General features: G+C 43.1%; 1 protein-coding gene across 1 annotated transcript; it reads right to left on the reverse strand.

Moving 5' to 3' along the window:
• Positions 1-7,058: 7,058 nt before the first annotated feature.
• On the reverse strand, positions 7,059-48,690 carry ALLC (allantoicase). Its single transcript, XM_044291742.1, has 12 exons — positions 48,625-48,690; positions 45,869-45,971; positions 42,414-42,464; positions 38,326-38,413; positions 27,573-27,695; positions 26,326-26,402; positions 17,869-18,001; positions 15,774-15,929; positions 15,608-15,681; positions 14,792-14,900; positions 11,127-11,254; positions 7,059-7,402 (listed from the first exon to the last, which is right to left on the reverse strand). Exons 2-12 carry the CDS (start codon positions 45,959-45,961, stop codon positions 7,262-7,264), a joined length of 1,173 nt encoding a protein of 390 aa, XP_044147677.1. The 5' UTR covers positions 45,962-45,971; positions 48,625-48,690; the 3' UTR covers positions 7,059-7,261.
• Between the last annotated feature and the right edge of the window lie 23,399 nt (positions 48,691-72,089).

Below are 72,089 nucleotides of genomic sequence, written 5' to 3' on the forward strand. Positions count from 1 at the left end.
AAAAGTTTTGAGAATTACATAAATATTGGAAAAGTTGCTGCTTAAGTTTTTATAATAGCAATTTGCCTATACTCCAGAATGTTATGAAGAGTGATCAGATGAATTGCATAGTCCTTCTTTGCCATAAAAAAAATTAACTTAATCCCCAAAAAAAACTTTCCACTGCATTTCATTGCTGTCATTAAAGGACCTGCTGAGATCATTTCAGTAATCGTCTTGTTAACTCAGGTGAGAATGTTGACTAGCACAAGGCTGGAGATCATTATGTCAGGCTGATTGGGTTAAAATGGCAGACTTGACCTATTAAAAGGAGGGTAATGCTTGAAATCATTGTTCTTCCATTGTTAACCATGGTGACCTGCAAAGAAACGCGTGCAGCCATCATTGCGTTGCATAGAAATGGCTTTACAGTAAAGGATATTGTGGCTACTAAGATTGAACCTCAATCAACAATTTATAGGATCATCAAGAACGTCAAGGAAAGAGGTTCAATTCTTGTTAAGAAGGCTTCAGGGCGTCAAAGAAAGTCCAGCAAGCACCAGGATCGTCTCCTAAAGAGGATTCAGCTGCGGGATGGGAGTGCCACCAGTGCAGAGCTTGCTCAGGAATGGCAGCAGGCAGGTGTGAGCGCATCTGCACGCACAGTGAGGCGAAGACTTTTGGAAGATGGCCTAATGTCAAGAAGGGCAGCAAAGAAGCCACTTCTCTAAAAAAAAAAAATATGGTGAATGGATTGTTGAGGACTGGGGCAAAGTCATATTCTCCGATGAAGCCTCTTTCCGATTGTTTGGGGCATCAGGAAAAAGGCTTGTCCGGAGAAGAAAAGGTGATCGCTACCATCAGTCCTGTGTCATGCCAACAGTAAAGCATCCTGAGACCATTCATGTGTGGGGTTGCTTCTCATCCAAGGGAGTGGGCTCACTCACAATTCTGCCCAAAAACACAGCCATGAATAAAGAATGGTACCAAAACATCCTCCAACAGCAACTTCTTCCAACAATCCAACAACAGTTTGGTGAAGAACAATGCATTTTCCAGCACGATGGAGCACCGTGCCATAAGGCAAAAGTGATAACTAAGTGGCTCGGGGACCAAAACGTTGACATTTTGGGTCCATGGCCTGGAAACTCCCCAGATCTTAATCCCATTGAGAACTTGTGGTCAATCCTCAAGAGGCGGGTGGACAAACAAAAGCCCACTAATTCTGACAAACTCCAAGAAGTGATTATGAAAGAATGGGTTGCTATCAGTCAGGAATTGTCCCAGAAGTTGATTGAGAGCATGCCCAGTCGAATTGCAGAGGTCCTGAAAAAGAAGGGCCAACACTGCAAATACTGACTCTTTGCATAAATGTCATGTAATTGTCGATAAAAGCCTTTGAAACGTATGAAGTGCGTGTAATTATATTTCACTACATCACAGAAACAACTGAAACAAAGATCTAAAAGCAGTTTAGCAGCAAACTTTGTGAAAACTAATATTTGTGTCATTCTCAAAACTTTTGGCCACGACTGTACATCCAAATCAACAAAGGAATGGCTTCAACAGAAGAAGATTAAAGTTTTGGAATGGCCCAGCCAGAGCCCAGACCTGAATCAGATTAAAAACCTGTGGGGGGATCTGAAGAGGGCTGTGCACAGGAGATGCCCTCGCAATCTGACAGATTTGGAGTGTCTTTGCAAAGAAAAGTGGGCAAATCTTGCAAAGTCAAAATGTGCCATTCTGATAGACTTATACCCAAAAAGACTGAGTGCTGTAATAAAATCAAAATGTGCTTCAACAAAGTAATAGTTTAAGGGTGTGCACACTTATGCAACCATATTATTTTATTTTTATATGTTTTCTTCCCTCTACCTAAAAGATTTCAGTTTGTTTTTCAATTGAGTACAGTTTATAGGTCACATTAAAGGTGGAAAAAGTTCTAAAATGATTTATCTTTGTCTCATTTTTTTTACATCACAGAAACCTGACATTTTAACAGGGTGTGTAGACTTTGTATATCCACTGTACCTCTCTCATATCGCATCCGGCATCCATGTAACAGACTCCCATAGATGCTGCTTACCAGTATGACGTCTCGGTAAGCTCTACAAATAGATGTGATTCCACGAACCTTACAAACGTGTTGAAATCTGGTATTTCCTCGAGCTAATGGTGTCTGTACCTTGCGCCAGTGCCAGCACTGTGATTTTCTGTGCATGCGAACTGATGATAGACAGTCGCCCAGCGTATTTGGTAGTCATACAAAGCTCTAATATTCTAAGGGTACTTTCACACTTGCGGCCGAAGATTCTGGCAGGCAGTTCTATCGCTGGAACTGCCTGCCAGATCCAGCAATACGGACGCAAAGGGATGCATTTGTGAGATGGATCCGGATGTGGATCCATCTCACAAATGCATTGCAATACCGGATCCATCTTTCCGGTTGTCATCCGAAAAAAACGGATCCGGTATAAAAATTTTTCTCATTTAAGGTCTGAGCATGAACAGACCGCAAAACCAGATCCGTTTTGCTGAAACAATTGGGGCCGGATCAGGCATTAATGCATTTCAATGGAAATTAATGCCGGATCCGTTATTCTGGCAAGTGTTCAGGATTTTTGGTCGGAGAGAAAACTGCAGCATGCTGCGGTATTTTCTCCATCCAAAAAACGTAAGAGGGACTGAACTGATGCATCCTGAACAGAATGCTCTCCATTCAGAATGCATTAGGATAAAACTGAGAATTTTTTTTCCGGTATTGATCCCTGTAATGGAACTCAATACCGGAAAACAAAAACGTGTTTTGAAACTGAATTAGTCTGTATGTATGTTACAGCTTATATCATGGGTAAAAGTGTTTGATTTTAGTATTTTAATATAGCAGCAGGCCAATTATTTATTCGTATCATTTTAGTTATTACTTTAGTTGCCCTCCTCTGGACCCTCTCCAGCTCTGCTATGTCTGCCTTGTTCACAGGAGCCCAGAACTGTACACAGTACTCCATGTGTGGTCTGACTAATGATTTGTAAAGTGGTAGGACTATGTTCTCATCACCGGCATCTATGCCCTTTTTGATGCAACCCTTTATCTTATTGGCCTTGGCAGCAGCTGCCTGACATTGGTTTTTGCAGCTTAGTTTGCTGTTCACTAAAATTCCTAAGTCCTTTTCCATGTCAGTGTTACCCAGTGTTTTACTATTTAGTATGTACGGGTGACTTGCATTATTCCTTCCCATGTGCATAATCTTACATTTGTCAGTGTTAAACCTCATCTGCCACTTCTCTGCCCAAGCCTCCAGTCTATCCAGATCCCTCTGTAATAGTATACTGTCCTTGTCATTGTTAATTACTTTACACAGTTTAGTGTCATCTGCAAAAATTGATATTTTACTGTGCAAGCCTTCTACAAGATCATTAATAAATTTATTGAAGAGAATAGGGCCCAATACTGAGCCTTGAGGTACCCCACTAGTGACAGTGACCCCTATAATACCCACCCCTGTGGTACCCCACTAGTGACAGTGACCCCTATAATACTGACCCCTGTGGTACCCCACTAGTGACAGTGACCCCTATAATACCTACCCCTGTAGTACCCCACTAGTGACAATGACCCCTATAATACCCACCCCTGTGGTACCCCACTTGTGACAGTGACCCCTATAATACTGACCCCTGTGGTACCCCACTAGTGACAGTGACCCAATCTGAGTGTGTACCATTAATAACCACCCTCTGTTTTCTATCACTAGGCCAGTCACAAAAATGATAATAGGAAATGTAGCATAAAAGTAGTAAACGCTGTTTCTCTTCTACATGACTTTCTTAATAGAGTTGCAAACTTTTCAGTGACGTCATTACTTCTGGACTCCCAGGGGAGTATCAGGTCCCTCTATCTCCCTCTGGTTCTGTTGTATTAACAGGCGCTGTAACTGACAATTGACATTTGTCTGTTTTCTTTCTCTCCTGATACGAGCTTCACTTTAGTTTGATTTGTTTTAAAATGAATTGTTCCAGTGGTAAGATAAGAGCGATTGAGCTGTTCAGCCTGGGAGGTCACCAGGACGTCTCCTATCACGCCCTTGTAACTTTATATGCCAGGGATTTAAGAAAAACAATCATATTAACAGAAAGCAGTCCTACTCAGGACAGATAGCAGTGTCTCAATATACGCAGCCTGTTAGGTGACGCTGTGCAATATGTGCTCTGCTAATTACATTGCACTAATAAATCAAATAATAGTAATCATTTACACGCAGAGTGGTTGTCGGGGATATTTTTCGGATTTTAAATTCCATGAGCTAAAGCTACTTTCATACTTGCATTGTTGTTTTCCGGCGGTTGTTTACCGCTGCAAGCTTCCATTTTGTGTCCGGTCATAAAAAAACGAAAAAAAAAACAGATCTGTCCCTGAAAACAATGTAAGTCATTGACTTTCAATGTATTTAGCGACAGATGCTTTTTTTCCCATTTGATTTCACATAACCGCATCCTAACAGAACGGATGCATCCTGATGTGCAAAATCAAAACAGATCCGTTTAATTCCAGTATTGAAATCCTCTGCCAGATCTCAATACCGGAATTAACAATGCAAGTGTGAAAGAAGCCTTAAACAAGAACCCTTCCTACAACGCCCCCATATTCCACAGGAAATCAGCTCACACATCCCCTGACCAGTCTACGCCATGCACTGAACACACCTACTTTGTACAGAAAGGGGTCATTCACTTTGGCCGTGTCACGTACTGACACATAAGGAACCTGCACACCTTGAAAAGTCTCACTTACTGTATTGCATGATATCACCAGGTGGACCACGTGCAGGCACCGGAGAGGCTGCAGACGGTATCTGTGCAGCAGCAGGCACGTCACAGGTAGAGCGCAAACTAACAGGAGATGTAGTAAGAAGACAATGTACAGAATAGTAGTTTGTAAGAGACTGCCTTCCTGACATGTTTTAGTAAGTACTTGCATTCCCCATGTTACTACAAATCTGGTAACTTTTCATATAACTCCATGTTATTCCTTCTAGAAATGTAATTGTCAGCCGTTTGTCATGAGGGTCCAACTGGGTGTAACCATTTGAGGGGTGTCCTTGCTCAGTTTGACACAGTCTGATTGGATAGTGCCAGATCGTGCAGGGACACACCCCCAAAAGGTAACACCCAGATGCACATTCATTTCAGACAGCTGGCTGTTATTTCATAAACTTCTAGAAGGAATAATACATAAGAAAAGATGTCCCAGATGTGTTATTACATAAGGAATACAAATAGAAATGTCAGGAGAGGTGGCAGGTTCAAGTACAAAGCACCTTTTTTACTGTGCATTTCGCCACAATTTTTGAAGCAAAATGTGCATTGAATCTGTGGCAAAATCTGTATTTGTTACAAATTTTGCAGTGGATTTGCCATGGAATTCACCCTGGGCATTGCAAAGGGTGAAATCCATGCTGCAAATTTAAAATCTGCACCTCAGGTCAGTATCTGCTCTGCTGATACCGTAAAATGCTATGGATTTTACACCTAGATTCCACAATGTATCCGCCACATCTGACTGAACCCAGAGGTGTAATTACCTTTTATATTTTAAGTATCGTTTAACTAAAAGATCTCTGCACTTTTGGAAGTGAACCGAACTGTGCTTCGACCAGCAGTGTTGAATTTTTATAGATTAAACCCTTCCCAACCGCCCCACATAAAAATATGTTGGCAGTCGGGCATATAAAAATGTCACCCGCTTGCAAGCAGAGCGGGCGCTATTTCATACAGCCAGCACCTGTGGCTAATGTCAGCGACCGGCGCTAATGTCGATCACGGACATTAAACACTTCAGATGCCGAACTCCCCCCGGCGGAGATTGGGAGAGTTGGAGCTTGTTAGTAGCAACCCCTGTCCTCCTGTGTGACAGGAGGCTGCTGCATAGTAATTTCTATAGAAACAACAGTAAAATCCTCATAGACTCCAATGATTGCTTGTTATAGTTCCCTATGGGAACTATAAAAAGTGTATAAAAAAATTGTTTTTATAAATTAAAAAAAATCTTTCACAAAAATAAAAAAAAACATTAAAAAAATACACATCATGGGTATCAATGCATGCAAAAAACGCTCATACTATTAAAATATAAAAATTTAAGTCAATGGGGCTAGTGAATAATGGCCGTCAAAAAATAGCACAACGTATTTTTGGCCCCTTGCACAGCCAGACGGACCCTATTGAAATCAATGGGACTGCACCCATCTAACAGCTGTTAAAAATGGGTACATTAGTGGAAAATGGCCTTTTAGGGGTTAAAATAAATTTAAAAATTACCCGCCTTATCCACTTGCACTTGAAGAGGCAGTCGCTCCTCTCTTGATGGGGAAAGATTTGCGCTGTCAGAGTGATGACGCCAACATGTGCTCCGAGCATGACCGCTGGGTAGCGCATAGTGACATCATCATGCTGGGGGACATTATTAATGCTGGGGGACATTATTAATGCTGGAGAAGAAATTTTCGCACAGGTTATTTCGAGAGTTGGACCAACCAGGACTGGGCCCCCTCTATACAAGGGCCCCATAGCCCTCAGTGTACTTACCATGGAGGCAGACCATGTGACTGCTTTAAGGGCAGCCATGTGCAGAACTGCTTCAGCTATTCCTGACATAGAATCATGGATTTTTTTTTCCTGCAACTGCTACTGTCTGGAGTTCGCTACACAGAGATTTTTCAGCTTCCACTGAGTACAATGGTAACTATAAATTCCTAAGCACTGAGCTTCCCCTAGTGATGGTTACATGAAACCAATTCTGTAACACGTGAGGGGGAGCAGAGATTTAGCGCTGTATGGGGAGATTTATCATTGTATTTATGCCAGTTTTTATTATTACAAAATTGCTCTACTCAGCAGAATAAGATAAAAATTTATCAGAAATCTCACTGGGGGGAAGTTTTGCTATGGGGCCCTATGAGATCTATAAATGCCCCTTCCCATAGCATCTGCTTGTATTGATATGTACGCTTTCAGTGTCAGCATGCTGGGTAACCTGACTGCATAGCTAATATAAGAAAAAGTCATTCCTGTAGACAATCTTCAGTTTTTGCACTTTTATTTTCCCCCTAGCCGGTGGAACTGAATACAGACACACACAGAGTATCATATTATTGAACTATCGAATTACAGCTATGTCATGCAGATTTATTTTCACATTAATACTATTAAAATGTCTGAAATGAATCTAAATGAGGGGATCTACATAGACAATCCTTCTAGTGGCGGAATGGTATTCATTGTCTCAAGGCAACTGTCGAGGAAAACCCCAGAGCCGTAATCGGCTTACACCGCCGTCTGGAGCAATGGTGATCTTCACATGAGTTATGACTTCTTGAAGTGATAAAGACGTTCCCTCAATAAAATGTCTCTTGTGAGGATGGAGCTGAAATAACAATTTAGAAATTCGAGATTAATATGAAGTGCACATTTGTGGATACCAAAGATATCAACGCTCATATAGAGGAATTAGTACACGATGGTGGAGTTGAGCCCCTAGCAATAATCCGGCAAAGTCAATTTGTGACCTGTACTAGTAATGGAAGTGTGCACTTGAATCCCCTTTATTTCCCATTGTTTGGAAGTGCTGGTCTAGCTTACAGTCTTTGCATATGTCTTTGCTCATGGCAGTGTGCCGCTACTTGAAGTACTTGTTTGCGTTTGTATTGTAGCCATAGTAGCGTGCACCTGAACCCCTTTTTTTTATATTGTTTGGGGGTGCTGGTCTAACTTTTTTTTTTTTGCATTGCACATTTGGGGGAGTTGCTTCCCCCTTTTGGACCTTGCACTCCTGTCCATCTGCCCAGGGCTTCTAATCAGAGTATAATAGAGATGGATTCTACATTACCTTGAATTTTGTAGGCCATGAGTCCAGAAGAGGCAAGTTTGATAGTGTAGGGCCCATCTTTTAGAAGCCACCTTGCTGCTAGTAGATGGGTCCAACACAATTTTGATCAAAAAGGAGCTTCCGATTTTAATATACAGTGGATATTAAAAGTCTACACACCCCTGTTAAAATGTCAGGTTTCTGTGATGTAAAAAAATGAGACAAAGATAAATCATTTCAGAACTTTTTCCACCTTTAAGGTGAACTATAAACTGTACCACTCAATTGAAAAACAAACAGATCTTTTAGGGAAGAAAAAATATAAAAATAAAATAATATGGTTGCATAAGTGTGCACACCCTTAAACTAATACTTTGTTGAAGCACCTTTTGATTTTATTACAGCACTCAGTCTTTTTGGGTATGAGTCTATCAGCATGGCACATTTTGACTTGGCAAGATTTGCCCACTCTTCTTTGCAAAAACACTCCAAATCTGTCAGATTGCGAGGGCATCTCCTGTGCACAGCCCTCTTCAGATCACCCCACAGATTTTCAATCGGATTCAGGTCTGGGCTCTGGCTGGGCCATTCCAAAACTTTAATCTTCTTCTGGTGAAGCCATTCCTTTGTTGATTTGAATGTATGCTTTGGGTCGTTGTCATGCTGAAAGATGAAGTTCCTCTTCATGTTCAGCTTTCTAGCAGAATCCTGAAGGTTTTGTGCCCATATTGACTGGTATTTGGAACTGTTCATAATTCTCTCTAGCTTAAAGGGGTTATCCCATCTTAGACAATGGGGGCATATCGCTAGGATATGCCCCCATTGTCTGATAGGTGCGGGTCCCACCTCTAGGACCCACACCTACAAGGAAAACGGAGCCGGGAAGAGTTGTGGCTGGAGGACCCAGGGTTTCCCGAGGTCCGTCCACCACCAGGCACAGCTCCCCGCACCTCCCATGCGCGGCCACCACTCCCATTCATTTCTATGGGGCCGACGGAAATAGCCAGCGCTCGGCTATTTTCGGCGGCTTCATAGAGATGAATGGAGAGCGGCTGCGCATGCGCAGTGCGCCCTCCTCAACTTTCTCCGCTCCGTTCTCCTTGTGGGACCCGCATCTATCAGACAATGGGGGCATATCCTAGCGATATGCCCCCATTGTCTAAGATAGAATAACCCCTTTAACTAAGGCGCCAGTTCCAGCTGAAGAAAAACAGCCCAACAGCATGATGATGCCACCACCATGGTTCACTGTGGGTATGGTGTTCTTTTGGTGATGTACAGTGTTGTTTTTGCGCCAAACATATCTTTTGAAATTATGGCCAAAAAGTTCAACCTTGGTTTCATCAGACCATAACACCTTTTCCCACATGCTTTTGGGAGACTTCAGATGTGTTTTTGCAAAATGTAGCCAGGCTTGGATGTTTTTCTTCGTAAGAAAAGGCTTTCGTCTTGCCACTCTACCCCATAGCCCAGACATATGAAGAATACGCGAGATTGTTGTCACGTGTACCACACAGCCAGTACTTGCCAGATATTCATGCAGCTCCTTTAATGTTGCTGTAGGCCTCTTGGTAGCCTCCCAGACCAGTTTTCTTCTCTCCTTTTCATCAATTTTGGAGGGACGTCCAGTTCTTGGTAATGTCACTGTTGTGCCATATTTTCTCCACTTGATGATGACTGTCTTCACTGTGTTTCATGGTATATCTAATGCCTTGGAAATTCTTTTGTACCCTTCTCCTGACTGATACCTTTTAACAATGAGATCCCTCTAAAGCTTAGGAAGCTCTCTGTGGACCATGGCTTTTGCTGTGGGATGCGACTAAGAAAATTTCAGGAAAGACCAACTAGAGCAGCTGAACTTTATTTGGGGTTAATCAGAGGCACTTTAAATGATGGCAGGTGTATGCTAACTCCTATTTAACATGATTTTGAATGTGATTGCTTAATTCTGAACACAGCTACATCCCCAGTTATAAGAGGGTATGCACACATATGCAACCACATTATTTTAGTTTTTAGTTTTTTTTTGCTTTCTTCCCTCCACCTAAAAGATTTCAGTTTGTTTTTCTTTTGAGTGGTACAGTTTATAGGTCACATTAACGGTGGAAAAAGTTCTGAAATGATTTATATTTGTCTCATTTTTTACATAACAGAAACCTGACATTTTAACAGGGGTGTGTAGACATATGCTGTGAAGATACGAGATGTGCAGCACCTGAAACTACGGATATTGGAAGCCTGTGCTAGCATTTCTCCTGCGATGTTGCTATCAGTGTGTGAAGAGTAGGAGAAGAGGGTTGCATTGACAATCCAACACAATGGGCAGCACATTGAACACATTTTATAAGTGGTCAGAAACTTGTAAATAACTCATGAAAGAATAAAGTTACGTTAAAAACCAAGCACACCATTGTTTTTCTTGTGAAATTCCCAATAAGTTTGATGTGTCACATGACCCTCTTCCTATTGAAAAAACAAAAGTTGGATTCAAAATGGCCGACTTCAAAATGGCCACCATGGTCACCACCCATCTTGAAAAGTTTCCCCCCTCACATATACTAATGTGCCACAAACAGGAAGTTAATATCACCAACCATTCCCATTTTATTAAGGTGTATCCATATAAATGGCCCACCCTGTAGAGTGCACCTGAACCCCCTTTTTTAATGTTGTTTGGGGGTGCTGGTCTAACTTTTTTTTGCATTCTACATTTGGGGGAGTTTCTTCTCCCTTTTGGACCATGCGCTCCTGTCCATCTGCCCAGGGCTTTTAATCAGAGTATAATAGAGATGGATTTTACATCGTCCTGAACTTCTGTAGGCCAACAGTCCAGGAGAGGCAAGTCTGATAGTGTAGGGCCCATCTGTTAGAAGCCATCTTGTTGTTGGTAGATGGGCCCAACACAATTTTGATAAAAATATGCACAAAAAGCTTCTAATTTTCATATAGAAGATATAGTAGTAATGTAATAATATATATTTGTGTTCCCAGTGTTTGCCATGCAATGTGCTGCTACTTTTAGTCTTTGTTTGCACTAAAAATTGAGCTATGGAACGTGATTGGTATGTTTTTATTTATTTTTGTTTGATATAAACTATATATAGCATTTTCATATCTATTTTTGTATTATAAAATTCAAAATTCATATTTTATAATGACACACAGTTGGTAGGGTCTCCATTACATATTTTGCATTGGAAGTGGAACCCATGTACGCCAATGAGCAGTGCTTTTGGAAGAGAGGTCTACATTATGCCTGGATTTATCAAACATCTATACGTACCTGGGTCACAGGTAGAAGAGTTTTCCATTTGTTATCTGGTGTCAGTGCCCATTTGTCTTTGATTCTCTTTTCTTCCTCTTTTGGAGTCAGAACGCAGGCTTCAATTTTGCATGAGTTTGGTGCATTACCTGTAATGGACATGACAATTGAGTGCCATTTGGTCAATAGAGATGGGAAACGCTGAAGTGCAATATACTGGACTACTGATGACCATAGCCATGTGATAACTGCCAGCTGTAAGCTGCCCAGCTGCCAGTTATCACCTTTGATCATGATCACTCATCTTACGCATTGGCAGAAAAATTCAACATTACCAATCCTCATTTGTGCCTTTGAACACCAGTTGGGGTTTGATGATGCCCACAGATATTATATCATCAGAAGATACCAAACTGTTTACGGCCAGCAGAATATGACCCTATATACTGTACATACAAGTTTACTTCTTGTCAAAGGGTACACAAAGGGAGAGCTAGTAAAGTGGGTGCGAGGAACGTTATCGCAGACTGTTCAAAGCCTGGCAGTATATAGAAGACTTTGTTAGCCCTATGCTTCAGTGGCTTCAAGGTAAAGCTGTGTCGTATTATATCTTGGATAACGGGTGGGATAAATTATAGCAATATCAGAAGTCTAGCCCACATCCAAGTGAATTTATACAGTTCACAGAACCATAATTTGTAGGAGCACAGCTACTTGCAGAACCCCTTTTAAAAATAAATGGAGAGAATCTTGTCTGAATATTAATTGACGGATATAAAACCTCCTCATCCTTTTCATAATAAAAGGTCTACCTCACTGATCTCCAACCTTTGGCTCTGCACCTGCGTCCTGATAGCTGCAACAGCTGGAAAGCCACAGGTTAGGGAACATTGGTCTACAGCTTCTGATGGGGGTTACAGTATATTGTGCTGAAGCAGCTGGGACACACAACTACTTAATACATTCTGCAGCTGCTGGAGAACCTCTTTTCTATGAATACTGCACATCAATCCATCAGTGGTTGATATAGAAGGGCCTTCCAGCAAAAGTGATCTGTGACATACTGCAGGAAGAGATAAGTAGTGTCTATGTATCACCACTTCAGATTGGGGTGTTTATACCAATATAATTCACAGACATTTCCAATTCTCTGCCAAAACTGTTTGCCAGAACTACTGCTGGCAGTATGAAACAGGTCGAAGGCTACTCCAAAAACGTAACCTTTAATAAATATACATTAAACAGTGTCAAGATATCAAAGATTACTGTGAATCCTCCCAATAGGAACAATGTGGGAAAAACCATGCAGGGCCAATTTTTGCAAATATGACATATCAGGTAATGTGGTAATAACTTTGGAATGCTTTTACTTATCCAAAAGTTTCTACAACTGTTAGTGGTAAATCTGAGTTGATATTTACAGAAAATGTCAAAACTATTGACATTTTCTAAATTAGAATTTCTCTGCTTTTAAGATGGCTAGTGATACCTCCGAAAATAGTTATTACCATTCACCATATGTCTACTTTATGTTGGCATCATTTTGTAAATGTCATTTTATTAGGATGTTAGAAGGCTTAAAATTTTAGAATTTTTCAAATTTTCAAGAAAATTTCCCAAACCAACTTTTTTAAGGACCAGTTTAGTTATCTAGTCACTTTGAGGGGCTTACATAATAGAAACCACCAAGAAATGATTACCCTTTAGAAACTATACCCCTCAAATTATTCAAAACCCTTTAAGTGTTCCACAAGAATTAGTGTTGAGCAAAGCGAGCTTTGGATGCTTAATCTGAAGTCGTTTTGTTCAAAACTTCGGAATAATACTGTACAGAGATTCGTCTTCGGAATAATTCTGTCCGCATATGTATTCGTCTCCATACAGTATGAGAATGTATGGGCTCCGATGAGTCGAAGTTAGTTATTCATGAAGTTACGCAAGACTTCATTAATTTTTAAAGTGAAAAACGTATGGTCCGTGGTAGCGGAATCCATAACGGAATTCTTAGAGAACTCGAACCTTGTACGTCGGACTTGAAAACAGAAGTTCGCTCATCCGTACTGATGACTTATCCTCAGGAAAGGTCATAAGTATCTGATCGGATGTTTGTGAAGGCAGCAGCATTCCTGTGAGGAGAATATTTTTTTTATCTTTATGGCTCATCCACACAACCGTAGTTTTGGTCTGCATCCGATCCTCTTTTTTTGTGGATCAGGTGTGTGCCCATTCATTTCAATGTAAGCGCAAAAGATACAGACAGCAAACCGTTTGCTGTCCGCATATGTATGTCTGTTCTGCGGTCTCGCCAAAAAAAATAGAACATATCCAATTCTTCTCCATTTTGTAGGCAAGGATAGGCAGTTCTAACATACGCATGGCCTGTATATGTGTTTTGTGGATCCGCAATTTGCAAAATACAGCAAAAACGTCTATGGCCGTGTGCATAAGCCCTTATTCTGCTGGTCAGTGTGATTACAGAGATACCAGAGATTTTATATATATTTTTTTTTTTTTTATGTTTTACTGCTTTTACACAATGAAAGTATGTGTCGACACAATGTGTCGCCATTTTTTGAGAGCTATATTTTTAACATTTTTCTGGTGATGGTCTTTTTGCAGGATGATGTGATGTTTCCAATGGTATTTTGGGGTACATAATACTTTTTCATCACTTGATATTATGTTTTTAGGGGGGTAAGGTGACCATGAAATGGCTGTTCTGGCATCTTTTTTCTTTTTTTACAGCGTTCACCTGACGGGATAGAGCATCTGATATTTTTATATAGCAGGTTATTACAGGCACAGCACCACAGCAAAACCTGGTGTTTTGAATTCCGTTTGTGAGATCCATTTCAGGGCTCTCACAAACGGTTCAAAACGGATCAGTTCAGCCCCAATGCATTCTGAATGGATAAGGATCCGTTCAGAATGCATCAGTTTGGCTCCGTTCCGCCTCCATTCCGCTCTGGATGCGGACACCAAAACGTAGCTTGCAGCGTTTTGGTGTGCGCCTGGCGATGCGGAGCCAAACGGATCCGTCCTGACTTACAATGTAAGTCAATGGGGACGGATCCGTTTTCACTGACACAATATGGTGCAATTAAAAACGGATCCGTCCCCCATTGAGTTTCAATGTAAGTCAGGACGGATCCGTTTTGACAGACTTTTTTTTAAAAGAACAATGCAAACGGATCCGTTCTGAATGGATACAAGCGTTTGCATTATAGGTGCGGATCCGTCTGTGCAGATACAAGACGGATCCGCACCTAACGCAGGTGTGAAAGTAGCCTAACCAGCCCTCTAATCATCTTTACTGTGTACCTCTCAATATGTATCTCTTATGCTGTACCGTAACCGACACACAACTTTTTTGATTAATATTAAGCTTTCCAAGCTGTACCTGGACATTTTGTTAACTTTACTTTATAATTTCTTTCAATAAAGAATAAAAAAAAGAAAGTTAGAGCCAGAAAACCAGCCACATGTTTTGTATTTAAAATATCACACAGTATATTCACATATAGGCTGCTATCTGCGATAAAAAAAAATTGATGGCCATTTAAGGTAACCAAAGATTTGGGTGATCGAGTAGTTTAACTAATTGACTGTATGTATAAATAAATTTATATCTGGAAAATATCTTTGAATCACATTGATGAAACATCTCCACTTTACAGCAGACTTACCTTTAAAGTGGTTAGTGTCTATTTCTAGGTGTGTTATTAGACCAGGATGGCCAAGCCGAAACACCGTCCATTCGTTTCCCGGGACTTGGAGTATGCCTTTTTCATCAGCCTATAATGCACACATTTCATCCATGGCTTATGGATCATACTGTACATTTACAACAATATTCCAAAGTAAAAGACAAACTTCTTTATCAGAAAATGTGTGAATTATCTTGAAATGTTAAGAGCTTAGAACAAACCCACTTCAAGTGGAATTGCTCTAGAGTTAAAGTATTCGAAAGATAAAACATTTCTGATCGACAACCAGACACAGTGTAATTCCATTAATCCATATGTGACCTGATACATATGACAGCACTCTGTACTAAATGGATCTTGATTATGACATCCATAGAAAACTATTAGCCAATAATGTACCTTCATGTTCTTTCTACAGAACTGTGGACAGCATAAAATACATACTTCCTGTAGAAATCCTAGTTTTAAAAAGAGGCAAGCATGGTTGCCATATAGCGAGGGACTTGTTACCTAAACCAAGCCGGATGGCTAGAAGCCAGATGGGAGCCACCCAGGAGACACGTCTTTCCTGTCCAACTCTATTTTTTTAAACTATGGGGAAAATTTGTGAAATGGGCTACAAGAAAAATTCTTGCCCATAGCAACCAATCATGGCGCAGCTTTAGTTTTTTCTAACCCCTGTAAAAAATAAAAGCTGTCCTGTGATACCCGATGGGTATGTAGTTTGACCATGTACATGAGGCCTATCAGTATGTAGAACTTATTTTTGTTTAATAAAAGCTGTTTTTTGGTTACCTTTAGAATGGGAGGCCGATCAAGTCTTCTTGCTGTCTCCCACCCGTCACCCATGTCACCCGCTCTTCCTAGGCCTACATGTCAATGACAACAATAAACTGTAAAATAAAAAGATGTTCAATATTTCCCCACAGGGGGCCATGCCATTGATTTTATGTACATATACCTATGAGATTCCGCGGATGGCCGTAATGTGCATCACTGTATCCAAGACACACGCTTCCATTGGCCATCGAAAGAAGGTCCTCCAGGTCATTTGGGCCACATAAAGACCAATCTCTCTGTCCGATGCCATAGACTTTAAAGCGAGCTATTCCGCCATCTTGGTAAATGTTAGATCACACATGGAGTCAGTTGCTGTACTCGAGGAGTCACAACAGAGTTTTAGTAATATCACAAGATACAAATTAGACGCATGATATCTCCTTTATGGCTTCATTGAAATGTTTAAAACACAGAAATATGCATAAAGTCCCAGTATCCTTGCAGCTGACATAGGACTGTTAGTTATTTTTGCACTACAGATCTTTTCTCTTGTCTTGGGGTCTCACTGTAGCAAAAGTATTTCCCTCAAGAACTCATTTACAAGTGACATGTGCTTCATTTGTGATACGGCCGTCATCTTTTTTTTTTCCTGAAGCACTGGTGGTAGTCTTGGAAGCTGAACCTCTGGCAGTAGCTCTCAGATGAAAGAGGCTGCCTGTGGTGAGAGACAAGTTTGGCTCTACTCTGATGGTACCTAATGTACTTAGGAAATCACATGTCTAGAAGCAAATAACAAGGTCTGGTTACTGGATACAAACATTACATAATATTATGTCTATTCTGCAAATGTGAACTTGGCCACCCCATCATCAATCACGAGCTTCAGTGGTCTCATCTGTTCATCTGTACTGTAAGTACACTGCATGAGTGCATAGGTCAGTGATTGGCTGCAGCAGTTATATGGGTAGATAGCACAGCAGTATGGAAGCTATCAGAGACCACTGAGGGCCACCATAACAGCAGAGCTGGAGCAGCAGGAAATTAAACAGGTGAGTATTTGTTTCTTTATATTTACGGGTTCATCCACATGGGAAACAAAATACAGCAGACAAGTTAGCTGTGGATTTTGTGGCATGGACCATGGCAAAAAATGTCATGCGTTTTTGCGTTGTTTTTTTAAAGGCCATGTACACCTTTGGGAACAATTTTTTTTTATTGCATTGTACTCATTTTGAGCAAAAAATCATGTTCTCAATTGGTCTTTATTAGAAATATGGAGCCCTGTTTTCTGTACAGAGCTGAGATGCTCTAGTAGCAGCCTCTGGATTTTCTCTCCCTTCCGTCAGTTAGGGAGCTGACGGGCTCCTTATGTCTCTGACCTTATAAACACTCATTGTAGCTCAGTTCTTATCTTACTGGTAAGAATGTGGCTTAAATAAGTGTTTATGACCTCTTAGTAGTTTAGAGATGAGGTTTATTAGATGGCCAAAAGTAGCAGTCACACAGTTAGAAAAACAGTTAACCCTCTGTGACAGAATGGCTTAATATTTTTATTAAAGGTCAATTGAAAATAAGATTTTTAGCCAAAAATGAGTAAAATGCAATAATAAACAAAAATTGCCCCCAAAGGTGTACATAGCCTTTAATGTGTTTGTTTGTGGATTTCACCCTTCCAGTGAGTGAAATTTGTGGTGGAGATCTGCACCATAAATGGACAGGCTGCATATTTCAAGTCTGCAGGTCAATTTACCTTGCTGATTTTTTATGCAGCATGTGGATGAGATTTAATAGAATCACATATACTTTACTGGTAGTGTACAATGCTGTGGATATGCAGCAAGTGCAAATTTGCAGCGTATCCACCATGTGTAATCCTACCCTAAGGGTGTATTCACACGTGGTTGAAGAATCTGCCAAGAATACACAGCATAAAGACTTCTCCGATCTTATCCTATGTGGTTGAAAAGTGTTAATCCCTGCCCTGTGTTCCGGTGTGGAATAACAGCGTAAATAATGATGTGTTGCAGCTTTTCTTAAGCAGAATGTCTCTCTTCATTTCAATGGGAGATGAAATCCACACAGAAATCTGCATCCAACACAAAGAAATCCACCATCCTAATCCACAAGTAAAAAAAGTAAAGAACCACGTGCATATTTTCTGATGGATTTTTACACCACGTGTGCTTCCACAGTGAAGCATTCCAGGCATTTAGAAAAAAATATTTCCTGGACAACCCCTCTAATCAATGTATTCTATCATGCACATCTCCATTTACCTGGGTATATGTTGAGTCGAATATGCGTCCATCTCTCTTTTGAAGTGACATGGAAGTAGCTGTGGCACGATTCCACATATCCTGGTGTAAGCTCTGTCATTTTAAGTAAATATTCCCATTTTTCTGAATGTAGCTAGAAAGAAATTGTGCATATTAACTACAATGCAAATTAAATATGAAATATATGTATTAAATGTAAAAAATAAGTCATTTGGGTTATTTGGGCGCTCTCACACCTATTTATTAATGTTTTGCCTTTCTTACTTTGCTGAATACAGGAAAGGGTGAATTGAGGAACTTTGGACCTTTTGTAATGTATTATGTCCTAGATGCAGAGCAGAACTGCTAAGTTTGCATCTAACAGTGTAAGGTTCACTGTTATTTTTCTGTTCTTCTGATCCGTCAGAAGAACAGAAAAAAAATAAGAAAAAATGGATCCTGTAAAAAAAGGATCCTGTGCATCAGTTATGCACATTTGACATCTGTTTGCAGCCATTTCCGTCAGAGATCCGTTATTTCTGATGGAAAAAAGTCCTGCATCCATTTTTTACAGGATCCTTTTTTTTTTATTTATTTTCTGTTCTTCTGATCTGTCAGAAGAACAGAAAAATAACGGTGATGAGAACTCAGCCTAAGGGTCCATTCCCATGTCCGTATGAATGTTCCGTATCCATTCCGCAATGGGTGCGGACGCATTCATTTTCAATGGGCCTGGAAAAGATGCAGACAGCACACAGTGTGCTGTCCGCATCCACATTTCCGCTCTGGTGCCCCGCAAAAAACTAGAGTATGTCCTTTTCTTGTCCGCAGCTGAATCCTCTATATAGTGCCGGCCATGTGTGGTGTCTGACGTCTGAACGGACCCTTAGGCTGATTCAGGGCTGGTGTCAGCACCTGGCATACCCGAGCGAGTGGTGGGGCCCACTGCTCCTGGGGGAGCCCAAGGGCCTCACCGTCAAGTAAGTGAGCTGAGGCGATCGCCTCAGGCGGCAGGCTCTGGAGGTAAGTGGGGGGCAGCAGCAGGGCCATGGGAAATGAGCGCTTCCATTGTGGAATGGTTCATCTCTCTACATTCATCTGTATCGCCATCCTCATGTGGGGCAGGGGAGAGGTGTCTCGTTCCTCTGATAGGCTGCGCCGGGCAGCATACAGTGCGGGACACAGGCCGGAAGAGGCCTGCATCACATCGCTGCCAGAAGCATAGAGGTAAATATTAGTGGGTTTTCTATTTTTATTTGGCACAATGCTGTTGGGAGCACCCTGGGGGGGGGGGGGGGGGAGAGGAGCACTATGGAGGCATTATATAGAGGCATTTTTTACTGGCACATTATGGGGGGCACTATTGCGAAGGGGAGGACAGAAGCACTGTGGAGGCATCTACTGGGGGCACTAAGAAGGGTTATTTTGTATTGACACATTATAGGTGACGCTATGAGGGCATCCACTAGGGGAACTATATAGGGGAATTTTATACTGGCACACATTATGGGGGCTCCTATGGGAAAGGAGGAAAGATGTGTACTATGGAGGCATCTACTGGGAGCACTATATAAGGACATTTTATACTTGTATATTATGGGGGCACTATGGGGAAGGAGGGAGAGGCACACTATGGGGGCATTTACTGGGGACATTTTATAGGGGTATTTTATACTAGCCACATTATGGGGGCACCATGGGGACATTAGCTCAACTGCTGGCACTAAGGTGGGGTATTTTTGTACTAGCACACAGAACATTGGCATTTTTGTACAAGTTCACATTATTAGTGGGGAATTTTTTGCACTGGCACACATTATAAGGAGGCATTTTTTGTACTGGCACTCATTTTAAGGGGGGCATTTCTTGTACTGGCACACATAAGGGGGCAATTTTCTACTGTGACATTATAAGGAAAATTATTACTACTGGGGGACATTTTGGTGAGCTTTATTATTGACTAAAAAGCGACCAAAAAGGTGTATATAGATATATATATATATATATATATATATATACAGTCATGTGAAAAAATTAGGACACCCTTTGAAAGCATGTGGTTTTTTGTAACATTTTTAATAAAAGGTTATTTCATCTCCGTTTCAACAATACAGAGAGATTAAAGTAATCCGACTAAACAAAGAAAACTGAAGAAAAGTCTTTTCAAGATCTTCTGTAAATGTCATTCTACAAAAATGCCTATTCTAACTGAGGAAAAAGATAGGACACCCTTGCCCCTAATAGCGAGTGTTACCTCCTTTGGCTGAAATAACTGCAGTGAGACGGTTCTTGTAGCCATCTACCAGTCTTCGACATCGGTCTGAGGAAATTTTACCCCACTCCTCAATGCAGAACTTTTTCAGCTGTGAGATGTTTGAGGGGTTTCTTGCACGTACAGCCCTTTTCAAGTCACCCCACAGCATCTCAATGGGATTCAAATCTGGACTTTGACTTGGCCATTCCAGGACTCTCCATTTCTTCTTTTTCAGCCAATCTTTGGTTGATTTACTAGTATGTTTTGGGTCATTGTCATGTTGCATGGTCCAGTTCCGCTTCAGCTTTAATTTTCTAACTGATGGTCTCACATGTTCTTCAAGCACCTTCTGATACACAGTAGAATTCATCGTGGATTCTATGATGGTGAGCTGACCAGGTCCTGCTGCAGCAAAGCAGCCCCAAACCATGACACTTCCACCTCCATGCTTCACAGTTGGTATGAGGTTCTTTTCTTGGAATGCTGTGTTTGGTTTACGCCAAACATGTCCTCTGCTGTTGTGTCCAAATAATTCAATTTTGGACTCATCTGTCCAAAGAACATTATTCCAGAAGTCCTGGTCTTTGTCAACTTTATCTCTGGCAAATGTCAGTCTGGCCTCGATGTTTCTCTTGGAAAGCAAAGGTTTCCTCCTTGCACACCTCCCATGCAAGTTAAACTTGTACAGTCTCTTTCTGATTGTAGAGGCATGTACTTCTACATCAACAGTAGCCAGAGCCTGCTGTAGTTCTCGAGATGACACTTTAGGGTTTTTGGAGACCTCTTTTAGCATCTTGCGGTCTGCTCTTGGGGTGAACTTGCTGGGGCGACCAGTCCTGGGCATGTTGGCAGTTGTTTTGAAAGCCCTCCACTTGTAGACTATCTTCCGGACAGTGGAATGGCTGATTTCAAAATCTTTTGAGATCTTTTTAAATCCCTTCCCAGACTCATAGGCTGCTACAATCTTTTTTCTGAAGTCCTCTGACAGCTCTTTTGCTCTCACCATGGTGCTCACTCTCACTTCAACAGTCAGGAGCACACCAAACTAAATGTCTGAGGTTTAAATAGGGCAAGCCTCATTCAACATGCAGAGTAACGATCTACTAATTATGTGCACCTGGTGTGATATACCTGTGTGAGATCTGAGCCAATTTAAGAGGGAATACATGTGAGGGTGTCCTATCTTTTTCCTCAGTTAGAATAGGCATTTTTGGAGAATGACATTTACAGAAGATCTTGAAAAGACTTTTCTTCAGTTTTCTTTGTTTAGTCGGATTACTTTAATCTCTCTGTATTGTTGAAACGGAGATGAAATAACCTTTTATTAAAAATGTTACAAAAAACCACATGCTTTCAAAGGGTGTCCTAATTTTTTCACATGACTGTATATACACTGACCAAAAATATAAACACAACACTTTCGGTTTTGCTCCCATTTTGCATGAGCTGAATGCAAAGATCTGAAACATTTTCTATCTACATACACAAAAGACCCATTACTCTCAAATATTGTTTATAAATCTGTCTAAATCTATGTTAGTGAGCACTTCTCCTTTGCCGAGATAATCCATCCCACCTCAAAGGTGTGGCATATCAAGGTGCTGATTAGACAGCATGAATATTGCACATGTGTGCTTTAGTCTGCCCACAATAAAAGGACACTCTGAAATGTGCAGTTTGATCACACAGCACAATGCCACCAATGTCGCACTGTTTGAGGGAGCGTGCAATTGGCATGCTGACTGCAGGAATGTCTACCAGAGCTGTTGCCCATGCAATGAAGGTTCATTTCTCTACCATAAGCCGTCTCCAAAGGCATTTTAGAGAATTTGGCAGTACATCCAACCGGCCTCACAACCGCAGACCACTTGTACCCACACCAGCCCAGGACCTCCACATCCAGCATGTTCACCTCCATAATTGTCTGAGACCAGCCACCCGGACAGCTGCAGCAACAATAGGTTTGCATAACCAAAGAATTTCTGCACAAACTGTCAGAAACCGTCTCAGGGAAGCTCATCTGCATGCTCATCGTCCTCATCGGGGTCTGGACCTGACTGGCATTTTAAATGCACAGAGATACTGTGATGAGAGGCCCATTGTTGTGCCATTCATCCACGACCATCACCTCATGTTGCAGCATGATAATGCACGGCCCCATATTGCAAGGATCTGTACACAATTCCTGGAAGCTGAAATCATCTTGCATGGCCAGCATACTCACCGGACATGTCTCACCGGACATGTTTGGGATGCTCTGGATCGGCGTATACTATAGCGTGTTCCAGTTCCTGCCAATTGTCTGCAACTTCGCACAGCTATTGAAGAGGAGTATACCAACATTCCACAGGCCACAATCAACAACCTGATCAACTCTATGCAACGGAGATGTGTTTCACTGCATGAGGCAAATGGTGGCCACACCAGATACTGATGGGTTTTCTGCCCCCCCCCCCTCCCCCAGTAAGGCAAAACTGTGCACATTTCAGAGTGGTCTTTTATTGTGGGCAGTGTAAGGCAGACCTGTGCATTATTCATACTGTCTAATCAGCACCTTGATATGCCACACCTGTGAGGTCGGATGGATTATCTCGGCAAAGGAGAAGCGCTCACTAACACAGATTTAGACAGATTTGTGAACAATATTTGAGATTAATGGGTCTTTTGTGTATGTAGAAAATGTTTCAGATCTTTGAGTTCAGCTCATGCAAAATGGGAGCAAAACCGAAAGTGTTTTTGGTCAGTGTAATTATAGATAGATCAATAAACAAAAAATAGCATCAGCACTGTCAATGGTGAAGTTGGGTGCAATGCCTCTTGGAATTCAGGCAAAAATCCACGATGTATCCAAAATAAAAAATGAGGGAGCACTCCAGTTCCAGTGAACGGTGTTTGACCCGTTTATTTCCCCAGTATCTACTGGGGAAATAAACAGGTCAAACATTCTTCACTGGAACTAGAGTGCTGCCTCATTTTTTATTATTTATTATATAATTATAATACATGCAGTTTTATTGCCACGTGCATTTTGCAATGGGGCCCACTGAGACATTATTGCCCAAGGGCCCACATGAACCTTGAGCCAGCCCTGGGCTGAGTTCACATCACTATTTAGCTTTCCCTTCTTCTGATCCATCTGAAGAATATAAAAATAAAAAAAGACGGATCTGTTATTTTGAGCATCAGTTATGATCAGTTTGTGTCAGTTCTGTCAGAGATCAGTCATTTGTGATGGGAGAATGCATGCAGGACTTTTTCTACGGTCAAAAATGACTAATCTCTGACGGACGTGATCATAACTGATGCTCAAAATAACGGATCCTCAGAAAAACAAAAAGATAAATGGTGATGTGAACTAATCTACCAGGCTGGCACTCACTTCTCATGAGCTGATGATGCATATGATTTTCTTAAAGGCAAAAAATAAAATTAATTTTACAGCAATAAACTCCCCCCATCCCCATTGTGATTTACACATCGAATTCTTAGCCCAATCTCTGACTGGGAGGAAGTCTTCTTCAGCAGCAGCCTTTACGCACAGTTATCTGCAGGGGAATGGGAGACAGGTCAACCTAATCTCCACCTCTCTAACCAAGCTCCACCCTCTGTAGGTTACCCACTAAATTGTAATTGAGAATAGATCCCTGTTTTCTCTGACAGATTTTTACATGTAAAGTTGAGGCCAAAAGTTTTCAGGCTGACACCAGTTTAGATTTTCACAAAGTTTGCTGCTTCAGTGTTTTTAGATCTTTTCGTTAGATGTTTCTATGGTATACTGAAGTACAATTATGAGCATTTCATAAGTTTTTTTTATATTTATTGACAATACATCATTGTGAGAAGTTAACAGTGAGTAAGCCAACTCCCTTGGATGAGAAGCAACCCCACGCATGAATAGTCTCAGGATGCTTTACTGTTGGCATGACATAGAACTCATGGTAGCACTCACTCTTTCTTCCCCAAACAATTATTTTTCCAGATGTCCCAAATTTGCTGCCTTTCTTAGCACCAGACCAAAAGCAAAAGCATTTGTTTCAATGTGCATGGCAATGGTAAATCATCCTGAGACCTTTCCAATGAGTGGGGTTTCTTCTCATCCAAGGGAGTAGCTCATTTATAATTTTGCCTAAGAACGCTCCCATTAATAGAAAACTATATCCAAACATCCTCCAAGAGCAACTTCTCCCAACCACCCAGGAGCAATTTGGTCATGAACAATGCTTTTTTCCAGCATGATGGGACTCCATGTCTTAAAGGGCTTCTGTCACCCCACTAAAGTCATTTTTTTGTTTGGGGCTAGTTAAATTCCTTATACTGCGATATATGAAAATATAATGCTCTTACTTACTTTCCTTCAGCAGTTTCTTCTAAAAACAAACTTTTATAATATGTAAATGAGGTCTCTACCAGCAAGTAGGGCGTCTACTTGCTGGTAGCCGCGGCAAAAAACCGCCCCCTCGTCCTGTTGATTGACAGGGCCAGCCGCGATCTCCTCCTCCGGCCGGCCCTGTCAGCATTTCAAAAATCGCGCACCTGTGTTCATTCGGCGCAGGCGCTCTGAGATGAGGAGGCTCGCCTCCTCAGCACTCCATCAGTGCGCCTGCGCCGATGACGTCTTCTCTTTCGGTGATGTCATCGGCGCAGGCGCACTGAAGGAGTTCTAAGGAGGCGAGCCTCCTCATCTCAGAGCGCCTGCGCCGAATGAACACAGGCACGCGATTTTTGAAATGCTGACAGGGCCGGCCGGAGGAGGAGATCGCGGCTGGCCCTGTCAATCAACAGGACGAGGGGGGCGGTTTTTTGCCGCGGCTACCAGCAAGTAGACGCCCTACTTGCTGGTAGAGACCTAATTTACATATTATAAAAGTTCGTTTTTAGAAGAAACTGCTGAAGGAAAGTAAGTAAGAGCATTATATTTTCATATATCGCAGTATAAGGAATTTAACTAGCCCCCCCCCCCCAAAAAAAAATGACTTTAGTGGGGTGACAGAAGCCCTTTAAGGCAAAGATGATAACTACGTAGGTGTCCTGGTGGACAAAACATTTAAATTTTGGGTCCATGGCCAGGAAATTCCCATTGAGACCCTGTGGTCAGTCCTCAAAAAGCGGGTGGACAAACAAAACCACAGAAATTGTGATAAACTCCAAGCTCTAATTAGGCAAGAATGGGTTGCCATCAGTCAGAATTTGTCACAGAAGCTGATATCAGGCATGTAAGAGCGAATTGCAGAAGTCTTGAAATAAAAGAGTCAACACTGGAAATATTGAGTCTTTCAATAAAAGTAAAAAAAAATAAAAATTTGTGTCAGTCTCAAAATTTTTCTCCATGACCATTTTAACCCTTTCAGTCATAATTTTTTATTTTTCTGTTCACATAGACGTATGAGGGCTTTTTTTTTTTTTTGGCGGGGAAAGTTGTGCTTTCTATTGGCACCATTTACTATTGCATACGTCTACAATATAGTGGGAAACTGAAAAAAATCTAAATAGTTTTATGGGTTTTATTTTTATGATGTGCGGTAAAACTGAGCTATTACGTTCATTCTCTGGGTCATTAAGATTATATTGATACCACATTTATATAGCATTGCCTTATTCTGACCCCCATAATTTTTTTATAGTTAATTCTACAGAGCTGTGTGAAGGCTAATGTTTTGCAAGATTTTCTGAACTTTCTAATGATACCATTTTATTACTTTTTAGTAAATCTTTGGGGGAGGTGAAGTGACAAAATAAAGTAAATCAGCAAATTTTTTTTTTTTTTTTTTCCGTTATGACATTCAGAGTATGGGATAAATACATTTAGATTGTGATAGATCTTTTTAGATCATTCCTCTCATACACATATGTGAATATAGTAGTTTACAGGAAATTCAGTAAACTGCTATGAAGCACTGCCACCTACAGGGCCCAATAAGAACTACTGCTCTATTGGTCTGGAACTCTTCAGAGAGATCCAGGCTACTAAGAGAATAACCGGCTTCCCCGATCCCTTGGCATTTTTGCTGGTTGCAGACATATCCCTGGGTGTCTGCTGTTTAAAACAGCAGCAAAGTGGCGGCTATGGCACATGCTGCGCTCGTGAGTAAGCAACAACTTTAAAGACCCGACTTCTGCCGTACGTGTACTGCGGCATGTAATACTATATGAGCTGGAGCCTCCACAAATGTATACCCATTTTCATATAAATCCTCTTATACTTCAATTAGTCATGTCTCGCCTACCCTGTCAACGGCTTTAAAATCTTCTTCAGTTGCAGCAGATCCAATTCTGTCCCCTCTTGGAGGCAACAATATCTTTTCTTCGAAGACACAAATGTTTGAACATACAGCATTGTACATGTGATAAAAAGGGTCAGCAAAAAATACTAGACAGAATCTGCATATTGAAACTGTACATGCCCCCTCATGATGCTCTATATCCTTTTCCAAAAAATACATTTTACATGTGAACCATACATTAAAGGAGTTTTCCATTTTATATCAACATACTTTAAAATCACCACTTTTAAAGGTAGCTTTAATTTTGTAATGTATTTCTTTTACCCTTGGTGCTCCTATCTCCCATTCTGGGCTGTGGTCACATGACCATGTCCATGCAGCTCTTCCGATTTCCCTGTGATGTCATGTCCATTGGCATGTCAAGGAGGCAACAGGGGTAAGCATAGGGGAGTGTCTATGTAACTAGCTGGGTGGGAGGAGCTACAAACTAGTTGGGTGTTGTTAGGGGCGGGGCTGGAGCTGTGCCAGGGAAAGAAGAAGTGCATCATGGGTTTGGTTGGACACAGCAACAGGAAGTGCTACATACAGGATGGAAACAAACCAAAGAGATTTATTTACATGATGAAAATGGGTCAGGAGAGTCCAAACTGAATAAAAAAGATGTAAATGAGGTAAGAAACTACATGAGCATATCTGTTAACAGCCATAGTCTTCCCAGAAAACCTCTTCAAGGAAATGTTTGGGCTACGATTAATTTAAAAGGCTACCATAGGACCATAGTCTAGCTTGAAATGGGGTCCATTTCTATAATGAATTGAAAGGCGGATAATTATTTTAGCTTCCATTATGTAATCTGTGTCTTTCCTCCTTTCCTTAATTTCACTAACTGAACCCCTTAATTGCCTGTCCTCATAGAACCTGCTTGCCACCCTGCTAGCTATATCCATGATGTAATTCATTGACTGATATAAAATGTTTAACAAATAGCCACTTATTGAGAAAATGTATTCCCTATGGTCTATGTGAATTTTTAAGTGTGAAGCCTCATTGAATGAAGCTGAACAACAAGTGGACACCCGCTGCATTTTCCAGAGGTGGCCACCCAGGCACTGCGCCAAGGAGAGATATGGCCTAAATTCCATTGGCAAGAGACTCAGGTGTGAAAAGGGCCTAATAGAACAATTACAACATCACCAAAATAATCCGAAATCCATGTAATGAACAGTAGATTTAACTGAAATGAAAGGTACCTTGTAAACATGCAACCTGAACTGAAATGCGTGGTGCATAATTTCCAGTGAAGAAACGTGTGTCCACATGAAACCCATGAATGACTCCAGGAACGCCCAGCTCGATTATACACCAGTCGTGACCTAAACAGAAATGCACAGTCTTAATTGCTCTGGACGCTGTTTGGTTTTATTGCTAAACCTTCATTTTTGTCAAACACTGAAAAAACATATTTGTCACATATGAGAAATACATTTGCCTCCTCCATGGCACCAAGAGAGTGGAGAAAGGAGCTGAATTTAACACATCTTTTGCATGTGTCAGATTCACAATAACATGCTTATGTATTATAGTGCTTACATGTAGTGGTCTCAGAAATGCCAGGAGAAATTCTTTTGGGCCCTAAGATAAAGCAGTGATATACCTGCAGTGAGAACCTGAAGAGCAAGTGCACAGGATGGGAGTGGTAGGGGCCCTGGTGAGATGTTGTGTCACAGTGTATTCCCTCAGGCTGTTACTCCATGAGAATCGGTGCAATGGAAAAGTGGTTTGTAAATACAAGCCAGAAATAAAATGATGAAAGTTTCTCTTTACCAAGTACAAAAGATAACTTACAGTACATCCAGCAGTGTTTGGTACAAAATGCAATTTCTATCCCCAGATGATGAGATACGTTGGCTGGCAAAATGGCAATTAAGGTACCTCAGATAGTCTGTCTTGCTGATAACGCGCTCTTGTATTTCAGGCTAACAGCTATAAGCTGCCACTTGTGGATATAGGTGTCCACTGTATAATGCAGGCTTGAAATCAGTCTGGCCTGGATGTTGTTTAGGTAATGGGTGTCCAAATTGTATTCCCTCACCTGTAGCAGGGTCTGTAAAGCTGAGATTGCTGGTCACTCTGCTGAATAAGCACGCTGTAGCTTCTCAGGTGTCCTCATGTGCTGACAGTCTCTCTCTAGAATAATGGTCTCACAGAAGAATATGTTCCTACCTAGAACTCCCCCTCCTAGTAGGAAGCAGGACCAGCTTACTCCTACCAAGGAGGGATCAACATGTGGTCACTGGTAGGGTTGAGCGATGCGCGCTTTGGATTATAGATCCGAAGTCGCTTTGTTCAAACCTTCATTTGAATGCTGTATGGATATCTGTCTCTGTACAGGATTCAAATGTATGGGCTGCGTGGAATAGAATTTGTTAAAAGTCTCACGAGATCTTTGGTCTTTGAAGAGACTCACAAAAGTTCAAATTATAGAAGCATGTAACAAACACTGTTAAAATGCCCGATCAAGGGTTTCGCCCGGAAGAAGCCAATAGTGGGCGAAACCCTGGGGCAGACATTTTAACAGTGTTTGCTACATGCTTTTATACTTTGGACTTTTGTGAGTATAAATTAAATAACTGTCCCAGTCAGTCTGCTTAATCCACCTAGTGACTCCCTGCTGGATAAGATCTAACACTGCATGGTGTGAAAACCTATCAGCAAGTGAACATCTATTCTGAGCTCAGCTGGGAGTAACTCCCTACCGATGGTGTGGCAAGCAGTGATTGCGAGACATCTGTGCCGGGCGTGTATGTGGAGTCGCTGGTAAGAGATACAGGACTGAATAGGAGGCCTTCTTACCCTTGATCTCTTCTGAGGTGGTGTTGGAGAGTCCCTGAGACCTCTGTGTTAGGCCTCTTTCACAAATTGCGGTCCGCAATGCACGGGCACTGACCGTGGGCCAGCTGCATGCGGATCGCAACCCTATTCACTTGAATTGGTTCCGCGATCCCTCCATTTCACAAAAAGATAGATCAAGTTCTATCTTTTTGCGGAACGGAAGAACGGAATGGAACCCCACAGAAGCACTCCATAGTGGTTCCGTTCTGTTCAGCACCACATCTCCGGATTTGCGGACCCATTCAAGTGAACAGAGCTTAGCCCCACCCAGGCCAGTGATACTAGTCGTGACGCCACTGGGCCTGCGGTAAACAGCGAGAAGGCCGCGGCGCTACTGCCAGCGCTGCTGCCTTCTCAAACAGCTGATCGGCGGGGGTCCCGAATGTCGGACACCTGCTGATCAGATGCTGATGATCTATCCAGAGGATAGATCATCAGTTTAAAATAACTGTAGAACCCCTTTAAATTAAGACTTCAGTTAAATTCAGTTAAAGCCAGTGGAGATGAGTTTGTCGCCAGTGCACAGTAATACAAATCCACAACAAAATCCATAGCAAACGCTGAATGTACAACCCCAATTCCAAAAATGTTGGGTCGCTATGTAAAATGTAAATACATGTAAATAAAGGCAATAATTAGCAAATCTCATAGACCCATATTTTATTCACAATAGATCATAGAATACATATAAGATGATGAATGGGAGACATTTTACCATTTCAAGACTAAATTAACTCATTTAGAAACTGATGGCAGCAACACATCTCAAAAAAGTTGGGGCAGGGCCTGTCTACTATCCTTTTAACAACAGTCTGTAAAGTCTGGTAATTAAGGAAACCAATTGCTGGAGTTTGGGGAGAGGAATGTTGTCCCGTTCTTGTCTGATTTAGGATTCTAGTTTTTGACCAGTCCTGGGTTTTCTTTGTCTGATTTTTCATTTCATGTTGCACCAAATGTTTTTTGTTGGTGAAAGGTCTGGACTGCAGGCAGCCAGTTCAGCACTCAGACCCGTCTTCTGTGAAGCCATGCTGTTGTGATGGATGCAGTATGTGGTTTACCATTGTCTTGCTGAAATATTCAAGGCCTTCAATGAAAGAAGTTTTGTCTGGATGGGAACATATGTGGATCCTTTCCAGATGTGTAAGCTGCCCAAGCCACACAGTGCCGGTGTTCCTTTACATTTCCCTACCCCGTGAGATTTCCCTACCCCTCACTTCCGGCCGCACCGGACATGACGTGAAGGAGGTGTGCCGGAGGTGTGCCGCGCCACGCAGGCGCACAACGACGGGGTAGGGAGTTGTTCAGAAGCTCAGCTGGACACCGGGACACTGCACATGACGAGGGGTGACCGTCAGAAATATAAGAGCCCACCATTATTAATACCTTCCCTTCTAGGCAGCCTCTCCTAGAAGCCTGGAAGGGGGATGGGGGGGCACAGGCTGCCACACAAAGAGAAGGTTCAGTAGACAGGCTTGATTCGTGCTGTAATTAAACAGATGTGCGCACCATAGGGTAATTCTGCATATACAGAGTGGTATAGAATAAAATACAAGGCTCACCTTGTTGCTAAGGATATGCACAACTCTATTGAACGCTCATCAGGGTGCAGCCTTGTGTACCTGATGAAGGGGAGTAATTCCCCGAAACGCGTTGTATTGCTGCAATAAAATACCTTGAATCCTGAGCCTGGTGACCTGTGGTTGGTCTTTGCGCCGTGGGACGTTTATCTCTGCCAATACACAAAGAGAAGGGAAATGCTGTGGAGGAGACACACTGCGTAGTGTCAGGGAGGTTCCCCACCTCCAGCAGCCGCTTCTCTCTCCCTCAGTGGATGGGACTGCCCATGTAGAAGCAGCACTATGCCCATTTTACTTTTCCTGCTAGATACCAATGGGGTAGGCAAATTTCTCACTTCGAGTTGCTTTGAACGCGCCCGTAATTTTTCCATACCCTCGGCGCATGCGCACTGGCCCGTAATTTTTCCCTACCCTAACCGATGGTGAGGCTCCCGGCGCATGCGCAGTGTCCTGGTGTCCAGCTGAGCTTCTGAACAACTCTGCTGCGAAATTTCCTTACCCCGTCGTTGTGCGCCTGCGCGGAGCTGCACACCTCCTTCACGTCATGTCCGTTGCGGCCGGAAGTAACGAGGGTAGGGAAATTTCACGGGGTAGGGAAATCTAACGGAACACTGGCGTCAGCACCCGGCATACCCGGCAAGTGGCGCGGCCCATTGCTCCTAGGGGGGGCCCACTGAGCTGCTATGAGCACTTCCATCAATGACACTGCTGTCATTTCACTTACGCAATACCCCTCTGGTGGGTCCTCTGATAGTCACATGAGGCCGGCTGCGGCAGAGCTTCAGACACACCCCCTCTACACAAGACATGCTGCCTGAGGAGAGAGATCGCAGGGCTGGAGCAGAAGTGTGAACACAGTCTGTGGGTCTGCACTGTGTGCAGGAGGGACAGGAGGGTGGGCAGGCTGAACTCTTTAAGTTGCTGCTGGATGCTGTATACCAGCAGCTTCATGCTATTTGGTTGTTTTACTGCCTCATTAAGCAGTTTGCCTCCATGACACCTGCCACCCCCATATCCTGTCCTATCTCATCCTCATGGAATTGCTGCTGTCTCCTTTTCTCCCTCAAGTATCCAGAGCTCCTGTTCCAACCTCCTATCTCCTATTGCTGCCCTGCACAGACCTCCTGCCCATACTTCTTGTATGAATCCCCCTCAGAGCCCCTTCCACCTACTTGCTGTGTCCACCCCTCCTGTCCATCCCGGGCCCCTGTCTCACTCCTCTGCCTCTCATTATTGTGGCGTCTGAGCCGCATTTACCATAAGGACCTTCTAACATCACAGAGTCATCCGACTGTTCCCCCCACCCCGTACTGTGCCTCCCTATACCCTGCATTGTGCCCTCTTACCACACCCTGTACAGTGCGCCTAGTCATTCACTATACTGTACCCCTTATACCCTTTTATCCGGTCATTGTACGACGGTGTTATCCGCTCACTGTACAGAGGTGTTATCCTATCACTCTATGGCGGTGGTATTCAATAACTGTATGGTCATAACTGTTTCCCTTTTTTTGCCCACGCCACCTTTTTTAGACCTGGCATGAGTGGGGAAAAGATACAGATTGCGGTGCTAAGGACCTTTGTACAACAATCTCTCAGAAATACGCCTAATATAGACGTATTTCTATATAATAAATGACCACCTAATTGTATTATTATTCCAGTGTAGGGCTAATATCTTTATATTATATAGATTCTAGTGTATTATACTGTGCCCTGTATTTTCCAATAGATTAATGATCCTTGGGAAACACAGTCCTTACCCCGGACCACCAGGACCAGGTAGCCCTCTGTCAGTACATGGTGGCCTCCCCTCTCTGCCACGCTGCTCCGCTGTGTACTGGTGCTTATTCTGATACTAGGGCTGGGTTCACATCACATTTTTGCCATTAGTTTAATGTATACCAAAAATGTATACATTAATAACAGATTCCTCAGACTGATGCCGTACAGTGGTGTCCGTTCACCATAGAGTTCCATTGTAAAAAAACATATACGCATTTTTTACTGGATTCTTCAGGATACAAAAACGTGAAGTGCTGCACATTTGTATACATCAAACTGATAGGAAAAACGTGATGTGAACCCACTGGGGGGAAGGGGGGCGGGGGGGCGTACTAAAATTTGCTTGTTGTGGGGCCCAGTCAGTTCTAGCTACATGACTGCACAGCTCCTTCTCTCCTCCAGGCCCGGCTCAGCAGTGACGTCATGGCGTGTGTCGGAGGAGAGAAGGAGCGCAAGATGAGCTGCGGTTAGTGAATGACAGGACCGCCGGCTCCCCTGCGCTCCAGCAATGATAGGTATGTGAGGGGGCCAATGGGGGGGGGCATTACACTGTGAGGGCCCCTTACACAGTATAATGACTCCCAGTGCCCCCCATTTAGTATAATGATCCCCAATGACCCTCCATTCAGTATAATGACCCCCAGAGCCCCCATTCAATATAATGAGACCCAGTGCCCCCTCCATACAGTATAACCCCCAGTGTAGGGGCCACTATTCTGAATGGGGGGCGACAGGGGGTCATTATTCTGAATAGAGGGCCACTGTGGGGTCATTATACTGTGTGTGGGGCCACTAGGGGTCATTATACTGTGTGTGGGGGGGTCATTGCACTGTGTGAAGGGCCACTAGTGGTCATTATACTGTATAGGGGCCAGTAGGGGTCATTATACCGTGTGGGAGCCACAGGGGGACATATAAATGTAAAAAAAAAAGGCCTCAAGGGGGCCCACTGGGATTTATCGCCCAAGGGCCGACATGAACCTGGAGCCGGCCCTGAAGTCACAGGCCCTAATACAAAACATCAGGGATGCAAGCTTTTGAACTGTGCACTGATAAGCTGGATAGTCCCTCTCCTCTTGAGTCTGCAAATTTTGATACACCTGACCACAGAGCCTTCACCCTTTTCCATTTTAAATGAGCTTTGGCCCAGAGAAGACAGCAGCATTTCTGGATCATGTTGACATATGGCTTCTTCTTTGTATGATTCAGCTTTAACTTACATTTGTGGATTGCACAGCAAACTGTGTTCACAGACAATTATTTCTGAAGTGTTCCTGAGTCTATGCAGTGATTTCATGTACAGAATCATGTCTCAAGCATCCAATATTAACCATTGTTATGTCTCTGTGAAGGTTCTCATTTATCCAGGTCATGGTATATATCTGTAAAGAATAAATCAAGGCAACTGGACATACTGTAGATTTCTTGAAAACATTTCACTCGTTCTTCCAACGAGCTTTCTCAATTCTGAGTGACCGTACAAGAATTTTGGGAATAAATATGTAACTGAATCCACATCTGGTAATTATACCCAGCATTGGGTCAAAGGTGTTGATTCCATTATCCTAATTGGAGTTAGTAGGTGATAAAGACTTCCCAGAAAAAGGTGTCAAGACCGCATTGTATGTGGCAGACAATAGATGTCTAACCCCCCCCCTCCCCCCCCTCCGCCTCTATTCAAGCTTGGCTTCTCCATTTTTACGTAGATGGCCTCCTTCACGCCTCATTTGTACCAATCGGCCTCCTTATCCAAAACACGTACTTGACTGTCTTCAAAGGTGTGACCTGTTCCTTTTAGATGTAAAACTGGGAGTCATCCAGACTCTACACCACCGGGCAGAGAAAATCCCCACCAGCACAGAGGCCAAAGCGATGGGACTCAAACACCTCAGAGGGGCACTTAAAACTTGTGGGTATCCAGTTTGCGCCTTTGTCAAAACAGAAGGAAGGAGAAGAAAGAACACCAAGACTACCAGTGAGGGCGAGAAGCATGACAGACGCAAGAATATGGTTATCCCATATGTAGCTGGGGTGTCTGAGAAACTCAAAAGGATTTTTAATAAACATCACATTCCTGTTTGCTTTAAACACAGCAACACACTGAGGCAACAACTGGTTCACCCCAAAGATCCAACGCCTAAACACAAGATGGACAACATTGTGTAAGCAGTCCAGTGCAATGAGGAATGCTCAGAACTGTATAATGGCGAAACAAAACAACAACTACATCAGCGTATGGCTCAGCATAGAAGAGCCAAAACCTCTGGTCAAGATTCAGCCGTGTACTTACATCTAAAAGGGACAGGTCACACCTTTGAAGACAGTCAAGTACGTGTTTTGGATAAGAAGGCCGATTGGTACAAACGAGGCGTTAAGGAGGCCATCTACATAAAAATGGAGAAGCCAATTCGAGAAGAGATGTGGGGGGGTTAGACATCTATTGTCTGCCACATACAATGCGGTCTTGACACCTTTTTCTGGGAAGTCTTTATCACCTACTGACTCCAATTAGGATAATGGAATCAACACCTTTGACCCAATGCTGGGTATAATTACCAGATGTGGATTCAGTTACATATTTATTCCAAGAATTCTTGTACGGTCACTCAGAATTGAGAAAGCTTGTTGGAAGAACGAGTGAAACGTTTTCAAGAAATCTACAGTACGTCCAGTTCCCTTGATTTATTCTTTACAGATACATTTTTATGTCCTTAGCACACATGGATTTCTCAAGATTCTCTGAATATTTTCATGATATAGTGTGCTGTAGATGGTAGGTATTCAAAGTCTTTGCAATTTTACATTGGGGAACATTTTTCTGAAATTGTTCCACAATTTGTAAACACAGTTTCTCACAGATTGGTGACCCTCTGCCCATCTTTGCTTCTCAGAGACTCTGCCTATCTAACATGCTCTTTTTATACCCAATCATGTGCCTTAGTAACAATCAAGTTCTAAATGAGTTTATTTTTTTATTTTTATGAAATGGTAAAATGTCTCACTTTCAGCATCTGATATGTGTTCTATGATCTATTGTGAATAAAATATGGGTTTTCTGAGATTTGGAAATCATTATGTTCCATTTTTATTTACTGTTATTTACATTTTACACAGTGTCCCATTTTTTTGGAACTGGGGTTGTAATACATGCGGATTTTGCAGCGGATACGTAACAGAATTTGTGGCAAAGTTCACAACGTATCCTAGAAATTAAGGAAAGCAGACAATCCCTTTAACCCCTTTAGGACCCTTTTTCACCTTAAAGGGAGTTTTCATACAAAACCCCTCCCCTTTCATCCCTCTGGCCCGCTCTAGGTTCTTCTGATTACATCCTTCTCTTAGTGAGAAATCCAGTGCCAGCGCCGTTCAACATATTCGCTGCAACTGCGCACTTCATTCCCTATTATGGGCAGAGGCAGAAGGCTCGATCAGGATGTACGGGCTGGCACATGCGCATTAAACGCTCTTGTGCCTCTGCCCATAATGGGGAATGAAGTGCACAGGCGCGTCGAATCTGTTGAACGGCCATGGCGCTGGATTTCTCACTAAAAGGAGGACATAATCAGAAGAACCTAGGGCGGGCCAGAAGGAGGAAAGGGGAGGGGTTTCGTATGAAAACTCCCTTTAAGGTGAAAAAGGGTCCTACACTTTTAGTGAGGCAAGGTGACAAAAAATAGCTGTTTTGGCACCGTTTTTATTTTTTACAATGTGCATCTGACAGGTTAGATCATGTGCTATTTTTATAGAGCAGGTTGTTACGGATGCGACAATACCAAATATGACTACTTTTTTTGTTTGTTTCAGTTTTACATAATAAAGCATTTTTGAAAAAAATTATTTTTTAGTGTCTCCATATTCTGAAAGACATATTTTTTTTATTTTTTTGGGTGACTGTCTTATGTAGGGGCTAATTTTGTGGGTATGAGATGATGGTTTGATTAGTACTATTTTAGAGTGCATATGACTTTTTGATCACTTGGTATTACACTTTTTGTGATGTAAGTTGACAAAAAATTGCTTTTTTGCCACAGTTTTTATTTTTATTTTTTATGGTGTTCACCTGAGGGGTTAGGTCATGTGATATTTTTATACAGCAGGTTCTTACGGACGTGGCGATACCTAATATGTATACTTTTTTTATTTATTTAAGTTTTACACAATAACAGCATTTCTGAAACAAAAAGAATTATGTTTTAGAGTCTCCATATTATGAGAGGTATAGTTTTTTGGGGGTTTTTTGGGGCGATTGTCTTAGGTAGGGTCTAATGTTTTACTGGTTGAGATGACGTTTTGATTGGTACAATTTTGGGGTGCGTATGACTTTTTGATCGCTTGGTATTACACTTTTTGTGATGTAAGGTGACAAAAAATGGCTTTTTTTACACAGTTTTTATTGTTTACGGTGTTCACCTGGGGGGTTAGTTCATGTCATATTTTTATACAGCTGGTTCTTATGGATGCGGCGATACCTAATATGTATACTTTTTTTATTTTTTTATTTAAGTTTTACATAATAACAGCAATTTTTAAACCAAAAACTTTTTTGGGTGTCTCCATATTCTGAGAGCCATAGTTTTTTTTTGCCCGATTGTTTTATGTAGGGGCTCATTTTTTGCGGGATGAGGTGACAGTTTGATTGGTACTATCTTGGGGGGCATACGCCTTTTTGATTGCTTGGTGTTTCACTTTTTGTGATGTAGGGTGACAAAAAATTGGTTTTAGCAGAAGTTTTTATTTTACTTTTTCTACAGCGTTCAGGTGAGGGGGGGAACATGTGATATTCTTATAGAGACGGTCGTTATGGACGTGGCAATACCCAATATTTTCTATTTTTTTCACAATTGTATGTGTTTTATTTTGTGAATTTTTTTTACTTGAAACTTTTTTTATTATTATGAAAACCCCCTTTTTTTTTTGCTTTTTTTTTGTCCCACTATGGGACTTCAACTTCTGGGATCTGATCCCCTCTGCAATGCATTACAATACAACCTGTATTGTAATGCATTGGCTGTCAGCTTTTATGCTTACAGCCTGCCTTTGAGACCCAGCCTAATGGCTGGATCTCACTGGCTTCCGTAGGAGGCAAGCCCCGATGCCTATGGAAGGCATCAGGCTTGTCTTCTCTGCCATTGGGTCCCGCCACTGAAGCGCGGGGACCCGATAAAGATGCGGAGGGCACCCTTACCCTCCACAAACTCTCTGAATGCCGCGTTCAGCTTTGACTGTGGCATACAAGGGGTTAATACGCCAGCATGGGTGTCATCACCAATGCCGGCGTATGCAGCAGGGACCTGGCTGTCAGTCACCTGCCCGATAAGCCTGCCGTACATGTACGTCCCTAATCCTTAAGTCACATCCAGCTGTGACGTACATGTACGGCAAGGGTCTTTAAGGGGTTAAAGGAGTTTCATGGTGTAGAATAGTGAAGACTGGTCACTGACGTCATGGTTATTAGTCACATAGCCTATGTGCAGTTATTTCCATTCAAGTGAATGGGCAGGGGCTGCATTATCAAGCACAGCCATTATACAGTATACAGTGCTATACTTGGTGAGCCATGAGGAGGCAGTAGCGCACACGTCGCTTTAAACAGCTGATCAGTGGGGTGTTGGGAGTAAGACCCCATGAATCAGGTATTTATAACCTATCCTGAGGATAGGTCATCAATATTCTGCTTCTGGAAAATCCCTTTAATTTAATTGTCTGTATAATGGGTGACCATTCATCAACGAATCCCTCTGTGTCTCACCAGGAATTCTTTTCCTCCTCGTCTCCCAACCATCCATCCATTTCCCATACTCTGTAAAGAGTCCAACTTTGAATTCTGGATCGCTTTTCTGGTAAAAAAATAAATAAAAATAGTACAAATAAGACAAGCGCTAAACCTGGCCATATACATGTTACTCGCCACTGCCACATCTTTTAGCTTGAGCATGCAATTTGAATAGAGAGGAGTGAGCAAGTCGCTGAATCTAACATACATGATTAGGGATGAGCGAACCCGCCTCCTACGTTCTGAACCTTAGCACAACCTGCATGACCAGGCACCTGCATGCAAAGCATGAACTGCAGTGGAGTAAACACCTTAAAACCAAGGAAGTCACTCAGGCTCCCCCTGCTACCTCTTCTGCTGCTGCCGCCTCGGCCTCTTCTGCTGCTGCCGCCTCGGCCTCTTCTGCTGCTGCCGCCTCGGCCTCTTCTGCTGCTGCCGCCTCGGCCTCTTCCTCCGCCTCTGGAGGAACGTTGGCACCTGCCACCCAGCAAACAGGGAATGTACCACCAACACCACCACCTCCGTCACCAAGCATCTCAACCATGTCACACGGCAGCGTTCAGCTCTCCATCTCACAAACATTTGAGAGAAAGCGTAAATTCCCACCTAGCCACCCTCGATCCCTGGCCCTGAATGCCAGCATTTCTAAACTACTGGCCTATGAAATGCTGTCATTTAGGCTGGTGGACACAGACAGCTTCAAACAGCTCATGTCGCTTGCTGTCCCACAGTATGTTGTTCCTAGCCGGCACTACTTCTCCAAGAGAGCCGTGCCTTCCCTGCACAACCAAGTATCCGATAAAATCAAGTGTGCACTGCGCAACGCCATCTGTGGCAAGGTCCACCTAACCACAGATACGTGGACCAGTAAGCACGGCCAGTGACGCTATATCTCCCTAACTGCACACTGGGTAAATGTAGTGGCAGCTGGGCCCCAGGCGGAGAGCTGTTTGGCACACGTCCTTCCGCCGCCAAGGATCGCAGGGCAACATTCTTTGCCTCCTGTTGCCACCTCCTCCTCCTACTCAGCTTCCTCCTCCTCTTCTTCCACCTGCTCATCCAGTCAGCCACACACCTTCACCACCAACTTCAGCACAGCCCGGGGTAAACGTCAGCAGGCCATTCTGAAACTCATATGTTTGGGGGACAGGCCCCACACCGCACAGGAGTTGTGGCAGGGTATAGAACAACAGACCGACGAGTGGTTGCTGCCGGTGAGCCTCAAGAGGGGTCATTTTTAGCACTTTCAGGCCAGTCTCTTCGAAGTGACTCAGAGGGAGGTTTTTTGCAACAGCAGAGGCCAGGTACAAATGTGGCCAGCCAGGGCCCACTACTGGAGGACGAGGAGGACGAGGATGAGGAGGAGGTGGAGGAGGATGAGGATGAAGCATGGTCACAGCGGGGTGGCACCCAACGCAGCTCGGGCCCATCACTGGTGCGTGGCTGGGGGGGAAAGGCAGGACGATGACGATACGCCTCCCACAGAGGACAGCTTGTCCTTACCCCTGGGCAGCCTGGCACACATGAGCGACTACATGCTGCAGTGCCTGCGCAACGACAGCAGAGTTGCCCACATTTTAACGTGTGCGGACTACTGGGTTGCCACCCTGCTGGATCCACGCTACAAAGACAATGTGCCCACCTTACTTCCTGCACTGGAACGTGATAGGAAGATGCGCGAGTACAAGCGCATGTTGGTAGACGCGCTACTGAGAGCATTCCCAAATGTCACAGGGGAACAAGTGGAAGCCTAAGGGCAAGGCAGAGGAGGAGCAAGAGGTCGCCAAGGCAGTTGTGTCACGGCCAGCTCCTCTGAGGGCAGGGTTAGCATGGCAGAGATGTGGAAAAGTTTTGTCAACACGCCACAGCTAACTGCACCACCACCTGATACGCAACGTGTTAGCAGGAGGCAACATTTCACTAACATGGTGAAACAGTACGTGTGCACACCCCTCCACGTACTGACTGATGGTTCGGCCCCATTCAACTTCTGGGTCTCTAAATTGTCCACATGGCCAGAGCTAGCCTTTTATGCCTTGGAGGTGCTGGCCTGCCCAGCGGCCAGCGTTTTGTCTGAACGTGTATTCTGCACGGCAGGAGGCGTCATTACAGACAAACGCAGCCGCCTGTCTACAGCCAATGTGGACAAGCTGACGTTCATAAAAATGAACCAGGCATGGATCCCACAGGACCTGTCTATCCCTTGTGCAGATTAGACATTAACTACCTCCCCTTAACCATATATTATTGTACTCCAGGGCACTTCCTCATTCAATCCTATTTTTATTTTCATTTTACCATTATATTGCGGGACAACCCAAAGTTGAATGAACCTCTCCTCTGTCTGGGTGCCGGGGCCTAAAAATATCTGACAGTGGCCTGTTCCAGTGTTGGGTGACGTGAAGCATGATTCTCTGCTATGACATGAAGCCTGAATCTCTGCTATGGGACCTCTCTCCTCTGTCTGGGCCTAAATATCTGACAATGGACTGTTCCAGTTTTGGGTGACGTGAAGCATGATTCTCTGCTATGACATGAAGCCTGAATCTCTGCTATGGGACCTCTCTCCTCTGCCTGGGCCTAAATATCTGACAATGGACTGTTACAGTTGTGGCTGACGTGAAGCCTGATTCTCTGCTATGACATGCAGACTGATTCTCTGCTGACATGAAGCCAGATTCTCTGTTACGGGACCTCTCTCCTCTGCCTGGGTGCCTGGGCCTAAATATATGCCAATGGACTGTTGCAGTGGTGGCTGACGTGAAGCCTGATTCTCTTCTATGACATGCAGACTGATTCTCTGCTGACATGAAGCCAGATTCTCTGTTACGGGACCTCTCTCCTCTGCCTGGGTGCCTGGGCCTAAATATATGCCAATGGACTGTTGCAGTGGTGGCTGACGTGAAGCCTGATTCTCTGCTATGACATGCAGACTGATTCTCTGCTGACATTTAGCCAGATTCTCTGTTACGGGACCTCTCTCCTCTGGCTGGGTACCTGGGCCTAAATATATGACAATGGACTGTTACAGTGGTGGGTGACGTGAAGCCAGATTCTCTGCTATGGGACCTCTCTCCAATTGATATTGGTTAATTTTTATTTATTTTATTTTTATTTTTATTAATTTCCCTATCCACATTTGTTTGCAGGGGATTTACCTACATGTTGCTGCCTTTTGCAGCCTTCTAGCTCTTTCCTGGGCTGTTTTACAGCCTTTTTAGTGCCGAAAAGTTCGGGTCCCCATTGACTTCAATGGGGTTCGGGTTCGGGACGAAGTTCGGGTCGGGTTCGGATCCCGAACCCGAACATTTCCGGGAAGTTCGGCCGAACTTCTCGAACCCGAACATCCAGGTGTCCGCTCAACTCTATACATGATCCCTCTTTCCCAAGACATGTGCTATTGGGTGGCAATCAAGATCATCTTTAGAAAGATCAGGAACTGAGCCCAGTGTGCACAGTTGTCTTTCCTCTTATATCGATGAGCAGCTAAAAAATGCTGACGCACACAGTATTGGTCATGGCATTGCCTGACTTGATCATTGTTTTTCTAGTGCATTTTGAAACATTTCGAGTCGTTTTTGTCCACAAAGTGTGTTTCAGCACCTGGTGTTTTTAATGGCGTTCCTATACAGAGGAAAGTATGTGCCCCCCTGTAATGTCATTTCCTCTGTAACACTATATGGGAGAAAAAGCACTGGTAAAAAAAAATGACATAAAAAATGTTAAAAATCACCAGCAAATACTGTACATGCATTTTTTGAATCTGCAAAAATAAATTAAAAAAACAGTGAAGGTCTGTGGTAGAAAATCGCCAGACAGAGGTGAAAAAATACCAGGCCCAGAACATGCTGGAATTAGAAGAAAAAAAAAACACCATGACCCCAAAAAACGCACCTCAATGGTGAAAAAACACCACTACAAAGAAAAAAAATGCATTTAATGCTTACTTGTCCATGCAACATCTGGAAAGGGCGTTGTTGCCTATAAATGTGGCAAAATATGCCAGCAAAAAAAGTAACAAATAAACACAAAACAATATAAACAATACTAAAGTAAAAACTCACTTTTAAAAGATGTTCTGCAGCAGCAAACCAGTCATCAGTAGCAAATAACACCTGCAAAGATGAATGTATAATGTTATTCTAGTTTGGAAATGCGTACCCGACCATGTAATAAGCAGGACACATTCATTTTACTTCATTTTATAAATGGCAATAGATTTTCCTGAACTTTTCCACCGAGTTTAGAAGATACTAATTGTACTAATAGCAGGACTCAATTTCCCAGCAGGGAATCAATTGCCCACTTAATGCTAGACTATGGGAAGAGAGAACATATACATGGTCATAGGTAGCAGGTCAGGTTTAAGTGTGCAGCAGGTTAATGTTTCACTTCACTTTCCTCTGTTTGCAGTTTTTTGGGATCACTGGACAGAAAACTCTGCACCCTTATGTTTACAAGGGAGATTCTGTACTAGTCTATCACTTATCAGCTCTTAATAACTGGTGTCTGCTAGAAGAACAGGTCCACATTAACGGGTTGGTTTAAATGCACGTCAGAATAAAAAACAAACAAAACAAAAACAGCATAGTATGGATAAGTCAGGGTTAACACCTTGACTTAGCCCCTTTAGAATGCTAGGAGATGGACCTGGTTCCAACCCTAGTTAGTTGAGAATCTGAGCTTAGCAGAGGAAGAGAGTGACCTACTGTACATATGCTTACTCCCCAGAACTAGGCCTGAACTCAGGGAATCATCACCTTCTACGGCTAAAGCACAACTGTTTTAAGTGCTTCAGAGACAGGAAAAGCTGGAAGGTCCAGATTCTACAAGATTATTCACTGGAGTCAGTCAGCAAGGTATCATACTAGTCTATGTCAGAAAGAGAGGCGTTACTGCGGTGAGAAGGAATATTGCTAACACACCCTACCACACTTTGAGACATTTTGGCCTATCTCAATTCTGTACCTCTCTGACTGGGAATTACAGAAACACCTACTAAGAACCTCATTGCCAGCCTTAGGTTCTGCAGAGAGACTTTGGAGCGACAGAGAGGGGTAGCACCAAAACCGCCATCATTGCTGGTCTCCATACATTGCTATTGGGGAAGATTTGCAGTGTGAACTGCTCAGAACTATGCCTTGATACTGTTAGATGTACTACTACTTCTATCCTGCACTTTAGTAAAGAGAGACTTATTTATTTATTACCACTGGCCTGTTTACTGACTCCTTAACCATTCGCCGGCCACTTCATCCCCACTCCTGCCTTGCACCTTGCCAAAACGCCCAACAACAATGGCGCCCCAACATCGGGGTGTGCCCTGAAAGAAGAAAGGATGCGCCCTCCTGTCACGGCACGACCCATGGGGTATCGTTGTGAGGATTGCCAATGTGACCCGTGTGTACAACTATCATTTCTGGATCTACTACCACTCCCATCCTCCTCACAGGCTTTTGCACTATAAGTTCATATTATACCTCAGTATGCCCCAAAGTCTATATAGAAAGATATAGAATTGTTTTCAGATTCCATGTGAATAGGGGCATGCTCCATCACATGCTTTGTTTGTAGGGGAGAATATATCCATGTTACAATAGTGTAGGTAGGCATCATATGGCAGCACATGAGCAGCATGGAGCCATGGTGGTCTTTATCATGAATGGTCATAAAGCAGCTGGAACAAGACAGTGCTACTGCATTCAAATTTTATCTATGTCTTTAGGACAACCTCATCTCTAACCGAGAACCTACCACCAATTAGCTGATGGCCTATGGCCCAGCAGCGGAAACCACTGATTTGCAGGGAAAGCTGCCAGCGAATCACATTTCCCTTGCAGCAGCCACAGGTATATATTACCTTGTATAGCCAACCATGTAATGCATGGTCCCTACAGTGAAGGAGTAGAGTGTGGTGTTTCGTTTGTGCTAATAAAGTTTATGGACAGAGCTTGAGAAAAAAAATTAGGATGGAAATATTTATTTCACCACAGTGGAGGCAAAGATTATCAGCACCATTTGTCATGATTGGTTGAAATTCTTTTAGTTGGTCTCTATGATTAACTGTATCTTCTAGACTTAAAATGATAATATCTCACCATAGACTACCCCTATCATATGGGAGCTGCTGTGGCAATCAGCTGAGGGATGCAAACCTGGCGCCAGGTAGTGTTAAGCTCGAATATTCAAATAGCGAATATTAATCAGGAATATCGCAACTTCGCTAATTCGTAAATATTTCGAATATAGTGCTATATATTCGCTATTTCGAATATTCGTCATTTTTTAACATCTGAAAACATGATTCCTCCCTGCTTCTTTCTTGTGGGTCAGAAAGGAATCATGTTTTCATAAGGAAAAAAAATTACGAATATTCTAAAAAAACTAATATATAGCAATATAGTTCATATATTCGTTATTTCGAATATTCGCATTATATTTTCCTATCTGTACAGTTGTTCGCATACTCCTCCCGGACAAGCGTCCCCGTCACCATGGGAACGCCTGTGGGTTAGAAAATACCATCGGATATGAGTTTTCCCTGAGATCATGAAAACTCAGATCCGATGGTATAGTCTAACCCGCAGGCATTCCCATGGTGACGGGGATGCTTGTCGGGGAGCAGTAAGCCAAAGTGGAATAACAGTACAGATTGAAAAAAATATATATATTCTAAATAACGAATATATTCGCTATATTGCTATAACTTCGTTTTTGAGAATATTCGTCATATTCTAAAACAAGAATATATTTAAAAAAATGTAACTCATAAAACAATATACTATAGCACTATATTAGCTAAATTGCAGTCTATATGTGTATTTTGCGAATATTCTCTAATATAGCGAATATTCGTAAAATACACATTTAGACTGCAATTTAGCTAATATAGTGCTATAGTATTTTTTTTAAATAGTGTAAATTTTTTCCAAAACTAAAGTTAAGAGGCAAAAAAAATTTGACTATAAAAAAAAAAGATTATAGCACTATATTTGCTAAATTATAGTCTATATGTGTATTTTACGAATAATCGCTATATTGCTATAACTTTGTTTTTTAGAATATTACGAATATTCTAAAAAACGAAGTTATAGCAATATAGCGAATATTCGTAAAATACACATATTAGCCATAGCCATAGCCAACCAATAGGAAAGTTGCCTTATACAGTTAAAAGAAAATCGCAATACGAGAATATTTCAATCGCATATTATTTGCGATAAATAGAATAATTACGAATATTCGATTTCGACGAATATAAGACAAATATTTGATCGAATATTCGCGAAATATCGCGAAATCGAATATGGCACCTCCCGCTCATCACTAGCGCCAGGCATGCTAGGATATAGTTGATTTTGCTGGGAGAAGCCCACCTCAGTATCCTCTGCAGTACATGGGCAGCTGGAGTCCGCCATAGTGGTAGCTGCTGTCTAAGATCTAACTTTTCTCCACTGGGATGTATTCCTTGCTGTCACCTCTTAAGTGCACATGAAGCACACCATTCACTGTTATTTACCTTCCCTCCAACACTCTCGCAGGCCAGGTTATTCATCTGTACAAATTCTGGAGCAGGTTTTTCACCTCCATGTTCTCTTGTTGATGAAGACATCTTGGTGGTTCTTACAACATAAAGCAAACCATGAATTATTCCTTCAAATAATAAGCAATTGAGCCAACTGCTGGGAGGCTGTACCGAGACTTGTCATTACCAACGTGAATTCATTTCTTTTTGCCCACTCTTTCTGTATCTTGTTTCTCAAGTCATTTATAAAGTCTAATGGACCAGCAAATAATTGACTCCCCAAGTTCTATGTACTGAGGGGTATCATTTATCTTTATCAACAATTAGTGCATCATCTAGAGGTCTCTCCATCTGTATCTCTCCATAACTTTCAGCATGTCCTCTCATGATGAGAAGAGTCACAGCTGGAGAGTCACAGGTGGAAGATTCCTCATATAAACAGAAATATTAATAATTAGTAATGAATTGTGTCGACAGCTCTAACTCAGGGGTGCACAACCTGCGGACCGGGGGCCACATGCGGCTCTCAATACCATTCTGTGCAGCCCTCAACCATCTGGTAAAAGACACGTATGTCTATGTGTTGTGAATGCTCATATATATATATTTCATGTACAGTAGGTCACTGGCCACAGCAGTGATGAGTTCCCCATGTGTTACTTCACTGGAGACTGCTTTTCTGCTTTTTAGCTTGACGGTCAAAGTTGAGGTAGTCTGAGATCCACATCATGTGTCAGGCTGCTCTCCTGGCCTTCCCCGATAATTTACAATATTTTTCAGGGCAACTCGATTAGGGTATATTCAGAAGATGTTTTTTGGAGGAGGTTTCTAGGCAGATTTGCCTGCAGGTTTTTCAGCCAAAGCAAGAAGTGGATATAAGAAGAAGGAAAGTCTTTACATTATACCTATTCCTTTCTAATCCACTTCTGGCTTTGGCTGAAAAATCAGCAGGAAAATTTGCCTCGAAACCTCCTGCAAAGAAGTCTTTGTGAACCTACTCTCTGGAAAGAGCCTTGAGCAGAGGCAGAACTATTGCCATAGCAGCTGCTGCGCGACCCCCACACACAATCAACTTGTGCCTTCTCATCTCCTTGCGGGGCCTGGTGGGGAACTTCACTAGGCCGGAAGGAGCCAAACGTATTGGCCCCCTCTCCCAGTCACTTAGTTTCCGGGGCCGCTACACTCAGATGTATCTGCGTCCTTAGGGCACAGATACAGTTGAACAGCTGGCAGTGCTGGAGGAAGAAGGGACCCATTAGTTCCATCCGCCGCCATGTTTTGCCTCTTCTGTGACGCAGGCGGCACAATGACGTCATCATGCTGCTTGTAATGTCCGCAGGAGCAGAATTGGCTACAGAAGAGGCAAGGTCTGCATCACTGTGGGACATTGTGGGGCTGGGAACAGGTGAATATGCTCATACTCTGTGTGGTGTGTGTCTGTCAAAGCAAGCAGAAGGCACAATAGACATGGGGCACAGCAGGCAGGATGCCGGAGGCACTGTATACAGTGAGGCACAACAGACAGAAGGCATTATATACAGGGGGAACAACAGTTAGCAGGCACTATATAAAGAGGGGCACAGCAGGCAGAAGGCATTATATATAGGGGGCACAACAGGCAGGAAGCACTATACACAGGGGGAACATACTGTAGTACAGGGGCCACAGGCAACAGGCTCTATATACCGGTGGCACAGGCTATAATACAGGGGGCACTTCTAAGAGCCACTATAGATGGTAGGCACAGGCAGGAGTTACTATATAAAGGGGGCACAGACTATAATACAGAGAGCAAGAGGCACTATATACAAGGGGAAATTAGATTGGGGCACAGAGCGTGTGGCACTATTTTGCTATAGAGAGGCAATGAGCGTATGGCACTACCATTAGGGGCACTGTGTGTGTGGCACTTTATATTCAGGGGGCATAGTAAGTGACATCGCTGTATTCAGAGGTGCTGTGTATTCTGCTATTATATTCAGGGCAGGGTGTGTGGCACTAAGTGGTGTTTGTGTTACCATGTAGGGTGCCGGGTGCCCATGTGTTGGTAAAGCAAGAAGCTTAAGACATCTGGGTGGCCAACTCTGCAGAGACAACTCTTAACTGGGAGAAGTCATCATAGTGGTCTGAACTGGATGGTAAATAACTCTGGAGGAGACGACACCAGTAGGCCAGCTTTATTAGTTACAAACAGCATAGACTGACTGCTTACACGTTTCACATCTTAGTCAAGTGAATAGTTTGAAAAGGATAAGAAGTGAGTGAATTTTTCTAAAACTAGATGTGCAAAAGTGAGGCAAATTTTCGTGCATTTTACAAAAACTTCTAGGTGCAATCACATTAGAAAATGTTTTGTAATATTACTGATATGATTAGTTTCCAAGGGGTGGCCAGAATAATGGATAATGCAGGGAAATCTGCTGCTGTTTCTTTGCTTCCATGAGCCCTGAAGGGTGGATTATGGTGGCCTATAGAATGCAGTAAACCAATCACCCCTGGATTACCCCAATATTACAGTTCTAGCATACTAGTTCCATTGCTATGTGCTGCTGCCTCAAACCTTGGCCACATCTTCTATTGTGGAATCCACATGTCTAGAAAAACGAATTACAAATCTCACCCAATTCTACTAAAAGGAGCAGAAAACAGCAGATGTTGGCTCTTCTTTATTTAGATTGAATAATCGCCCCTTCACTTCAATGGGCAGCACAATCTTTTTGCCTGTCTTGCCACTTGTCATTCGGTCTTACCTTATTCTTAGGGGTTCCTCCTGCACTATGACCCTCGGTGACTCTCAGTAATACTGTCTGCACTGGGAGATCACACTGGTTAAATAAATACAGGAACATACATTCCTCAACTAACCTGTCAATCATTTACCCTGGTTATTGATCCGCTTGCAAAAATGAATGTTAAAGAGATAATAGACTATTACAAGCATCACTAAACAACCACAATAAACACATAAAACACTCTATAATGCAACAAAATGTGTGCTGTTAGCCACTCCTTATCGAACAGAAACATTATAGAGTCAGGGGTCCCAACTTACTATGACATCTTACTGCCGAAAAGTGAATGGAGTGCGCACCGCACAAAAGGGCTAACCTCTCTATTCACTTCTATGGGAGTTCCATAAATAGCGCATGCGCTTTCAGGGCCTAGTTCTAGAGGCAGGTGCGGGTCCTAGAGCTGGCTGCTACTTACCATAAGCCTCATTAACAGCCTAGTTCTGAGGAAAAGAGGAAAAAACCCAACTTTCTCAAACTTTTCTTTTTCACCTCACTTTATTTTGGTGGCACCAATATGCCACTCTGGCAACTCCACTGCCAAACTATTGATGGCATTACTTTCTCTCTACCAATCTATATCATCAATAAAATCATGAAGGAGCATATGAACATGGGAGGATTGGGTGACTTGTTTAAAATATCAGATGGTATCTGATACAGGTGATGAGAACTGTGTACTAAGAGGGTAATTTATTATCGTAGGTGTATGTGAAGCAATTTTTTAGACTGGAGTTGCTTTGTGCACTTGCACCAAATATCTGAAGACAGCACTTAGGCCTCATGCACACGACCGTTTTTTTTAAGGTCCGCAAAAACGGGGTCAGTAGGTCCGTGATCTGTGACCGTTTTTTCGTCCGTAGGTCTTCCTTGTTTTTTGGAGGATCCACGGACATGAAAAATGAAAAAAAAATCTAAGTCAAGTTTGCCATTGAAATGATAGGAAAAAACGGACACGGATCACGGACACGGATCACGGACGCGGATGACAATCTTGTGTGCATCCGTGATTTTTCACGGACCCATTGACTTGAATGGGTCCGTGAACCATTGGCCGTGAAAAAAATAGGACAGGTCATATTTTTTTCACGGCCAGGAAACACGGATCACGGATGCGGCTGCCAAACGGTGCATTTTACGATTTTTCCACTGACCCATTGAAAGTCAATGGGTCCGCGAAAAAAAAACTGAAAACGGCACAACGGCCACGGATGCACACAACGGTCGTGTGCATGAGGCCTTAGTCAGTGAAAGTACTGTATGTCAGAGGTTTGCCTGGCATGGAGATGTGCCTTTTTAAAAAGTTGCACATGATAAGACATAAAAGTGTTCTAATCTGTAATCCCAACCAAATTTTTACTCCACTTATAAAAATGGCGAGGCTCATCAAAAGTCACAAAATGACACTAACACTCACAAAAAATGCACAAAATGCAACATCGTTTGTGACATTTTTACACCAAGAAAGTGGTGTAGAAAATTTAATACATGCCCTCCTAACTTCATGAGGTCACAAAAATGGAAAGAGATTTGGAGTCATTAATTAACATCCCTACGCTAGTTTTGGTATAAAGAAAAGTCACAAGACTCCTGTTTGCTACTTTGTAAACAATCATGCAGCATTTTATCACACAAGTGTATTTACTCCATCCTTGGAGGCCAGGCTACATCTCGTCATAAATTAGGTGCTTCCTCCAGCAGCACAAGGGCTATCCAGGACCTGCGTAAAAAGCCAGCCTTTGATAAATGGTATATAAAGTGGAACCGGCACTCAAACAGTCGGAGTACACGTGGAATTGTTTTGAATTTGTAAAACTTTTATTAAATAATAACTGTGGCGAAACCAACCTCGCCACGGTGTTTTGGAGAGGGCTGTTTGAAGGCCTCTTGCCTCAGGATTATGGCCCATAGTAACTTTAAAGGAGAAGACAGACCGGCCGCACAGCTTAAATCTGTCTGTAGAATTGTATTTTATGTTATTATGCGTTCGGTTAAATTGTATGTTATGTGAGGGCACCCAGATAGCTAATATTATTGTATTCATGTATTCTGAGTGCCATTCACCTAATGATATGCACTCAGACTTGAGCTATCTGGGGATATGTTAAATGTCTGTGTTTGCTGTGGGGGTGTGCCATTGTGTGTTTGGGTGGTGATTCCTGTCCTGTTGTCTCCACATGTGTATTGGTGATCTCCCCTTTGTCCTGAGAGATAATTGGATTGTTTTCGGTAGTCTCCGGGACAGAGGGGAGGAAACCATGATGCATTGTGGGGATATGTTGTATCTGCAACAAACTGTAATAAAAACCAGGCTGGGTGTGCCAGCACTTCAGATCACTGCTTGACCCTCAACACGGAGCCTTGTCTCGTTATTGGGGGGATTCCCTGTATGCTGTTGGAGACTGATTGCCAGGAGTGTAAGCAGACTGTACGCTTTTCCTGTTCGTCTGACTGACAGCTATTTGCGAGGTTCCAGTTTGGAGTGCTATTTTGTATCCAGTTCGGGAGGTTGGTGTTCTGCAGTAGCTGTGCCTGTCTCTCGGAAAGGGGCATATCGCCTAAACGGATTTTAACCCCTTGTCTGCTGAAACGTGCCGTTACATTGGTGGCAAGCAGCGGGATCGTTCCTACAGCCAGAAGGACAGCTACAGGAGACACCATTTCTGTGGATTCTACAATTTAAGGGCAACGCATGTCTCAGTACAGCGACCCTAAAAGCACCAGGATGGAACCAGCAGTGGAGTACAGATACTCTGTGGAGGAATTTGACCGTATGATGTGGTTGCGGCTGAACTTCTTCGGACCCAATCCAGCTGAGAAATACGTGAAGTTCGTGAGGAATCTAGTGTCTAAGACCCTACTATACCGGGCAGAAGGTGAAGGTCAGCTGTCACGTTGGGTGGACCTCCATCGGAAGTTACGGTTGCGGGACAGTGGGAGCCCAGTCTCCATTCCCCAGCGGCAGTGTGAAGTGCAGGGAGGGGAGAGCAGCGGCCTCCCTCCCCAGCGACAGGCTGAGTTACAGGGGGCAGAGGTAGTTGTTCCTGCCCCCCAGCAGCAGCATGATTTTTTGGGAATTGGGAGCCTAGTCTCCATTCCCCAGCGGCAGTGTGAAGTGCAGGGAGGGGAGATCAGCGGCCTCCCTCCCCAGCGGCAGGCTGAGTTACAGGGGGCAGAGGTAGTTGTTCCTGCCCCCCAGCAGCAGAGTGATATGCCGGGAAGGCAGTGTGAAGTGCAGGGAGAGGAGAACAGCGGCCTCCCTCCCCAGTGGCAGGCTGAGTTACAGGGGGCAGAGGTAGTTGTTCCTGCCCCCCAGCAGCAGCATGATTTTTGGGAAATTGGGAGCCGAGTGTCCATTCCCCAGCGGCAGATGGAGTTACAGGGGGCAGAGACAGTCGGTCCTGTCCCCCAGCGGCAGAGTGTCCTACAGGGAATAGAGAGCCCAGTCTCCTTTCCCCAGCAGCAGGACACTGTATTGGGAGCGGAGGCGGTCGGTCGCCCTCCCCAGCGGCTGGAAGTATGTATGGGAGAGGAGCTCGTTACCCCCTCTCCCCAGCGGCAGCTTAACGCACCAGGGGGAGACAGTAAGCCCCACAACTGTGCAGATGGGACCGTGGTCTCTGCACTTACAGCACAGGGGGTAGGGACAGTTGTTCCTGTCCCCCAGCAACAGGGCAGTTTAGCCAAAGGGGAGACAGTCGGTTTCCCCCTCCAACAACCAGACTCCAACCAGGCTTCTTCCGTGGTAACGCTGGCACCAGGGCAGAGTACCACTGATCCCTGCCCACAAAGCAACCTCCACTTCAAGCCAGGGAGCAACTAGCTACCAATATAATCTTGGTGGATTCACTGGACAGAGACAGCCTACTAAATTCTACAGGTCCAGTATTGGGTCTCACTATGTGTATCCCGTAATCGGTTGCTGCCGTGGCGTCCCACGCTTCCACCTTTCTCCGGTATGTTTATCTTACTTCCGGCTCTGTCGGGATCTCTGCCGATAAACATACCGGAGAAAGGTGGAAGCGTGGGACGCCACGGCAGCAACCGATTACGGGATACACATAGTGAGACCATACGGGACACAGTGAGTAAAACTTTCAATCGATAGAAATACATGTGGAGCTACGCCATACCCCTGTGACGATACCAACACAGGTGGGACTTTAAATACCATATCGGACTATTGATCTTGCTTGGGTGGCACACTTGGAGCCTTAAGGGAATCATGGCAGAGGACCGATACACTGTTTAGTACGAACTATTGCTTGAAAACCACATTGTGCACCTGTTGCAGTGATTTTTTATTTAACCATTGGTTTTAAATTGTCAATCTACAAGGAGCTACACAAATAGCCCTATAAACAAGCCGCCTGACCATAGATAGCTGCGATTCATCAGTCACACTAAATAAGTGGGATACGGATGCAGTGATATATGGTGCAGCGAATTATCAGGACAGCATAATAGCGAGTGCTTTTTGATTATTGTAAGTCTCGAACTGAATGTGTGTACCATTTTTATACCATTTTTATGCTTTTATTTAAGAAGTGCACAAATAGTTATTATTTAATAAAAGTTTTACAAATTCAAAACAATTCCACGTGTACTCCGACTGTTTGAGTGCCGGTTCCACTTTATATATTATTTATAGCACAGAATTAGGGGTGTGTCTTTTCGAACCTGCGCACCAACTGTGGCAATTCGGAGTGAGCCATCTGCTTATTACCCACTGTTAACTTTGATAAATGGTCCCCATTGCCTACAGATTGATGTCAATGGGAAATAAGTCCAGAGAGTTAGGGTTTGAAGTGAACCAGTGTGCTGGCTTCTCCAGTCTCCCCTCTAGTAGCGTGCTGATGAATGGCCTCAGCTAGCTGTCCTACACTGTTTCTCAGAAGGCTAGTCCCCTGGCCAAAAGGCTAGTAGCTCAGGATCTGTAGCAGAGTATCCCCATCTCAGCATCTTCTTCTGGTCACTCATGATATACTGTCCTCATACACGTTAGCACGGTGTGTAATCTGACATATAGCTAAACCTTTTTGTCCTCTGAGAGAAAAGAGACTGTTCCGCTTTAAGGTTCTCTTTATTGCTCGTAGACTGACAGGAAAGGTGAAACTACAGAATAAACAGTAGTATTTTAGAACATAAATACCATGGTATATGGCATAAAACACAGAATAATCTGCTATACATTCAGTATATGAGAAAATACAATGATAGTGAGCTATCAGAAACAATAAACACATAGATAGTGCTTTTTCCGACTATGCTCAAAAACAGGCTGAATAACAGATGATTTGGCAGGAAAACCAGTGAGAGTGTATGGCTCCTGAGACATAAGATGGTGGCTGCTTGCTGTACCAGCACAAGACTAGCAAGAACCAGGAACTACCCACAATGCTCTGGGACTCCCATAATGTATAGAGAAAAACAGGCTGGGTGAAATACCTAAACTCATCAATAGATGGTGCTGTTACCACACAATGTAATGCAAATGAATTACAACACAGTTAAAGGGTTTCTACCACTTGAATATCACATATTTGGTGTTCAGACACTAGCGATTCGCTAGTGTCTGTTCTTGCCTACAAGCTAATTATCACATTAATCCGGGCTGCCGATACCTCAAAAAAAGCACTTATATCTTTATGCAAATGAGCCTCTAGGTGCTATGCAGGCGTTTTTCTAAGCACCTAGAGGCTCCGTCTACCTTGCATTTTGCCGCCCTGCGCCTCGCTCCAGCACGCCCATCTCTCACTGTAATCGATCCTCCCCCTGCTTCAGCCTTCCGAAATCCCGCGCCTGCGCCGTCCGTCGCGGCATTCGGAGGCATTCGGCGCAGGCGCAGTCAATGTCTGACCGCTCCCTGCTCAGACATTTCAACTGCGCCTGCGCCGATGACGTCACAGAGCTCCGTGGGACAGACGAAGCCCAGCAGCAAGCGGTCAGACATTGACTGCGCCTGCGCCGAATGCCTCCGAATGCCGCGACGGACGGCGCAGGCGCGGGATTTCGGAAGGCTGAAGCAGGGGGAGGATCGATTACAGTGAGAGATGGGCGTGCTGGAGCGAGGCGCAGGGCGGCAAAATGCAAGGTAGACGGAGCCTCTAGGTGCTTAGAAAAACGCCTGCATAGCACCTAGAGGCTCATTTGCATAAAGATATAAGTGCTTTTTTTGAGGTATCGGCAGCCCGGATTAATGTGATAATTAGCTTGTAGGCAAGAACAGACACTAGCGAATCGCTAGTGTCTGAACACCAAATATGTGATATTCAAGTGGTAGAAACCCTTTAACTGCCATGTCAACTGATAAACAGACAGAAACAACTGGAACTGAATCTGGGGAAAGAACACACGCAGTCTGGCAGAGTCTCTCCTATTGAACGCTGGTTCCAATCTGCAGACCACAAGGGCCTCTGACTGCTTTACTTTATTACAGTTTCTAGCTGAACTAGTGGGAGTGGTGGAGTACAGAAACATTGTTGCAATTTCAGTCTGTCATAAACTTGTATTGAAAATAACAACCAAGAAGCAGACTGGCACTACTGGGACTGCTCTGCATATGGTGTTGTCAGTGCTTAGATCTCTAATCCCACATACCCCTTAGTGGTGTTCTGTGACTTTAACCACCTCAGCCCCCCTAGCTTAAACACCCTTAATGACCAGACCACTTTTTACACTTCTGCACTACACTACTTTCACCGTTTATTGCTCGGTCATGCAACTTACCACCCAAATGAATTTTACCTCCTTTTCTTCTCACTAATAGAGCTTTCATTTGGTGGTATTTTATTGCTGCTGACATTTTTACTTTTTTGTTATTAATCGAAATTTAACAAAATTTTTGCAAAAAAATGACATTTTTCACTTTCAGTTGTAAAATTTTTCAAAAAAACGACATCTATATGTAAATTTTTCTCTAAATTTATTGTTCTATATTGTTATTGTTTGGGTAAAAAAAAATAGTTTGGGTAAAAGTTATAGCGTTTACAAACTATGGTACAAAAATGTGAATTTCCGCATTTTGAAGCAGCTCTGACTTTCTGAGCATCTGTCATGTTTCCTGAGGTTCTACAATGCCCAGACAGTAGAAAAACCCCACAAATGACCCCATTTCGGAAAGGAGACACCCTAAGGTATTCGCTAATGGGCATAGTGAGTTCATAGATTTTTTGTCACAAGTTAGCAGAAAATGATGATTTTATTTTTATTTTTTCCTTACAAAGTCTCATATTCCACTAACTTGTGACAAAAAATAAAAACTTCCATGAACTCACTATGCCCATCACGAAATACCTTGGGGGGTCTTCTTTCCAAAATGGGGTCACTTGTGGGGTAATGCCCTGGCATTTTCGGGGCCCTAATGTGTGAGAAGTAGTTTGAAATCAAAATGTGTAAAAAATGCCTTGTGAAATCCTAAAGGTGCTCTTTGGAATGTGTGCCCCTTTGCCCACCTAGGCTGCAAAAAAGTGTCACACATGTGGTATCGCCGTACTCAGGAGAAGTTGGGCAATGTGTTTTGGGGTGTCATTTTACATATACTCATGCTGGGTGAGAGAAATATCTCGGCAAAAGACAACTTTTCCCATTTTTTTATGCAAAGTTGGCATTGGACCAAGATATTTATCTCACCCAGCATGGGTATATGTAAAAAGACACCCCAAAACACATTGCCCTACTTCTCCTGAGTTCGGCGATACCACATGTGGGACACTTTTTTTCAGCCTACATGCGCAAAGGGGCCCAAATTCCTTTTAGGAGGGCATTTTTAGACATTTGGATTCCTTACTTCTTCTCACGCTTTAGGGCCCCTAAAATGCCAGGGCAGTATAAATACCCCACATGTGACCCCATTTTAGAAAGAAGACACCCCAAGGTATTCAATGAGGGGCATAGCGAGTTCATAGAAGATTTTTTTTTTTTGGGCACAAGTTAGCAGAAATTGATTTTTTTTATTTTTTTTTCTCACAAAGTCTCCCTTTCCACTAACTTGGGACAAAAATTTTAATCGTTCATGGACTCAATATGCCCCTCAGCGAATACCTTGGGGTGTCTTCTTTCCGAAATGGGGTCACATGTGGGGTATTTATACTGCCCTGGCATTTTAGGGGCCCTAAAGCGTGAGAAGAAGTCTGGAATATAAATGTCTACGCATTTGGATTCCGTGAGGGGTATGGTGAGGTCATTTAAGATTTTATTTTTTGACACAAGTTAGTGAAATATGAGACTTTGTAAGAAAAAATAAATAAATCAATTTCCGCTAACTTGTGCCAATTTTTTTTCTAAATGGAGCCTTACGGGGGGGGGGGGGGTGATCAATGACAGGGGGGCGATCAGGGAGTCTATATGGGGTGATCACCACCCTGTCATTGATCACCCCCCTGTAAGGCTCCATTCAGACGTCCGTATGTGTTTTGCGGATCTGCGGTGTCCGTGTTTTGCGGATCCACGGATCCGCAAAACACATACGGACGTCTGAATGGAGCCTTACAGGGGGGTGATCAATGACAGGGGGGTGATCACCCCATATAGACTCCCTGATCACCCCCCTGTCATTGATCACCCCCCTGTCATTGATCACCCCCCCTGTAAGGCTCCATTCAGAGGTTCGTATGTGCCCTACACATGTGGTATGCTGGAGGAGCACTCCAAATTGTGCCTGCAGTGGAGGCTGAGCACAAGGAGGAGGATTAGGAGGCAGAGGAGGGCATTGGCGCAGGACCCACTGCTTGAGAACGTGGAGGCGGCAGTGTTGTCACCTGGCCAAGTTTCTGGTGTGGCTGGGCAGGAACCACATTTACCAAGTGGGCCGTAAAGGACATATATTGTACTTGCACGTAGTTACAGCTCCACACGTCGGCGCTGCTGTGAACTTTAGCAGACACCGACAGGCTCAAGGACTGAAAGTTCTCTGAAAGGTCCAGAGTCCACCACATGGAAAGGGAGGGACTGTAGTACCAGCAACTTGGCCAGGAGCAGGTTCAGCTTCTGTGCCACTGGATGAGTGCATGTATACTGTCTTTTTGCAATCACCTCTGTGATTGATTGCTGACGAAATGAGCGACGAGGAGAAGGAGGAGCAGGAGCATCAGGATCAGTAGATGATGGGAAGGAAACACAGCTCCCTTCTGCTGAGATGGTGGAGCCTTGAGTGCAGGTAAAGGGATGCGGGCCACTGGGTGATGCAGCGGTTGCTGCGTCAGGCTGTACCAATACATTAGCACCACAGGTTTCCCAGGCCACTTTATGGTGACACTGCATGTGTTGACGCAGGGCCATGGTGCCAATGTTGGCACCCTGGTCAGGCTTCACCTTCTGCCCACAGATTATGAAAAATTAAAAATTGCTACACCACAAGTATGCATTTCTCCCCCACCACTCCGTGCTGACTGCCTGATACAACTGCCTCCGTGAACCCCTGCAGCGCTACATCTTTCCAGACAGTTAAGCTCCTGCGTACCAAGCGATCTACCCCGGGCATGATGATGATGAAGCCCCCTCTTTACCCGGCTCCAACGTGCAATCGGCTACATCATCATCCACCACTGTCTCACGTCACTGATGTCTCCCTCACCAGTAACGGGCAATGTGCCTGACCGCTTGCAACACCAACGTGACTCTCATCATCACTACTTGCCTGCCTGCCTGCCTACCGGAGCAAGCAGCGGATCTCTCCTCCAGATCTTGGCTGGGCAGTAGCTGCTGACTGTCCTCTAGAATCTCATCCTCGCTGAAAAGTGGCGCCGAGCCGATGGCATACAATACTTCTCGATCTGAAGGAACAGAAAATGACAGAGTCAGTTTCAGGACAGGTGGGGGCACAGAGCTTGTTCTAGGGTCATGCCAACTAAGCGTTGTGTCAAAGGAACCCACCGACTCCTGGCATTTTTAGGAGGGTGTCCAATGTCACTTGCGATGAAGTAGAAGACCGAGTCAACCATTCAAGGACCCCCACCTTCTGCTGCTACGTCTGCCAGCTCCAGAAAATTTTTGGCCACTGCCCATTCCCTTAGAAGGGCCTGTCACCTGTCTGTCCGACATACTGTAAATTAAAAGAGACTGCAAGGGTAAAAGAGCAATAGTATCAGGCTGCAATTTCACCCCAGAATGAAGGAGGAATGGAAGTACCTATATAGAAAATAAATACACCCCAAAACTGTTTGTATCTGAACGCAACTTCACCCCAGAATCAAGGAGGAAGGAATGTACTTATATATCAACTAAATACACCCCAAAACTGTTTGTATCAGATTGCAATTTCACCCCAGAATCAAGGAGGAATGGGTGTACTTATATATCAACTAAATAAACCCCACAACTGGTTGTATCAGACCGCAGCTTCACCCAAATGACAGAAGCAAGGATTACTGAAATTACTGATGTTTCCTAAAATCTGTAGTAATAGATCACTTTTAGTAACCCAAATTAGTGCAGCAAGATGTAATAGAATAGCACCTATTACCCAGGCTTTACACTCTCCTATTGGTCCCTGCTCTCTCCCTACAGTGTGGATAATGCCTCCCTAATCTTTCCCTAATAATCTTTCCCTGAAAAGCTGAATAGTTTTTTTATGAATAAATTGTTTCCTAAACACTGTCCCTAGTGCCTGTCACGTCCCTCCCTGCACTAAGTTCACTGTAAAATGACGGAGACCGAGTAGGATGAAACCTTTTATACGGCTGTGACATCGCAGGGGCTGGCTAGCTGATGGTTGGCTGGCTGTATGGCATTGTGGGTGATCCCTGGTACCTGGGCTTCTTACTTCCTCATTCTAACATGTGCAGCAGCCTTTTTTTTTTTATGTGATTCGTTACCACAAAGCGCGTGGAAATTTTTCCTGAAATTCGGATTGAATTCCACTTCGTCAACTTCGATTCGCTCATCTCTAGCCATTCCATTTAAGTTATGTACCCCAGTCTCCAGCAGCCATTCCCTAATGATGCGACCTCGATCTACTGGCGCATTGTTGTACATGAAGATCAAATTAGGCCTGTGTTGTTCATGCAGAGGCACAATGACAGGATTAATGATGCTATTCAAGTAGTATGGGATTGTCACTTTATTATTCACAAAGTGTAGGGGAGTTCTGTATTGACTAGACACACCTGTCCACACTGTAACACCACCACCACCAAAGGCAAACAGTGGCTGATGCATAGCGCTCTCCTTGACATTTCCAACATCATTGGCGGCCATTGCAGCGCTGCGACGACAACGCTAGGGGTCCCTTTAAGGTGTTTTTGTAGTGAACGAGGGACAGAGTCCCCCTAAGTAGATGGTGTTGGTGGTACCCAGGTGTAGGAATGCCAGAGTAGTTTAAAGGTAGCCTATGGTGTCCATTTTACGGTGCTCCTACCTGGATACGCTGGAACCCCAGGCGCAGTTGTCCGAAGCAGTGCAAATAGGGTGAATAGTTGATGAAGGGATGATGAAAGAAATGGAGTCCAGACTTTGTATAACATTGAACAACAGCTTTACTTGAATAAACTTCCAACTTTATCTTGGCTACCAGCAAGCTTTGGCATAAATTCTGGCAGGCAAATCCATTTGGCTCTGCTACATCTGTCACTTTTTAACTCTGCTGTGCTATCAGGATTAAATAGAAACTTTTCCTTTCTGCTGAACTTAGCTTTCTGTAGTCTGACCCTGTCTTTATCTTTCACCTGTATCTTTATCTTTATCCATGGAATCTTTCCTCCTGGCTCCTGAAGCTCTCTGCTCTTTCTCTTGTTCTAGCAGAACTGATGGTGCTCTGCTGGCCTTGGCAGGGCCTGTCCAACAGGGACGAGGGCCTGCTGCTTACCCTAAACAGGGACTACTCTAAACACAACCTCACCCCTAGGAGGGATAGGTTAGACTGACTTACACTAACTAAACTCCTCCCTTTCTAGAGAGGGCTAGAATGGATAGAAGGCTCCATTCTAGGTAAACTAGCTCTGCCATAGATGCCGCCATCTGCTGGTGAACCAGGCACATTACATTTGAACATAACATTACATGGAAAAGAATATGCACATTATACAGGACCTGGGAATTAGTGCAAAGGATGACACTGAATTAACCATAGGAGATAGTGGGGAGAGGTGTGGAAGGAGGTAATACCACTCTGGGGCGTTACACCATCATTTCTGCTCAGCGTGAATCAACTTTCATCAGTGAACAGCACTGAGGCCCATTGGTTTCTTGTCCAGCATAAATGCTCCCTGGCCCATGCAAGACGATGATGCCTGTGGTCAGGTACCCTTGCAGGTAATCTAGCACGCAGACCACGCTGATTTAAACTGTTTTGAATGGTCTGACATGACACTTGGGTGCCTCTCACCTGCCTTAAATGTGCCTGGAGTTGTGTGGCATTCATCATTTGGTATGGCAAGGCATTGATCACAATGAAGCGGTCATCATTATGGGATATGGCCAAAGGACAACCACTTCTATGCCTTTCTGTGAATCTTCCAGTCTCTCTGTATCTCAGTTGCAACCTGCTGATGACACTCTAAGCTCAATGGCCTCTTCCGTCTGAGAACATCCTGCTTGAAGCCTTGCAATGGCGAGGTACTGTTGATCAATTGTTAGGTTGTTATCTTAGTCTTATGATGTCAAAATGTGAACAGCATGATGAGGAGGACTGTTTAACCACCTCAGCTCCCCTAGCTTAAACCCCCTTAATGACCAGACCACTTTTTACAATTCTGCACTATACTACTTTCACAGTTTATTGCTCGGTCATACAACTTAGGCTAGTTTCACACTAGCGTTCGGCTGTCCGCTCGTGAGCTCCGTTTGAAGGGGCTCACGAGCGGACCCGAACGCTTCCGTCCAGCCCTGATGCAGTCTGAATGGATGCGGATCCGCTCAGACTGCATCAGTCTGGCGGCGTTCAGCCTCCGCTCCGCTCAACAGGCGGACACCTGAACGCTGCTTACAATGTAAGTCAATGGGGACGGATCCGTTTGAAGATGCCACAATATGGCTCAATCTTCAAGCGGATCCGTCCCCCATTGACTTTCAATGTAAAAGTCTGGACGGATCCGCTCAGGCTAATTTCACACTTAGCTTTTTTTTGCCAATATAATGCAGACGGATCCGTTCTGAACGGAGCCTCCGTCTGCATTAATATGATCAGATCCGTTCAGAACGGATCCGATCGAACACTAGTGTGAAAGTAGCCTTACCGCCCAAATGAATTTTACCTCCTTTTCTTCTCACTAATAGAGCTTTCATTTGGTGGTATTTTATTGCTGCTGACATTTTTTATTTTTTTTGTTATTAATGTAAATTTACAGATTTTTTTTTTTTTTTTTGCAAAAAAATAAAATTTTCACTTTCAGTTGTACTATTTTTCAAATAAAACTACATTTCTATATAACTTTTTCTCTAAATTTATTGTTCTACATGTCTTTGATAAAAAAAAATGCAATAAGTGTATATTTATTGGTTTGCGCAAAAGTTATAGCGTTTATAGGGTCTGGACCTGACTGCAGTTCGTCGTTTAGTGGGCAAATGCTCACCTTCTATGGCGTCTGGCACATTGGAGAGGCGTTCTGTTCACGAATGAGTCCTGGTTTCACTGTTCAGGGCAGATGGCAGACAGCGTGAGTGACGTCATGTGGGTGAGCGGTTTGCTGACGTCAACGTTGTGGATCGAGTGGTCCATGGTGTCGGTGGGGTTATGGTATGGGCAGGCGTATGTTATGGACAACGAACACAGGTGCGTTTTATTGATGGCATTTTGAATGCACAGAGATACAGTGACGAGATCCTGAGGCCCATTGTTGTGCCATTCATCCACGACCATCACCTCATGTTGCAGCATGATAATGCACTGCCCCATATTGCAAGGATCTGTACACAATTCCTGGAAGCTGAAAACATCCCAGTTCTTGCATGGCCAGCAGACTCACCGGACATGTCACCCATTAAGCATGTTTGGGATAATCTGGATCGGCGTATACGACAGCGTGTTCCAGTTCCTGCCAATATTCTGCAACTTCCCACAGCTATTGAAGAGGAGTGGACCAACATTCCACTAGGCCACAATCAACAGCCTGATCAACTCTATGCAATGGAGATGTATTGCACTGCGTGAGGCACATGGTGGCCACACCAGATACTGACTGGTTTTCTGACACCACCCAGTAAGGCAAAAAATTTCAGAGTGGGCTTTTATTGTGGGCAGTCTAAGGCACACCTGTGCAATATTCATGCTGTCTAATCAGCACCTTGTGAGGTGGGATGGAATTATCTCAGCAAAAAAGAAGTGATCACTAACACAGATTTAGACAGATTTGTGAACAATATTTGAGAGTAATGGGTCTTTTGTGAATGTAGAAAATGTTTCAGATCTTTGAGTTCAGTTCATGCAAAATGGGAGCAAAACCGAAAGTGTTGCGTTTATATTTTTGTTCAGTGTATATAAATAACTGTCATATTGCACAGCTTATTCACCTCAATTTGAGAATCAAGGCGTAATAGAATTGCTTACCTATTAAACAAGGTGTACACCGTTCAATTAGATAGCTCTGTGCCCTACACAGGGGAATGATGCAGACTGCATTGTCTCCTATGGATCCTACACAGCCTGCCCTGTGCTGCAGTCTCCCTATGCCCTGCCTACAGTGTCTCCCTACGATCTCTCTACTGTCCCTATCCTAGAATTATACTATTAAAAGCTTTGCAAAACGCTTTCCCTAGCACTTGTCACATCTGTCCCTATGCTCAGTTCAATGGCAGAGACTGGGCAGGATGAGGCTTTTTATAGGGCTGTGAGATATCACAGGGGCTGCCTATCTGCTGATTGGCTGGCTGCACGGTATTATGGGTGATTCCTCGTTCCCGGGACTTCTTACTTTCACTTTGCAACATGTTCAGCAGCAATTTTAGAAGAAATCCAATTCGTTACCACGAAGTGCGTGGAAAATCGGATTTGTATCAAATTTTTCCTGAAATTCGGATAGAATTCCATTTTGTTAACACTAATATGGACGTATCAGAGACACCGTTCTTCTTTCTGGAGGAGAGCTATTTTATAGAGCAGTGTCTGAGGGCTCAGTACCAGGGGTGTAGCTATAGGGGGTGCAGAGGTAGCAGTCGCTACCGGGCCCAGGAGCCTGAGGGGGTCCAAAGACCCTTGTGCCACATAAGAAGACACTGGTATTATAGAAAGTGCATGCTGGTCAAGTTACACCTCTGGCCGGAGGGAAGGGGCAAGGTCAATAATTCGGCATGGGGGGGGTGCCGTTTCAATTTTTGCCCCAGGCAGCAGGAAGGTTATGTGATTCCCTGCCCCCGGTGTCAAAGCACTGAGGGAAGGAGGGGCTCAAGCTGAACTCTTGCATCCTTTAGCTATGCCCCTGCTCAGTACCATCCACTTTCTGTAGTTCTTCCAGTTTCATATCTCCCTGATCGCTTTCAGACATGCCATAGATATGTTTAAGCAATGAAAATGGGTTAAGGTACGGCTACATGTGTCGCTCGACTCCCAAGTTGCGGAAAAAGAAGGTGTCTGTGAAATGGACTGTTGTATGACCTTCATCTACCCACTCATTGATTGTTGCTCAAAGGGGTCTATAGTCCTAAAACTGAGAGCTGTAGGGTACACTCAAGATATCACAAAAGCTTAGCTTGACCCTTGTTTGTACAATAGCTCCATCTGCTTTGTATATTGTTACAGTGGAGGTTTGGACAGTTTTGGTCCCCATCCATCTGTTACCACCTTCTGCATCTGTATAGATCCGAAAAAATGCAGAAGTGGTATATAATAGTATGTATGTAAAGAAAATGGAAAAGTCTGCAACAACGGAGATCATCACACATGATGTACGAGCAAAGTGAGTTTGGGGCACCCTGGAGAGTCAGTTGGATTAGGAACGATTACTGTATGTCACTTGTCATAAAAGAATTGTAGAGGAAATTGTTTATTACTAAAACATGCTTCTACTTAAAGGAGTTGTCCGCCAATGACACTTTAAAAAAGAAATCAGCTTAGAAGAGTGAAAAATAACAATATCATTTGTACCCACTTTTCCAATCCCACTCTGCTTTGTTCTGACGCTTCCCAATCACATGTTGGTGTCTATTTCCTGTGCGATGAGAGAGACCGGGAAGTAAACATTCAACCAATCACTGACTAAGGCCTCATGCACACGAACGTTCCGTTTTTTGCGGTCCGCAAATTGCGGATCCGCCCGTGTGCCTTCCGCAATTTGCAGAACGGAACGGGCGGCCCATTGTAGAAATGCCTATTGTTGTCCGCAAAACGGACAAGAATAGGACGTTATATTTTTTTTGTGGGGCTATGTAATGGAGCAACGGATGCGGACAGCACATGGAGTGCTGTCCGCATCTTTTGCAGCCCCGTTGAAGTGAATGTGTCCGCACCCGAGCCGCAAAAACTGCGGTTTGGATGCCGACCAGAACAACGGTCGTGTGCATGAGGCCTAAGGCTACTTTCACACTCGCATTTGGTGCTGATCCATCATGGATCTGCACAGACAGATCCGTTCAGATAATACAAATGTCTGCATTCGTTCAGAACGGATCCGTTTGTATTATCTTTAACATAGCCAAGACGGATCCGTCTTGAACACCATTAAAAGTCAATGGAGGACGGATTTGTTTTCTATTGTGCCAGATTGTGTCACAGAAAATGGATCCGTCCTGGCACAAAATGTAAGTCAATGGGGACGGATCCGTTTTCTGTGACACATTCTGGCACAATAGAAAACAAATCCGTCCTCCATTGACGTTTGGCTCAGTTTCGTCAGACGGACACCAAAACACTGCAGGCAGCATTTTGGTGTCCGCCTCCAAAGTGGGATGGAGACGGAACGAAGGCTGATACATTCTGAGCAGATCCTTTTCCATTCAGAATGCATTAGGGCAAAATTGATCCGTTTTGGACCGCGTGTGAGAGCCCTGAACGGATCTCACAAACGGAAAGCCAAAACGCCAGTGTGAAAGTAGCCTTAGTCAGTGTCTGACATTGTGGCCAGTGATTGGACGAGCAATCGTTTCCTATGTCTTTTGTGAATAACCAAGAACTAGAGACCAGGAAATGTCGGAACAGGAGCGGCAAGGGATTGCTAAGGGAGTATGACTTACTTCATTATTTTCCACAATTCAGAAACTGTTTGAAAAAGTTGAATTGACCAAATAACCCCTTGAATTGAATATTCATGAAGGTGTCTGAAGTGCTTATTGAAGGTTTCAATGATACCATTTGCTGCAGTTTCCATATCTCCAGTTTTTTTACATGTCCCATGCAAACACTTCAGTAATATATTCCTAAAATGAATGGCATGAAACATTTCTAGATATAAAGTGGACCCTTTAAAACGGTGTGAATTTCTTTAAGTTGGTATATCTGTAAATAATAAATCAAGGCAACTGGACGTACTGTAGATTTCTTGAAAACGTTTCACTCGTTCTTCCTACGAGCTTTCTCAATTCTGAGTGACTGTACAAAAATTCTGGGAATAAATATGTAACTGAATCCACATCTGGTAATTATACCCAGCATGGGGTCAAAAGTGTTGATTCCATTATCCTAATTGGAGTCAGTAGGTGATAAAGACCTCCCAGAAAAAGGTGTCAACACCTTTGACCCCATGCTAGGTATAATGACCTCTGACCCCATGCTGGGTATAATTACCAGATGTTGATTCAGTTACATATTTATTCCCAGAATTTTTGTACAGTCACTCAGAATTGAGAAAGCTCGTTGGAAGAATGAGTGAAACGTTTTCAAGAAATCTACAGTACGTCCCGTTGCCTTGATTTATTCTTTACAAATATACCATGACCTGGATAAATGAGAACCTTCACAGACATCTTTAAGTTGGTGTTGTGCCGTTTTATAGTAAAAATTGAATTTTAGGTAGTAGTAGCAGTAAAGTATGTAATGACCTAGAAAATCTGCCAAACCAGCATCATAATGGTCATGAATGTTGGGTCGTTATAATTTTTCATCTCCTGGATTTTGTTAGTTATGACCGCAACTCAATTAACATGGACTATATTGTACATGTAAAATGCCCAGGATTACATCTGTATACATTACCCATGAGCCATAGTGAGAAAGAATTATATCATGCATTTCCATCCCGTTTTTTTTGTCTCTGTTATAAATTTTCACATGACAATTACAGAATTATACGTATATGAACATATTTAATATAATTATAGACAAGAAGATAATAAGACTTCTTTATTTAGAATTATGTAGATATAAAACCAATACAGCAAAGATTTCCGATTTTCATTTGGTATAGTTTGTGCTTAAGATTGTCAAAATTTGAAAATACCTAAATGAATATGGTAATATTGTAATGTGGCAGTTGAGTCTCATTGATGCATTCATTGAATAGACATCTGAACAGTTCAATGAACATGTTCATTTCATTATCTAAACCTAGCTATTGCCAAAAGCAATACATGCAGTGGGGACTGGGGGCTTTTCTGAGACCTTTTGATAACCTCTGGATAGGTCTTCAGTATCTGATCGATGTGTGTGTCCAACATCCGAGACCCCTACAATCATCTATTTGTGAGGGCACCAGCACTCACAGAAGCACCACTGCCTTCTCACAGCTTAGCCTAGTCCATGCGATGCCATATTTATCGGTCACGTGGCCTAGGAGTAGCTCAGCACCACCGAAGTGAATGGGGCTGAGCTGTGATACCAAGCAGAGCCTCTGTACAATGTACGGTCCTGTGCTTGGTGAATAGAGAGAAGGGTGCGGTATGCCTTCTCATATAGCTGATCGGCGGGGGTCCCAGGTGTCGGACCAGAGGATAACTCATCAGTATAAATTCTCAGAAAACCTCTTTAAAAGGGAGTTTTTCAGCATGTTTGACAATGCTGACAGTACGAAGTAGAAGCTGGAAAGAGCAGGACAAATATACCGTGCCTTCTGTGGAGCTTTTATCTCCAGGACTAGTGTGAGTATAAAAATTTATTCTGCCAGGTTCTGCTCCTGCAAGTGCCCAGGAGGCGGAGCTTCAATGAGAAGTGCTCTCTGTTCTCTGAATGAAGCTGCTGCACAGCCACCCCCCTCTGTCAAGACACCAGCGCAGCTGTCACTCAGAGCAGAAGGGAGAGGCTGTGAAGCAGTCCAATGCAGAGAGCACTTCATAGTGAACGTCCACCTCCATGGCACTTTCAAAAGCAGAATCTGGCAGGAAAAAAAAAGCTCCACAAAAGGGATGTCTGTCCTGCTTTTCTCAGGCCCTATCTAGCGCTGTCAGCAGTTTAGGATGGTCAAAACTGCTGACAGACACCCTTTAAATAGGTATGCTGACCACCTTTCTCAGTCAGTGAGAAGCAGCCAAAAAGATGTGCTAGAAACAGACCTCCATTTGATCTGATCTGTGATAATCTCTTCTCTATATTCAACATTGGCTACTGGTTAATGCACATTAAAATGTATTTATTTTTTTAAAGTAAGGTCTTAACTTTGTGTGAGTGGAATTACATAGGTTATAGCCAGTGAAATATTATGTTACGTTCAATGTAGTAGCTGGATATAATGGGATATAGCATAATTTACATATTTCCACTGTATTTACACATCTACAGTATCTAGTATTCTGGTATAAAAACTGGTTACTTATGATAAGACATTAAATAGCATAGAAACAAACACAAGTCACACTTATGAAAGCACACACAGAGGGGAGATATAGCAATCAAAATGCTGTGTGTGGCTTTGTGGGCAATAGGTGTAACCTGCCAGATAGGTTCCATAATTGCTTGCCTCCTCGGTGCACTGAAGCCCTCATTCACACAAAGAGCAAAAGTCTTTTTTCTCAGGAGCACTGCAACCAATTTTCACAAGACAAGTATCATTTTATTCTGCAGGATCGACCATGGAACAACCTGTGCCTGGTTTACAGGGTTAATCCTGTTGATAGACACCCTTTAAAGAGTCTCTGTCACCAGGATCAACCCTACTGCCTGGTAGGGCTCATAATGCTGATTAAAATTATACCTTTCTTTTGTCTGTACAATAAACAGCTGCAGAGATATCTGCGTTTTTATTCATCTGCAAATTAGAATTTCGAGCACCAGGAGGCAGGGCTGAATCCTTTAAAGGGAGTCTGTCACATCCATATGGCCACATACAGCGCTTACATGGCTCTGTAGCACACCTATACAGGATTGTAACGGTACCTTTGTCTTTAGACTTGCACCAGCAGGAAAAACGAAGTTTAATTCATATGCAAATGAGCACTCGCAAGTGCCCAGGGGCGGAGTTCAGTGTGTAGGTGCCCAGGCTGCTCTGCCTTCTTTTCACTTTACTCCTCCCCAGTCTCTGCATTTGCCCGCCCTCCAAGTCTCTTGCCTCATCGATAGGGCAAATGCAGAGACTGGGGAGGAGTAAAGTGAAAAGAAGGCAGAGCAGCCTGGGCACCTACACACTGAACTCCGCCCCTGGGCACTTGCGAGTGTTCATTTGCATATGAATTAAACGTCGTTTTTCCTGCTGGTGCAAGTCTAAAGAAAAGAACAAAGGTACCATTACAATCCTGTATAGTCGTGCTACAGAGCCATGTAAGCACTGTATATGGCCATATGGAGGTGACAGACTCCCTTTAAGCACTGCTTTGTAACACCCCCTATGCTCTGCACCCCCCCACCTTGATTGACAGGGCTAGACTAGACAACAGGCTGAGGGCAGAGCTATGTCCTAGAGCAGGCATCCTCAAACTGCGGCCCTCCAGCTGTTGCAAAACTACAACTCCCAGCATGCCCGAACAGCCTACAGGTATCAGCCTACAGCAGGGCATTGTGGGAGTTGTTGTTTTACAACAGCTGGAGGGCCGCAGTTTGAGGATGCCTGTCCTAGAGCTTTGTGTGAGCATGTACATATCATATACACTATGTACTATAGCTTCACCACACTGAGATCTGCTCAGAAAGGTCATCTATAAATTACTGCTTTGTTCGCAGGCAGAATACACATAGAAATGATTGGTTTTGCATGTAGAGATCCCAGGTTTGAATCTTGTGAGAAACTTCAAAGTTTTTTTTCTTCAGATATTTTTTGTCTTCCACATTTATCCCATAAGAAAAGTCTATATCCTTATCATATTGAGAATAATGTTTGTTTTAGAAAGCTAATAAATATTACTGGTTTCTTTATAATCATATATTGTGTCTGTATATAAACCAGTAACAGGTTTTAGCAAAAACAAAACTGTATTCTTAATATAGTAAGGCCTTTTTTTAATTATTATTATTACTATTATAGTATGATCTTTTATTATGGGTTAAATAAAAGAGAGAAAAAATAACAGAAGAAAATGTATGTCTCCTCCTCTGGGACTTGAACCAAAGATCTCTACATGCATGCTAGACCACTATACTAGTAAGCTATAATATTACCATATAGAAAAACATGTTTTTTTTATGATTATACGCTAACACATATCACTGGTGTCTTTATAATCATATATTCTTCCTGTGAATAAAGCAGTAAATATATAGATTAGCTTTCTGAGCAGATCTCAGTGTGGTGAAGCTATAGTACATAGAGTATATGATATGTACATGCCAGGACATAAGCTCTGCCCTCAGAATGTCTAGCCCTGTCAATCCAGGGGAGGGGGGAGTGTGCTGAGCACAGGGGGTGTTACAAAGCAGGCCTCAAATGATTAAGCCTCGCCTCCTGGTGCTCCAACTTCTCATTTGCATATGAATAAAAATACTGATATCTCTGTAGCTGTTTATCGTACAGACAAAAGAAAGTTTTAATCAGCATGATGAGCCCTACCAGGCAGGTTTATTAGATCCGGCAACAAAGCCTCTTTAAACTAGACAGTTTAAAGGTGCGCCAGATTTATCATCCAGCATCACCCACTGTGATAAATCTGGCACATTTTTAGATTGCCTGGAATGTACCTGCCTGGTCTAAGTCTAAAAATCAGACAGTATTAGTAAATTTGCAGAGTATCTTAGAAACATAAAAGTGAGCTGCAATACAAAATAGAAGATGCTACTTTTTCTTAATGACCGGTGTTTCCGCTTTGTACTGTACTACATGGACACAAAAGACCGCCTTCACATGTCTACTGTGCCTGGTTCAAACCCATTTTCTCTTATCTTAGGCACCTGCTTTAACCTCTTTGCCCTGTAAACAATTTTCATTTTTCGCTTTTGTATTTATCTCTCTGTCTTCCAAGAGTCATAACTTCTTTACTTTTCCATTCAAATAAAGACTTTTGGGGCAATTGGGGCAAGTTGTACTTTGTGATGGTGCCCTTTAAAATTCCATACAATGTATTAGGGAGCTGGAGAAACCATAAATAGGGTGGGAATGGAAAAAAGGCTTTTTATTTACAGCATTTACGAGGTGGTAAAAATCACGTTACCTTTATTCTGGTATGATTACAGGTAGGAATGAGGAAATTGCATTTTGGAGCCAAGAACCAAAGTCGATTTGTTCCTAAAATTCGTTTTAATGCTGTACAGAGATTTGTCTCTGTACAACATTAAAATGTATGTGCTGTGGCAAGGCAAAATTCATTAAGTCCGTAGTCGCGCGAGAATTCGGTGAATAACTTCGGGCTTCGATTCAACAATTTTAAAAACATTTTAAAACAGGAATCCAAAGTCGACTTCGGTACCGACTTCGGATTACTGTTTTAAAATGTTTTTAAAGTTGTAGAATTAAAGCCCAAAGTTATTCATCGAAGTCTCTCATGACTTCGTACTTAACTAAATTTGCCTCGCCGCAGCACATACATATCCCCTAATTACAGCGATACCTGTGTTTTAATACTTTTTAAAAATATTTTAAAAAATTAAAATCAAATTGTTTGGATCTCCTTATTCTGATACCCATAACTCTTTTTATATTTTCATCTATGGAGTTATGGGGTGAGCTGTACATTTTACCAATACCATTTTGAGATATGTATGACTTTTGGGGGGAGGCGAAAGGACAAAACACAGCGATTTAGGCATTTTTTTTTCTGCTTTGACATTTACCATAGAAAATAAATAAGTTTTTATTTAATAGTTTGGGAATTTTCTGATGCAGCAATACCAAAGAGGTTTTGGGAAATTTTTGTTTATTTTTAAAATGGCAAAGGGTTTGGATTTGGATTTAGAATTTTTGCTCTTTTTAAATATTTTTTTAAACTAAAAAAATAAAGTTTGACTTTTTTTGTAGCTCCCACCCCCTAGATGACTTAAAGGGGTATTCTGGTCATAGCAAGTTATCACCTATCCAAAGAGCTGTACTCGGCTATCACTGGAACGGCAAGTGAGTTAGTTAGCATGCCCGGCCTGCCACTCCATTCATTTTGGGGGGCCCCGAGTAGTACAGGATCCCAGTTTTTCATGTTATCCTCTACACCATGGATAGAGAATAACTTGCTACAACTGGAATACCCCTTTAAACATGTGATGCTTAGATTACTTG

The sequence above is a fragment of the Bufo gargarizans genome, chromosome 4 (genome assembly GCF_014858855.1).
Source record: "Bufo gargarizans isolate SCDJY-AF-19 chromosome 4, ASM1485885v1, whole genome shotgun sequence".
NCBI lineage: Eukaryota > Metazoa > Chordata > Amphibia > Anura > Bufonidae > Bufo > Bufo gargarizans.

Coding starts and splice junctions, on each gene's coding strand:
- ALLC (XM_044291742.1), bottom strand. CDS start 45,961: ATGTCTTCATCAACAAGAGAACATGGAGGTGAAAAACCTGCTCCAGAA. Junction 18,002..26,325: donor ATTTTAAAGCCGTTGACAGG/GTAGGCGAGACA, acceptor ATTTCTTTCTAG/CTACATTCAGAAAAATGGGA. Junction 15,682..15,773: donor CCATCCGCGGAATCTCATAG/GTATATGTACAT, acceptor ATTGACATGTAG/GCCTAGGAAGAGCGGGTGAC.